At 39.4% G+C, this 71,892-nt stretch overlaps 4 protein-coding genes and 3 long non-coding RNA genes across 7 annotated transcripts; 3 read left to right on the top strand and 4 right to left on the bottom strand.

Moving 5' to 3' along the window:
* Positions 1 to 21,225: 21,225 nt before the first annotated feature.
* Positions 21,226 to 22,848, bottom strand: LOC128133756 (uncharacterized). The gene is made up of 2 exons (XM_052771295.1): positions 22,456 to 22,848; positions 21,226 to 21,681 (listed from the first exon to the last, which is right to left on the bottom strand). The coding sequence occupies exons 1-2, from the start codon at positions 22,846 to 22,848 to the stop codon at positions 21,226 to 21,228; spliced, it is 849 nt and encodes a 282-aa protein (XP_052627255.1).
* Positions 22,849 to 24,796: 1,948 nt separating this feature from the next.
* Positions 24,797 to 26,419, bottom strand: LOC128133755 (uncharacterized). Its single transcript, XM_052771294.1, has 2 exons — positions 26,027 to 26,419; positions 24,797 to 25,252 (listed from the first exon to the last, which is right to left on the bottom strand). Exons 1-2 carry the CDS (start codon positions 26,417 to 26,419, stop codon positions 24,797 to 24,799), a joined length of 849 nt encoding a protein of 282 aa, XP_052627254.1.
* A 1,853-nt stretch (positions 26,420 to 28,272) lies between these two features.
* On the bottom strand, positions 28,273 to 30,454 carry LOC128133754 (uncharacterized). Its single transcript, XM_052771293.1, has 3 exons — positions 30,320 to 30,454; positions 29,441 to 29,977; positions 28,273 to 28,824 (listed from the first exon to the last, which is right to left on the bottom strand). Exons 1-3 carry the CDS (start codon positions 30,452 to 30,454, stop codon positions 28,273 to 28,275), a joined length of 1,224 nt encoding a protein of 407 aa, XP_052627253.1.
* A 1,390-nt stretch (positions 30,455 to 31,844) lies between these two features.
* LOC111894923 (uncharacterized) lies at positions 31,845 to 35,463 on the bottom strand. The gene is made up of 5 exons (XM_052771292.1): positions 35,147 to 35,463; positions 34,984 to 35,089; positions 34,587 to 34,878; positions 33,013 to 34,001; positions 31,845 to 32,396 (listed from the first exon to the last, which is right to left on the bottom strand). Exons 1-5 carry the CDS (start codon positions 35,461 to 35,463, stop codon positions 31,845 to 31,847), a joined length of 2,256 nt encoding a protein of 751 aa, XP_052627252.1.
* Positions 35,464 to 52,729: 17,266 nt separating this feature from the next.
* Positions 52,730 to 53,403, top strand: LOC128133959 (uncharacterized). Its single transcript, XR_008232282.1, has 3 exons — positions 52,730 to 52,859; positions 52,962 to 53,037; positions 53,319 to 53,403. It is a non-coding gene; the product is annotated as an uncharacterized LOC128133959 (long non-coding RNA).
* A 491-nt stretch (positions 53,404 to 53,894) lies between these two features.
* On the top strand, positions 53,895 to 54,351 carry LOC128133960 (uncharacterized). The gene is made up of 3 exons (XR_008232283.1): positions 53,895 to 54,076; positions 54,157 to 54,229; positions 54,305 to 54,351. It is a non-coding gene; the product is annotated as an uncharacterized LOC128133960 (long non-coding RNA).
* Positions 54,352 to 56,978: 2,627 nt separating this feature from the next.
* Positions 56,979 to 57,470, top strand: LOC128133958 (uncharacterized). The gene is made up of 2 exons (XR_008232281.1): positions 56,979 to 57,110; positions 57,280 to 57,470. It is a non-coding gene; the product is annotated as an uncharacterized LOC128133958 (long non-coding RNA).
* The last annotated feature ends 14,422 nt before the right edge of the window (positions 57,471 to 71,892 follow it).

Below are 71,892 nucleotides of genomic sequence, written 5' to 3'. Positions count from 1 at the left end.
TATTATGGTATATTTTCAGTTTTGGTATTTCAGACCACACATCATTCATTTCGGGATTTTTTTCAAATCAGAAAAGGTTTTACGCCAATTTAAAACCACATTTATATCCTTAAGTATGACAAATACTTGTTCATTTTCGGACCTGGCATTTTGTAACAGCCCGGAACCCCAGGTATTATTTATTCATATATTTTTTGTGTTTTGTGAGGGGACTCGGCGAGTTGGAGCTCAAACTCGCCGAGTAGGATCGTGGTTTTGGACGCGGGTTTGCACCTAGACTCGGCGAGTCCAAGGAATGGACTCGACGAGTCCGCGCTGTTTAATGAAACCCTAATTTCCCGGTCATGAGCCGTATTTAAAGGACCTTATGGCCCTTCATTGCGGCTACCTTCGACCTTGAGAGCACCAAAGCAGCTGAGAGTTCTTGTGAGTGAGATAAGTGGCCATTATTCACCATTTTTGTGTGTATTTGCAAGAAAGGAAGAGGAAGGCTAAACCAGGGGAGTTGGGGAGCTTAGATCTACTCCCATTTCGGCAGAGGAAGCTAATTGAGGTAACATTCAGAGCTTATTCTCGTGTTTTTCTTGATATGGCCAAATCTAGGGTTTCTTCATGCCTTGTTTGCCTTGTATTTTGAGTATGAGAGGTCCCATGGGGAAATGGTACCTAGATCTAGACCTTAGTAGGTCCAGAGAGTCCCAAATGCCATGCTTTATGCCTTTCCTTTTGAGTTGGAGACTTAGGTTACCATTTTAGATGTCATTTCATCAAAAGAAGCCTTGTAGGCGTTGCATGGTAGCCAAGATTGTGACTTTACGTGATGAATGTGCTTGGGAGGGCTAGATCTATGAGTTGTTGGAGCGGATCTGACCTCAGAAGCGAGATTGAGTCGATGCATGGCATGGACTCGCCGAGTCCGAAGAACAGACTCGGCGAGTAGCATGAAGATTGTCCTAACCACTCAGCGAGTGGTCTTGCTGAGTTAAGGGTTGACTCAGTGAGTCAGGGAGAGTTAGAGAGGGTTGACAGGTGGACTGAGTCGAGCTGCAACTCGCCGAGTTGTTCTTGAGACTCGGCGAGTTGAGTCATGGTGGCCCCGCGATTCATACCCGGTGGAACTCGTCGAGTCAGGGAAGTACTCGACATGTCAAAAGAGGATCCTAGGGAGTCAGTGAACACGTATATACTCGCCGAGTCGCTCTAGTGCACTCGCCTAGTCCGGTCAAAGTTGACCGTTGACCGTTGACCAGAGTTGACTAGTGTTGACTTGATAGAGGTAGTCAACCTTAGTTGAGAAAGTGTTAATTAGAGATATATGGTGTTATAGGAGGATTATAGCTCGGAGGATCGAGCGCGAGTGATTTCCGGGATTTGTGAGTTATCGAGATACGCGAGGTGAGTCTTCTCACTATACTTTACCTTGAGTAGGTAATCAGAGTTATGTGACAGAGTATGTGTATGCTATATGTATGTTATGTGTTGTACTGCATTATTTCTATGTGATTTATGCTGTACATGTTTATAGAGTTGGAACCGGAAGGTTCCCAGAGTTAGAACCAGTGGGTTCACAGAGTAGGGTCTACGGACCCACAGAGTTATAGCCTCGAGTGGCTAATATGTGTTATGTGTGGTATTTTGGGGAACTCACTAAGCTTTGTGCTTACAATGTTAGTGTTGTTTGTTTCAGGTACTAGTGATGACCGTGGGAAGGCGCCGGCTTGATCTGTACACACACATGGGATTTTTATGATATGTGATCTTGGGATTTTTGTATGATATGGATTGGAGTCTTAAAACATTGATGTTTTTATGAAAATTAAATGAAAATGTTTTTATATTATGCGAAAAATTATTTTGAAATTCACGGTGTTACAAGTTTGTATCAGAGCCTTGGTTTGAGGGATTCGAGTACACCTTTGGGCGTATTTGAACTCAAACTGAGGATTTGAAAAGTATTTTCAAAAAGAGTAAAAGATTTTTGGAAAAACACAGAGCAGAGTTGTGTGTACGATCAGTCCGCGCCCGAACGGTGATTTCCCAAAATACCCTCGTGTTATGAGATATTAATATTGATATGATGTATTCTCATGCTAGAGTAGGCTAGGTACTCCTATTAGGACTAGAGTGGCCTGATTTGTGATGCCTTAGCCTAGGGAGAGGTGAGCTGCTATGAGATGCTTGAGAGTGAGTAGGTAGCAGCGAGGGGCTTATGAGAGATTTGTTAGAGAGTGGATTGTGCATGATAGAGTACTTGGAAATTTGGATCCGAATAGGAGGACTTGGGGTGTATTCTGATACGGTGCGGACAGTAGTATTGGGCCCGTACTACTAAAAGCACCAGGGCGGAGTACAGCCCAAGTAGGAATCTTTGGAATACCAAGGATCAGGGAGGGATGAGTTGTCGAGTGTGAGTATGCTCGAATGGATTCTAATTTATCGTATGTTGTATTTCAGAGGTAGATCATGGTGAGGACACATCTGATGCCTGAGAGCAGTGAGACCAGTGATGAGGAGATCCGCCGGATCATCCAGGATGAGGTGGCTGCGGCCATCAGGGCAGAGATACCAGAGATGTTCGGGTCTATTAAGACCACGCTGATTGAGACCTTTGACGAGCGTTATGCCGCTCTTTCTGAGGCTGCTGTTGCAGCGGCCACCGCAACTATTGCTGCCGCGAGGCCGCAAGGTGGTGATGCGTTGCTGTTCCGGGAGTTCAGCAACACAAAACCGCCAGAGTTTGATGGGACCCAGGACCCGGTGGCAGCTATGAGGTGGATTTCTGACATAGAGGGGTGTTTCTTCACTTGCTCATCTCCTGAGCATTTGAAGGTTCGGTTCGCGCTGAACCAGCTTCGCTTGGGAGCGAAGGATTGGTGGAAGTTTGTAACGGCGCACTTTACGCCTGCTGAGCTTGCGGCAGTGACCTGGGAGAGGTTCACTGCCATGTTCTGACATGAGTACGTTCTCCAGGTGGAGAGGGAGCCTTTGGCCTAGGAGTTTCTGACCCTCAAGCAGGGTACTGAGTCTGTTACGGCAATTACCAGGATGTTCCATGAGAGGGAGATGTTCTGCCCTGAGCACATGTCCACTGAGCAGGCACGTATGAGCCGATATCTGAGTATTTTGAGGAGAGACATTCGGGAGTTCGCGGCGAACTCCTCGTACCGGACATTTGCCGAGCTTCAGGAAAATGCCCAAAAGAGGGAGATTGAGCTAGAGACTCAGGCCAGGGAAGAGGCGGAGTCTCAGGGGAGGGATCGGCGACCGGCACAGTCTCAGCCGGCAGCCAAGCGGGCCAAGCCCGCTGATCCCAAACCAGGGAGCCAGAAGGGCCGCACTTGTGGGAAGTGTGGCAAGTGTCATGATGGAGTCTGTAGAGCGGGATCTTGCAAAAAGTGTGGCAAGGAGGGGCACATGGCCAAGGACTGCCCCAAGGGGTTTGCGGTGTGTTTTCACTGCAATCAGACCGGACACCGGAAGGCAGAGTGTCCGCATTTGCGAGGATCATCTCAGGGAGCACCTCAAGGATCTGCCCCTGCCGCCATCAGAGCTACCGAGAGTCGGCCAGTGAAGGCCGACGCGCCGAGGGCATGAGGGAGACCTTTTCAGCTGACTGCGAAGGAGGTCCGCGCAGCGCCCGATGTCGTGGCTAGTATGTATTCCTTCGTGTATTTATTTTGATTTTGAGATATCATGCTTATATTATGTTATGCGTAGGTACTTTTATTGTGAATTCTGTACCTGCCTTGGTGTTATTTGACTCGGGTGCGAGTCGGTCTTTTGTATCTTTGGCTTTTAGTCAGCATATCAGTGTTAGTCGTGAGGCGTTGAGTCGGCCTCTGAGAGTTTCCATAGCTGATGACAGGGTGATATATGCCACGGAGGTTCTCCGAGGGTGCGTAGTCGAGATTTTCGGTGTTGAGTTCCCGATTGATCTGGTTCCTATTGCGATGGGTGATGTCTGTGTCATTGTGGGCATGGACTGGTTGAGCAGATTCGGTGCGGTTATCGACTGCAAGCGACAGCTGGTGACCATACGAGACCCTAGTGGGGGAGTTCTTTCGGTGTACGACGAGGGTACACGTTCAGGATCAGCGTTTTGTTCGGCCGCTAGGGCGAGGCAGTGTCTACAACAGGGCTGTAAGGGTTTCGTGGCGTATGTGATGGATGCGCGGGTGGATTCCGAGAGGCGGAGGTCAGTTGAGGAGGTTCCGGTAGTGCGTGAGTTCCCGGACGTATTTCCCGAGGAGTTGTCGGGTGTGCCTCCTGCGAGGCAAGTGGAGGTCAGTATCGATTTGGTTCCGGGGGCCGCGCCTATCGCTAAGGTGCCTTATCGCCTTGCACCTCCAGAGATGCAAGAGTTATCCTTGTAGCTTCAGGAGCTGCTGGGGAAGGGGTTTATTCGGCCGAGCATCTCGCCGTGGAGAGCGCCTATCATGTTCGTCAAGAAGAAGGATGGTTCACACTGGATGTGCATTGATTACCGGGAGCTAAACAAGCTGACGGTCAAGAACCGTTACCCGTTGCCGAGGATCGACGATTTATTCGATCAGTTGCAGGGAGCATCTTGGTTCTCCAAGATCGATTTGAGGTCTGGATATCATTAGGTGAGGGTGCGGGATGAGGACGTCCAGAAGACAGCGTTCAGGACGCGTTATGGGCATTATGAGTTTGTGGTGATGCCTTTCGGGCTCACCAATGCTCCGGCAGTATTCATGGATCTCATGAACCGAGTGTGCAGGCCGATGCTGGATCGGTCGGTGATTGTATTTATCGACGACATTCTGGTATATTCGAGATTTAGAGAGCAGCATGAGGAGCATTTGAGAGAGGTTCTCGGAGTTCTGAGATCAGAGAGGCTTTATGCCAAATTCTCCAAGTGTGATTTCTGGTTGCGGGAGGTCCAGTTCTTAGGACATCTCGTTAACCAGGAAGGGATATTGGTCGATCCGGCCAAGGTTGAGGCGGTGATGAGTTGGGAGGTGCCGAGGTCACCCTCCGAGATCAGGAGTTTCCTAGGGTTGGCGGGGTATTATCGGAGATTTATCAAGGATTTCTCAAAAAACGCAGTGCCACTCACCAGGTTGACCCGGAAGGGTGTTGCTTTTTCATGGGGCCCCGAGCAGCAGGCCTCCTTTGAGACACTTCGCCAAAGGTTGTGCAAAGCCCCGGTGTTAGCCCTCCCGGAAGGGATGGAGGACTTTGTGGTATACTGTGATGCATCGATTTTAGGGTTAGGAGCGGTGCTGATGCAGAGAGGGCATGTGATAGCATATTCATCGAGGCAGCTGAAGCCTCATGAGACGAGATATCCCACCCATGATCTAGAATTGGGGGCAGTGGTGTTCGCCCTCAAGATTTGGCGTCGCTACTTGTATGGGGTTCGGTGTACGATATACACGGACCATAAGAGTTTGAAGTATTTGATGGATCAGCCCAACCTAAATATGCGTCAGAGAAGGGGGTTGGATGTGGTCAAGGATTATGATTGTGAGATCCTGTACCACCCAGGCACGGCTAATGTGGTAGCCGATGCATTGAGCCGCAGGGCGGAGGGCACCCCGCTGCGGGATGTATGTTTGAGATTGACCGTGATAGCTCCAGTGTTGGACGCCATTCGTGGGGCACAGGCCGAGGCTGTGCAACCTGAGATGCAGAAGAGGGAACGGGTTGTTGGTTTGGTTTCAGAGTTCGTTACCGATGGTCAGGGGCTTATGACATTTCTGGGGCGTATCTGGGTGCCGTTTGTGGGAGGAACGCGTACCATTTTGATGGAGGAGGCTCATCGGTCAAAATTCTCGATCCATCCGGGGGCCACTAAGATGTATTTGGATCTGAGAAAGGAGTATTGGTGGCTCTGTATGAAGAGGGATGTCGCGTGGTATGTTGAGAGGTGCTTGACCTACCGTAGGGTTAAGGCCGAGCATCAGAGGCCGCATGGTAAGTTGCATTGGAGGTTCCCGAATGGAAGTGGGAACAGATCACTATGGATTTCATCACCAAATTGCCAAGGACTGCGAGAGGAGTTGATGCAATTTGGGTGATTGTGGACATATTGATGAAGAGCACTCACTTCCTTGCTATCAGCGAGAGTTCTTCAGCAGAGAAATTGGCGGAGGTGTATGTGAGGGAAGTGGTATCTCGGCATGGGGTGCCGATCTCGATTGTTTCAAACCGTGATGTGCGCTTCACTTCTAGATTCTGGAAGAAGTTTCATGAGGAGTTGGGTACTAGACTGCATTTTACTACCGCATATCATCCCCAGACAGACGGTCAGAGTGAGCGGACGATTCAGACGCTCGAGGACAAGCTCCGGGCATGTGTGTTGGATTTCGGGGGTAGCTGGGATGCATATTTGCCCTTGGCAGAGTTTTCCTACAACAACAGCCATCATTCGAGCATTGGTATGCCACCCGTTGAGCTGTTGTATGGGAGGAGGTGTCGGACCCCCATTTGTTGGGGAGAGGTTGGTCAGCGGGTAATGGGCAGTACAAAGATCGTGCTTCAGACGTCAGAGACGATCCAGCAGGTCAGACAGAGGTTGTTGACCGCTCAGAGCCGACAGAAGAGTTATGCAGATAGACGCCAGTCCGAGCTTGAGTTCCAGGTCGACGACCTTGTACTCATGAAGGTCTCTCCTTGGAAAGGAGTGATTCGATTCAGGAAGAGGGGCAAATTGGGGCCCCGATATATTGGTCCTTTCCGAGTGATCGCGAGGGTAGGCCGGGTAGCCTATCGTTTAGATTTGCCAGCAGAGTTGGGGCAGATTCACGACACTTTCCATGTGTCGCAGCTGAGGAAGTGTATAGCCGATGAGTCGGCAGTGGTTCCATTAGAGGATATTCAGGTGGATGCGAGCCTGAATTATGCTGAGAGACCAGTGGCCATCAGAGATAGGAAAATCAAGGTTCTTAGGAACAAGGAGGTACCCTTGGTTTTGGTTCAGTGGCAGCATCGGAAAGGGTCCGAGATGACCTGGGAGCCGGAGCGTGAGATGCGTGAGCAGCATCTGGAGTTATTTGCAGAGCGAGACTTCGAGGGCGAAGTCTAGTTCTAGTGGGGGAGAATTGTAACAGCCCGGAACCCCAGGTATTATTTATTCATATATTTTTGGTGTTTTGTGAGGGGACTCGGCGAGTTGGAGCTCAAACTCGCCGAGTAGGATCGCAGTTTTGGACGCGGGTTCGCGCCTGGACTTGGCGAGTCCAAGGAATGGACTCGGCGAGTCCGCGCTGTTTAATGAAACCCTAATTTCCCAGTCCTGAGCCCTATTTAAAGGACCTTATGGACCTTCATTGCGGCTACCTTCGATCTTTAGAGAACCAAAGCAGCTGAGAGTTCTTGTGAGTGAGATAAGTGGCCATTATTCACCATTTTTGTGTGTATTTGCAAGAAAGGAAGAGGAAGGCTAAACCAGGGGAGTTGGGGAGCTTAGATCTACTCCCATTTCGGCAGAGGAAGCTAATTGAGGTAACATTCAGAGCTTATTCTCGTGTTTTTCTTGATATGGCCAAATCTAGGGTTTCTTCATGCCTTGTTTGCCTTGTATTTTGAGTATGAGAGGTCCCATGGGGAAATGGTACCTAGATCTAGACCTTAGTAGGTCCAGAGAGTCCCAAATGCCATGCTTTATGCCTTTCCTTTTGAGTTGGAGACTTAGGTTACCATTTTAGATGTCATTTCATCAAAAGAAGCCTTGTAGGCGTTGCATGGTAGCCAAGATTGTGACTTTATGTGATGAATGTGCTTGGGAGGGCTAGATCTATGAGTTGTTGGAGCGGATCTGACCTCAGAAGCGAGATTGAGTCGATGCATGGCATGGACTCGCCGAGTCCGAAGAACAGACTCGGCGAGTAGCATGAAGATTGTCCTAACCACTCAGCGAGTGGTCTTGCTGAGTTAAGGGTTGACTCAGTGAGTCAGGGAGAGTTAGATAGGGTTGACAGGTGGACTGAGTCGAGCTGCAACTCGCCGAGTTGTTCTTGAGACTCGGCGAGTTGAGTCGTGGTGGCCCCGCGATTCATGCCAGGTGGAACTCGTCGAGTCAGGGAAGTACTCGACGTGTCAAAAGAGGATCCCAGGGAGTCAGTGAACACGTATAGACTCGCCGAGTCACTGTAGTCCACTCTCCGAGTCCGGTCAGAGTTGACCGTTGACCAGAGTTGACCAGTGTTGACTTCATAGGGGTAGTCAACCTTAGTTGAGAAAGTGTTAATTAGAGATATATGGTGTTATAGGAGGATTATAGCTCGGAGGATCGAGCGCGAGTGATTTCCGGGATTTGCGAGTTATTGAGATACGCGAGTTGAGTCTTCTCACTATACTTTACCTTGAGTAGGTAATCAGAGTTATGTGACAGAGTATTTGTATTCTATATGTATGTTATGTGTTGTACTGCATTATTTCTATGTGATTTATGCTGTACATGTTTATAGAGTTGGAATCGGAAGGTTCCTAAAGTTAGAACCAGTGGGTTCACAGAGTAGGGTCTACGGACCCACAGAGTTATAGCCTCGAGTGGCTCATATGTGTTATGTGTGGTATTTTGGGGAACTCACTAAGCTTTGTGTTTACAGTGTTAGTGTTGTTTGTTTCAGGTACTAGTGATGACCGTGGGAAGGCGCCGGCTTGATTTGTACACACGCATGGGATTTTTATGATATGTGATCTTGGGATTTTTGTATGATATGGATTGGAGTCTTAAAACATTTATGTTTTTATGAAAATTAAATGAAAATGTTTTTATATTATGCGAAAAATTATTTTGAAATTCACGGTGTTACACATTTAGGACCACATAACTTTTATAAGGAAAATATTGGATTTTTCTTGGTAACATACATCTCTTTACAAAGATCGATTTTCAAACTCTTACTGTCAAAAGCTTATGAACTCACCAACCTTTGTGTTGACACTTTTCAAAACTACTTGTATTCTCAGGAATTCAGTGAAAACAGGAAATCAACAACGTTTTGAGGATGGGACGATAAATCGTCAAACAGTTCATTTTGTGTCATAATGTAATTGATTCGAATCGTGTAAACATATACTTTGATGTAACTTTTTCAATTATATTTATGATGGTTGTATTTACTTTGAGCACTATTATACTCGTTGTTGTGATACTCTACATGAAGTCCTCCACCCCCGGACGTTTCCGCCATCCTTAGTTTGGGGGTGTGACAGATTGGTATCAGAGCATTGTTTATAGTGAACTCAGTATATCGAACCACATAAGATATACAAACTATAAATGCATTGGGACTAAAAGTCTCTGATTTAAAGTTTTCAAAACAATTATACTTTTAGAAATAAATAATTTCCTATTATAAGTATACATGCATGCATACATATTAAGGTCAACATCATTCTCGAACAAAGCAAAAGTAAAGATTGTTGAATATCACAGGTAAGCTCGGGGGTGTATGATCAGTCTTGGGAATGGCATAGCCTGATCAACTATGCTAGTCCGAGGAGTGATTAGCACATGCCCAAGAATGGTTGTGATATGGCAACAAGTCTAAATACTTACCAACACTACCACAATGAGAACATTAGAACAGAACAGGAGTTTAAAATACTATAGGAGTATTTTGTAATATCATAACTTATATGAAAACTAAATAGATCCTTAATAATAGGTCTATAGTCCCTAGGTGGATACCCTAATATATTATATAACTTAGAAATCATAGACTTAGAATTTGTGGTCACTGCCTTACTTCCTTTTTCTTGTTTGGATGTGGATCTAGGGTAGGATCACTTATTCGAAGGTCTATCATATCATGTTATATGTAATTAGTATGAACTATGTAATTATAGAAGTAACTAATAAGGATCACCCCTATAAGTAACTAATTATAGAGTTAGACGCCTAGTAATTATCTCTTCCACTTCTATTCTCGCACGAACAACATAGTAAGATCCTACTTACCGGACGACCCCTACTTTCCCAATCCGAACCTGAGAAATGGTGAATGGTTATGAGGAGAATCAGAAGCGGAACCGGAGGTAATCAATCCTCCATGCATAGCAAGGGTTTCCGCGAACCGTTTCAACTACATCGAACCTGTGCCCCGTTGGGCAATCCTGATCGAGGGTTGAATGTCGATAGCAATGACAACAACCACCATGTGGAGACCAATGAGGGTGCTATGACCTCAACCACGGGGGACCGACTGACAGAGCCCTCCCGGCAAAGACCCGACATATCGCAAACACCAGGGATTAAAGCAGGTAGACTACAACCCGAGTTCGGAAACTGCGCGCTACTACAGGCCCTACTGTCTCACGTACCCGAGACTCGGAAAGAGACTACTATTTCGGAGACCAACTCTCTGTTTAGGACCTTATCGCCACTCAGGCAGAGGCAAAAGAGTAACGGGGTAGACACACGACATTCAAAGAGAGGAGGATTGCAGCCAAGCATCGATTGACAGAGCTACAAGGTGCATCGACTTTGCCTCAGGTATCGCAAGGGACGGATCGTCGTAAGTAGAGTTCATACCGCTCACTAGACCTTGTAAATTTGGTTCGTGAGTATGCGTTGGTGCTACTCTATTCTAGGCGTAATCATGACACTGTGATTTAAGCGGTCATACTAAACGAGAGATCCAATTGCTATCAAAACTTTCCCATGCACGGATGTGAGGTAAACCTACATCTAGGTCAAAATTTTCGCCAAAACCGGAATTACTATAGTCATATTAACAAGATGGGCTTAGGACATACCTAACAGACTCGAAGGTCTATTTAGCCTTAATTATATAACTAAGCATACATCAATTGGTCATAATAAGGACCTAGCTTGGGTCAAGTTACAAGGTTTCACTTGGATACAGAACTACTGAAATACATGAATATACCATATAAAGAATCTTGCTATGAATTGTTTTCAGAACACCCTTAACGACTAAATTGCGTTACAAATTCATATAAGATAAACTTAGTTAGAAACTCGCAACGTATAGCCATTCTAAAAACTCATTATCATCTCACCCTTAAACATTTTGTTGAGAAGTTCCTTCTTCATAGACCTATGGGTGCGATCATACCAGCACTAATGCACCAGGTCCCATCAAAACTCCTAAGCCAAGCATGTTCGGACAAACATGATTCTAAGATGAGTAAAGCCTAACGCCCATATGAAACCTACTCTTACCCACTACCATAACTCCATTTCAAGAACGTTAACGGGAACACTAAGAATAGTACAGTAATGTGCAAAAATTTATATGCGTAAATATAACTCGTAAGGATGCACTTAAGATAATCACTTCCACTAACGAAGTCGTTTTTCATCATGGAACAGAGCTATGTCTTCACCAAGGGGAAACCAACCAACTAGCAAGGCGCCAACCCTGCAGATAGATTCTGCTACTTTTCAGGCTGTAGTCACGGCAGCCGTGGCAGCCGTCATGGCGCAGATCAATGCTAACAACACCAGCAGAAATGGAAGCGGTACTGACAATACAGATTGTGGTAACAATCAGGAACACCAACGGGTGTCTGCCAGTGAAAATACCTCAGGCCACAAACCTACGAACAAGAAGAGAATGTTTTGGAACATGAAAGAGCGCCACCAATCTCAAAGATCCACTAAAAGACAACAACCCATGGCCACCCCTACCATTACAACAACAGTCACGACACATGCCTCGACACTAGCCACGGGGTCTGCCATCCAAACGCCGGCCAGACCATATATTGGATCACTCCCAAAGTGTAACCAATGTGGCTTCCATCATAATGGGGCTTGCCGGGAGATGCACTGTAAAAACTACAACAGGAAAGGACATATCGTCCGTTTCTGTAAGGCCCCGACCCAGCATCTCCCTTCAATCACCAGCACCAAGGTAGACCTAGTATGCTACTTATGCGGTGAAACGGGACACTTCAAGAGAGAGTGTCCAACCGAGAAGAATGACGGGGGATTAGGAGGAGTGTGATGAACACACCAGCAGGAGCAGCAGGGAACCATATTAGGACTTTTGTAATGTTACCAACGACAAAAACGTTTAAGTACCATATGTTTGTAATGAATTTGGTATGCTTGCTAAAGTCACCGTCTTTCTAAAAAGTAGTTAAAATACTCTCTCGTTCAAATCAAACCAAAGACATTCATATATGACCTTAGGATCATTACCTGTAAGATGTGATGACTTTGTTCATACATCGGGGTTAATTATAATTAAAATACTGAAGTCTTGAAACAAATAATTCCATCCTGACTCCTATTCTGTGTCTAGTAGTAAGAATTGAGTGGGGTCACCCACTCGACAATTGTACCAACATCAACTTACATACGACGTTCATATACCGCTCGATCGTAGGGAAACCTGTCAGGGATCATGATATCAAGTATCATTACTGACTATCGAAACACACCCACTACCAGTGCTAGACATTGTGGTATGAATCATCTACATTAAATAATAACGTCAAACGAATCAGAGCACCTTGAAAAGAAACACGAGATACTCTATCACTCTAGTGATCTCTTCTTATGAATACAACTTAACGCATGCTATCTAAAAAGATATTGTTGTCATCATCCAATTTTGATAATATAGCCCTCATCTTCCCAATTTAACGACTACAAAAGAACCCTTCACCTAACCCACCAAAATATCGGAATCTTTGTCTCCCATAAACACGTCCAGCATGGATCTCCGGGTCATCTCTCGCTGCGAAGCACCAAAACACGCACCAAAGGGGTGTTATACTTCCCGAAACCTTATCACAAGTATTTACAGGAGACCTTCGGGAATGTCAGGCATGTAGCAGGCAAGGTTCAAGCATAGAAGCTTGGGACGGATACGGTTAGTCTACCACTACTACGTGTATACGCGAGGATAATGTATAATTAAGATTCTACGAACATTGGATGTGTGCTTCCGCCCTAATTCCTGTTCGATGTCTGATTGTGGAATCGGGGCAGAGTCACCCATCCAACTGTCTTGCCAATCTTAAGCACATACGACCTATATGGGCAAGTTAATGATAGATAGACCAGGTACGAGCCCTGCCATGAGCTTCGGGCCAAGGTTGCCCAGGAGGACGAGTGAATGTCCTACCATCCGAAAAGGTCTAGTCGCAAAAACCAAACCCACATGCTTCCTACCAAGCTACAAGAACTGCCAGGTCAAACCTGTCGAACTACTCAACAATGAAATTGAAGAACCAAGCTTCTCACCCGGGAGAACTCCGGTCTTATTCTTCAAATAGAAAGACAAATTGCTCGTAGTTCCATCAACCTCAGAGGCCCCGACAATATCTCCATTAGAAACCTTTACTATCTGCCTCGCATAAACGAATAGGTCGACCAACCATAAGGAACGAGGTACCCTTCAGGAATTGGACCTGAGACCTGAATATCACCAGTCGCGAGTATTAGGGAAGGATGTCCAAGGACAATCCTCCAAATTCGATACGGGCACTGCAAGTCCGTAGTAATACCCCTCGGATAGGACCAGCCCGCTCGCAGTATTCATGAACGTAATAAATAGGATATGCCATTCTTACTAGGATCAGTTCGTCATTGTCATTGTAAATGAATTGCTTATCTACCCTCGTAGTAAGAAGGAAACCAAGGAGAGTAGCTACAACAAACCGTGAAAGCAATACGATCAGAGAAGCCCTACCCGAAGTTCTCTTGATACGAGTTTCTGAATTGAGGAGTCGAATTCCTAAGACACATCATTATCAATGTGGAAATTATTAAGGACCCTTTCAATTGATCAAAACCGTTGAGAAACAGTCAGCACCAAAGGCGTCAGCAGGAATACACCAAAATTCCAGGTCTCGCTTACCTACCTTCTTAGTTCCTTTGGAACTTCTCGTAAATTACGGAACCCCTTACGACTTTGACCTGGAAGGGAGCAACCCTTGACTGGGAAGAAAAGAAAGAGGGAAACCTTTAGAGCTCCAGAATAAGAGACCAAATTCCTCTAGAAGCCTCACTCTAGGAAGGCTTAGTACGCTTCGAAAAGCGTGGAAAGCCAAAACCCCAGATAACTATGCCTTTTGAGATTCTTGTCAGAATCAGCCCTGTAACTCGCTACTTCAATCTACTCCCGCGAGCTTGGTAAAGTACATTCTACCCGACACGTCCCAAACTTGCAGAAGTATCTATCCGACGAGACTCTTGTAATCCCCCTCGACGAGATCGAGTTCCACAAGAGCCTCACCTTCATGGAAGAGCCGTAGTGACCATGGACCGAGAGGTCAAACGGACGAAGCAACACCGCTCCCCATTAGTCAAAATTCGCTGGGGTACTAACCAAGGACCTGGAGTCACTTGGGAGCGCGAGAATCAGTTGATTAGGAAGTATCCCCACATCTTCGCTTGATTATTCATGCCTACCCCTTGCCTAAATTCAAATTTCGGGACGAAATTCCCTCTAACGGGGGGATGATGTGAAAACCATCAATTTTCGGTCAAGTCAAAGTCAACTAAAGTCAACAAGTCAAACCGTTCGACTCAATTTGCCCGTGGGTGCTAGATTTTACATTATGTAATTCCTAAACAACTCGCTATTCTAATGAGAGATCATAAGTCGAAAAGTACGTACATCTAGATCTCCTTAACCTCAAACTGTGGTACGTGGCGAGCCAAACCTGTTGGATATTATTCATTTTATATCAGCTCAGATACCGATTGTTGGAAATATAAAAATTTGATTACCACAACAAAAGGCTCGGTTATCAGTTACTGTGTGACAGATATATGAGTTAAAGGCATAAGATATAGATATATAGAACGAATAATAATTGCGGAATAAGTATAAATATGAAAGCTATAAATGACTGAAAGCAATAATAATATAAATGACTGTATTTAAATGACGTAAAGCTATAAATAATATAAATGACTGTATTTAAATAACATAAAGCTATAAATAATATAAATGACTATATTTAAATGACATAAAGCTATAATAAAGTATATAAGTATATAAATATATATCAAGTAGGTTCGTCAATAAATTGACTGAACTGGACTCATGGAACGACTGGTCGATATTTGTTCTTTGAATGGACTGGTCGATATTGGGACTCTTGGAGCGACTGGTCGATATTTGTTCAATGATCAATCCGGTAAAAAGTTCATTTTCATGTAAATGGGTTGTTTACAAAACAGTGCAAAGTACACGAGTCATGTATTTGTATACGGGTATAGGGTGTTTGAGGAGATTTGATGAGGTTGGAGTGGGTATTTATAGGGTGTTAGGAGGTGGAATAAGGTTTTAATTTTGGTGGTGTAAGGCAACAAAGATGGTGAAGTTGAAGGAGCTTTGGGTGGTGATGGATATAGATTTTCGGAGTAAATCTCTCTGGATAGCCAATTCTCTCTCGCGTCTCTTTGGGGTTTCCCGTAGTCAAAATCGTCCAAGAAAATTTCTATATGTAGGTAAGGTTCTGAAGAATTGATGGTGAAAATCTCCCTAGTAGTATTTTGGATGTGTTGTGCTCGGTTTTTTGTTTTCTAACATCAAGATTCTGAACTCGAAAACAAAAATCTCTCTGGATAGCCAATTCTCTCTCGCGTCTCTTTGGGGTTTCCCTTGATCAAAATCGTCCACGAACATTTCTAGATGTAGGTAATATCCTGAAGAATTGATGGTGAAAATCTCCCTAGTCTTTTTGTGCTTGTAACGAGCCCAGTTTTCTTCGTTTTTGACTTGAAGATTCTGATGTCGAAAAACAACAAGGTGGTGATGGTTGTAGTGATTTGAAAGGGTTTTGGAGGAGGTTTAAGAAGGGTATTTGGAGGGTGTTTGGAGATTATTTTGAGGTTGGAAGGAGGTTAATATAAGAGAGGTTTTTGGTGGTAAATGGTGGGATGAACAAAGATAGTGAAGATGAAAAACCTTAAGTTTCAATGAAGAAGATGAAGATGGTTGATGGTGTTCTTCATTTCATTGTTGATGATCTTGGTGTTCTTCACTTAGCTTCTTGTTTGATCTTTGTGTTCTTCATTTAGCTCCAAGGATTTGTCTTTGTTCTTGAAGAAGATGAAGATTGGTGATGTTCTTGGGAGTGTTTGTAGTTTGTAGGAAGTGTTAGAATATTACAAATGAACACACACACACTCACACACAAACTCACGTATATATATATACATTGAAACAAATATCTTCATCTAGTGTACTTGAGTTTAAGTGATAGAGTATGGCTGGTCATGCGAGTTGATGTAGAGTAGGAGGCAAAAAACGTGGGTCTTCATTTGGCTTTTCATTTCCTTGACTTTGTTGACCATTCCTTGTAGACTATTCAACTTGTTGACTTTTCCACACATAGCAAATATATATAATACATATATACATATATAACACACACACACACACACACACACACACACATATATATATATATATATATATATATATATATATATATATATATATATATGAAGTTGTTTAGTCACACATATGTGTTTTCATCATTCGCGTGTTTTCGTATTTTCCGTTTTGATCATGCATTCATGCAACCTGAAATAACTGATAATATTTGTTAGATAATACAAAAACAGTTCGTCTTATTTCAGTGATGGTCACATACAAGGTCACATACAAAACATTTTTCAACAATTTCCCCCTATGTGATCATTGCTGAAATAAGGACATGTATGATATAATCATATTGACAGTTTTGAACTTTTGAAGATTCGAGATAAAAGATTTGTCAATAGTTAAGATATATATAAAACATAGTGATTGTTTTGAATGTTTGTGACTTGGTTTAACATATCTTATGTAAAATATTTTCAGAAATTTGTTTCCGAATCAAAGTCTCGGGTTCGGTTATCAAAGGGTAGCCATATATGTATCTAAAGAAATTTCTTAAGATTTTATAGCATTATTAATGACGAAAAGTGGTCTAACAGGTCGATTCAGATGAACGCTCATACGTATAACTCACATTTCACTTGGTTGTTTGGTTGTTCTGGCAGCAGAACAAGTTAATGATCACTAAAAATGAGTGATATCTCTCTCTGACGACTCACACTCATATTGGAGGTGTTTAGCTATGCTTTTCCTGAAAGGTCACTTAGTCTCATTATTAGATAATCAATCACATAAGACTGGTTTCGGCATTACTCAGCGGGTTTCTTCATTCATACCATTAAAGTTCACTCTCTCACCGTCGGGAAATACATGTAGAGGGGTTTAGCAATTTTCATAGTGCAGTTTGCAACTAAGAATCTTCAGTGATGAAGGCTACAGTATCCCGGGAAATCCATTGTTATTGCAGCTTGTTCTTTGATGGTATCCTTTTTGTTGATCAATATCTATTTGTTGTAAAAGGATATTTTGTTTTAGCATCGAGAATTTGCTACATTTGAGAAAATTGGGATTTTTGAGAGTATCTATCTTGCGGGATTAAGATATCCCTTTTAGTGAAAAATGGTTTAAAAAACAGATCAAGGGATCTTTTGATGTTTGTTTTGAAATAACCATTTGGTTAAACTTTGTTTGAAAATACCAAATGTAGAGTTTTTGTTTTGTTTGGTATTTCTTTGGTGAATGATTTTGCTTTCTTGTTGATTCGTCTTTATCTTGTTTCGTCTTTGATGATTGGATTTGGATAGATCTTTGGTTTTCTTTAATAAGTGATGGTTGAAATCCTTTTCGTTTCGTCTTTTCTTGTTGATGGATCACGGGATCTCAAGACTTCATTTTTGGTTGGCTTATATCTAGGTAGGGATTGGTGGCATAAAAGACAGTTTGTCTAATATGTCAGAAATGAATGTACCGTCCCTGGTCATTTTGATATCTAAGCAAAAATGAGACCGTGACAAGGTATAATCGGATATACCTTACAAGCAATAGCGACACACCTAAGCTCACAAGAAATGAATTCCACAATGATTCAGATTGACGAGGCACAAATTCTCACATGGGTTTTTGTTTTCATCTGAACCTCCTAACCTTATGTCCCTTAATTGTTTAAAATCGTCAATAATGAAATAAAATTGAAGGAAATAAAGTTATATACATTATGAAAAGTAGGAGATTTGAACCTTCACTCCAATTGAGAATCAATATGACTTAAAATCTTCATCGAGCATAAGCATCTGAAAGTTAAGTCAAGAGACGATTAATCACAAGGTTCTATAAAAGATTATTACGGAAAGTCTTTTATTATATTTTTGAAATTCGTTTTTCTGAATGTTTTTGGAAATATTGGTTATTTCAATGTTTTTGGAATTTTTGAAAAGAAAACAATTTTCAAATGTTTTTGAATTTTCTTTTTGAATGAAAGTAAACACACTTTTGTACAAACAAAAAGTAAAAGTTTAAGGATGGATGTTATCTGGATTTAACATTCCTAGACGGCCTAGGAAGTATTGAAACTTTGTTTCATCGAGAGCCTTAGTGAAGACATCGGCAATTTGATCTTCGGAGTTGATGAAGTGTAGTTCGATATGACCCTTTTGAATGTTGTCTTTGATAAAGTCATATCGAATGTCGATGTGCTTTGTCATGGAATGGTGAACGGGATTGTGAGAAATGGCAATTGCACTGGTTGAGTCACAAAATATGGGAATTTGTGAGATTTTGAATCCGTAGTCACGCAGTTGAGTTTGCATCCATATGACTTGTGAACAACAGCTGGTGGCAGCGACATATTCAGCTTCTGCTGTTGAAGTGGATACACAAGTCTGTTTCTTTGAAGTCCAACTCACTAGTCTACCTCCTAGGAATTGACAGCTACCAGATGTACTCTTCCTATCTAGCTTGCATCCTCCGTAGTCTGAGTCGGTGAAGGCGTTCAGCTGAAAATCGGATTTAGCTGGATACCAAAGGCCATGTTTGGGAGTGCCTTTAAGGTATTTGAAGATGCGTTTCACAGCAACTACATGGTATTCCATAGGATTTTCTTGGTATCTAGCACAGACACATGTAAAAAACATGATGTCAGGTCTGCTGGCAATGAGGTATAAGAGTGATCCGATCATTCCACGATATCTTTTCTGGTCAACGGGTTTGCCATTTAAGTCTGCATCAATTTTGTATCCAAAAGCCATTGGGGTTTTTGTGGTATTGGATTTTTCCATTGAAAAACGAGTGAGTAGGTTTTTGACATAATTCTCTTGGTTGATGAAAATGCCATCAGTTGACTGTTTAATTTGAAGTCCGTGAAAAGTAGTCATCTCCCCAATCATGCTAATTTCAAATTTGCTCTTCATTAAATCTGCAAACCTAATACTTAAAGATTCAATAGTAGAACCGAAAATAATGTCATCAACATATATTTGTACAATTAAAAGATGTTTATTAAAGATTTTACGAAAAAAGGTTGGATCGATTGAAACTCTTTTAAAACCTGATTCTTCGAGAAAGGTTGACAACGTGGCATACCAGGCTCGGGGTGCTTGTTTCAAGCCATAGACAGCTTTCTGCAATTTAAAGTTGTGATCGGGAAATTTGGGATCTTCGAAACCTAGTGGTTTTTGGATGTATACTTCACGATCTATCTCTCCGTGTAGGAATGCACATTTAACGTCCATTTGGAATACTTTGAAGTTCTTATGTGCAGCATATGCAAGAAAGATGCGAATTGCTTCAATTCTAGCAACTGGAGCATATGTTTCATCGTAGTCGATTCCTTCTTGTTGTGAATATCCTTTGACTACAAGACGTGCCTTGTTTCGACAAATGATTCCTTGATCGTCAGTCTTGTTTCTGTATACCCATCTTGAACATATAACGATAACATCGGGTGGAGTAGGAACAAGATTCCATACGTCATTTCTTTCAAATTATGCTAGCTCTTCTTGCATAGCTTTTACCCAGTCTAGATCTTTTATAGCAGAATGTATGGTTTTGGGTTCAGTCGTGGATAAAAAGGCTCCAAATAAACATTCATTTGTGGATGCGGCTCTAGTCTAAATGCCTAAGTTGGGATCTCCGATGATTTGGTCTGTTGGATGATTTCTGGTCCACTTTATTAAGCAATTCTCTTCCGCTATAATAATTGGAGTTTCAGTATCCCATTGTTCTTCTCCAGGAGTTTCATCTTGGAATAGGTTTGAAGGTTCCCCCATAAATGATGCATCGGGGTTGTTTTGGCTATTTGGGGATTGGGTGTTTAAAGGAGGATTTGGTGTTTGTTCCAAAGAGGAAGTATGTGTTGGTGGTTCCCCCTCGAATTGATTTGCATCATTTTGGTTTGTTTGTGGAATAACTTCACTGGGTGTTCCTTTAGGATCAATTAAAGTAGTTAGAAGTTCAGAATTGTAAGCAGTTTTTGGTTGTTCAAAAAGTAAATCAAGATCGATTTCAATGTCTATGTCAGGAGAAGGTCTTTGTTGAATTGGATTTTGAAAAATATTTTCAATCATTTTTGAACCAAAATGTTCACGATCCAATTTCCTGACATAAAATTCATCGAAATGAACATCGGTACTTTCTTCAATTACTCTGGTACGTTTGTTCAGTACTCTATAAGTAGCTGAAGAAAATGAGTAACCAAGGAAAATTCCTTCATCCGACCTTGATTCAAATTTTGAAAGGTGATCTTTATTGTTCTTTACGAAGCATCGACAACCAAAAATATGGAAAAACTTCATGTTTGGTTTTCGGTTGTTAATGACTTCATATGGTGTTTTATGAAGATGTTTATGGATTAAGGAACGATTTTGAGTGTAGCAAGCTATGGCTATTGCTTCTTCCCAGAAGTATTGTGGCAGATCAGCGAAGATAAGCATTGATCTTGCAGCTTCACATAGAGTTCGGTTCCTTCTTTCGACAACACCATTCTGTTGTGGAGTGTATAGGGCTGAGAAGTTATGTTCAATTCCTTTGTATTTGAGAAATGAATCTAGAGTATTGTTTTTGAACTCTAAACCATTATCACTTTGGATTCTTCGAACAGGTCGTTTCAGCTTCAGCTCGATTTGTTTGATGAATTTGATCATCTCTTCAGGTGCTTCTGACTTTAGTCTTAAGAAAAAGACCCAAGTAAAGCGCGAGAAACCATAAACGACAACAAGAATGTAATTCTTCCCTTGTATGGTTTGGGTTTTGGCAGGGCCACAAAGGTCTATGTGCAACAACTCTAGTGGTTCGGATACACTAGATTCTGAGATGCTTTTGTGAGTGGATTTGGAAAGTTTTCCTTTTTCACATGCGGCACAAAGAGTTTCGTTATCAAGCTTCAGAAGTGGTAGCCCTCGAACAAGATCATCGCCGATTAATTTGTTGATGTACCCAAAGTTTAGATGGGAAAGGCGACGTTGCCATAACCAACTAATATATGTTGGGGCTTTAGATAGCAGACATATATGGGTTTACCAAAGATAAGATCCATGTCAAGTGGATACATATTTCCGGCACGGTCAGAATCAACTATAACATCTTTGGTTTTGGTGTCCATGATCAAGCTTCGTTGTTTGGTGAAAAGAACTTCAAGATTGTTATCACATAGTTGAGAAACACTGATGAGGTTGTGTTTCGGGTCATCGACGAAGGCAACTTTCTTTATGGTAAATCTACCATTTGTTATGTTTCCATAACCTTTGATTTTTGCTTTCATGTTGTTTCCGAAGGTAACATCTTGATTGGTCTGTATAGGTTTGCAGTCATGTAAGTAGTTCCGATTTCCTGTCATATGCTTGGAGCAGCCACTATCAATATACCATGTATCATCATTGGGTTCTCCAGCATTAAGTACCTACAATCAGATAGAAAGTTTAGGTACCCAAATCTGAATGGGTCCTGGTTTGTCAGTTGTTATTTTGGGTGCTTTGCTTGATGAATTTCTTTTATCATTTGACTTCACATTATTGTAATGGTTTGGTTTATGATGATGGAATGGTTGAGGTTTGATTTAATCTATCAATTTTACCCAAAATGTGATTTGTTTTTGAAAACCTGTGGGTTGATAAGATTCGTGATTTGGTGAAAGATATCCTAGATGTGAAGGTTTGTTTGAAAATTTTTCTTCATATCTGGGATGTGATGGGCGGTTTTGAAAAGCTTTTTGATGATGATGGTTTGAAACTTTCTGATGTAATGGTTTTTGAAAGTTCCTTGAATGATTAAAAGTGATATCTTGAAAGCGGTTTTCAAAAGGTTTTTGAAAAGGTTTTGGTTTTTTTTTTGGAAACCTGTTTATGAGGTATGACGTAGGGTTTAACTGGTTTCTTTGGTTGGTTTTCAAAAATGTTTGGCATGATAAGTGGGGTTTTGGTGACTTGAATGGATTTTTTGCTTGTTTGTTGTTTCTTGGAGTATTTTTGTCCCAGACTAGTTTTTCCAACAATTGATGAAGTCATTGTAGGAAAAACAGTTGGTATAGAAGTACTACCATCCTCATAAGAGGAATTTTCTCCATTCAAAAAGTTTTTGAGTTTAGTGGTTCCATCGGTATGTTTGATTTGGTGAGTTAAAGAACTTGTAGAGTTTGTTTCAGAATTTACAACTCTTTTGAAAGACTTTTTGAAACACTGAAAGCAGTATCATCTGGACTATAGTTGATAACTGTTTCGTCATCTGAATCTTCCACATTAACAGATGTAAAAAGATCTGGTAGAGTAGATGCAAAGTTTTCACAATGCGTCATGTTTTCCTCTTTTGCTTGTTTAATTTCAAAGGATTCTCTTCCAGTTCCTGGTCTATAATTCGTATCAATTTTGTCAGTTCCTAAGGTGTTTTCCTTTGTGAAAATATCATCACTTAGTTTTCTAGCAACTTTGATAGAATCCATATTCCATATCAGTCTTTTATTCTCGGTTTTAAGAGAATTGATTTGTTTTAAAGAATCAGTCAGTTTTTCATTTAGAATATTGTATTTATCAGTTGATTCTTGAAAGTCTTGTTTCAATTGAAGGATTTCCATTTCTAAAACATCTTTTGTTTCACAAGAAATGATTGACTGATTTTTTAGTTCCAAATCCTTTTTTTGACTTAGGGACTGGTTTAATTGTTCCAAGACGTGATTATAATCGTCTGATTTTCTTTCAACGTCTCTTTCCAATTTGCTTTTAGTTCTTGTTTATTCTCCAAATTTGATTTGCAAGGTTTGTAACTCAGATTTGCAAATATCATAATTGACCATCGTGTCATGATATGTTTTGAGATCAGTTTCCAGACTAGTCTCAATTTTGGTTATGTGGGTCTCAAAAATTGTTTTGGAAAAAACCAAGTTCAGAGATCATAGACCATACCTGTTCTATGACGTTTGGAGCTCTTGAAGGTATTTCAACACCAGCTACGAAGCAGAAGTTTGATTGTGCTTGTTCATTATCAGCTTCGTCATCAGATGTTGGCCAGTATTCTACGCTTGGTTCATGGATTGCCATCAATGTTTTTTTCTTTTCTTGGTTTTCCAGCTTCTTCAATTCATCGGCTCTTTGAGCATACTATGCTGAGTCTTTGATTTTGGTTTTGTTTTTGGCTCGACATTCTCTGGCATAGTGATTAGTTCCTTTGCAGTTGTAACAAATGATCACATCTTCATCACTGTCATCCTTTTGACTCTTAATCGGATGTCTTTCAGGTGCTTGAGTTTGGGCTTGTTGGGAAGGTTGAGAATGGTTTTGTTGGAATCCAAAATTTTGGTTGTTTTGAAAACCATTGTTTTGATTGTTGTAACCTTGATTTCGGAAACATCTGTTTTGATTTTGAAAACTGTTGTTTGGATTGTGATTATGACCTGAGTTGGGATCGTTTTGAAATCCATGGTTAAGAAAACCTTGGTTTGAGTTATTTTGGAAAGAAGGTCTTTGAGAATTTTGTCCAAAGTAAGGTCTAGGTTGAAAACCTGAGTTGTTTTGTCCAAAAGATGGTCTTGGTTGAAAACTTGAGTTATTTTGTCCAAAAGATGGTCTTGGTTGAAAATTTGGTCTAAAATTTGATTGACCATGATTTGGGATAAATCTCTGGAGATTTGTGTTTGCAACCAAAGCACACAGTTGTTGATAATCTACTTCATCATTCGAATCAGACTGGAAGGTTTGGTTTTGAAAAGATGTAGTCTGATTAAAATGATTAAAGTTTTGATCAATGAAAGGTGTTTGGTTTTATGAAGTTGTGGACACAAGAGCAAGTGGTCCTCCAAAAGCTGCAATGGTTGGTGGGTCAATTGAGGATTCATACGATTGACGTTCTCCATACAAATTGTACAAAGATTGGGTATGAATAGCTGGATTTCCCTGAATAATGAGTTTAACCATTTTCTAGCTTTCGAAAAGATTGTTTAAAAACTTGAGATTTATCTCGTGTTGTGTCTATTGCTTCTTCCCAGAAGTATTGTGGCAGATCAGCGAAGATAAGCATTGATCTTGCAGCTTCACATAGAGTTCGGTTCCTTCTTTCGACAACACCGTTCTGTTGTGGAGTGGATAGGGCTGAGAAGTTATGTTCAATTCCTTTGTCTTTGAGAAATGAATCTAGAGTATTGTTTTTGAACTCTAAACCATTATCACTTCGGATTCTTCGAACAGGTCGTTTCAGCTTCAGCTCGATTTGTTTGATGAATTTGATCATCTCTTCAGGTGCTTCTGACTTTAGTCTTAAGAAAAAGACCCAAGTAAAGCGCGAGAAACCATAAACGACAACAAGAATGTAATTCTTCCCTTGTATGGTTTGGGTTTTGGCAGGGCCACAAAGGTCTATGTGCAACAACTCTAGTGGTTCGGATACACTAGATTCTGAGATGCTTTTGTGAGTGGATTTGGAAAGTTTTCCTTTTTCACATGCGGCACAAAGAGTTTCGTTATCAAGCTTCAGAAGTGGTAGCCCTCGAACAAGATCATCGCCGATTAATTTGTTGATGTACCCAAAGTTTAGATGGGAAAGGCGACGTTGCCATAACCAACTAATATATGTTGGGGCTTTAGATAGAAGACATATATGGGTTTACCAAAGATAAGATCCATGTCAAGTGGATACATATTTCCGGCACGGTCAGAATCAACTATAACATCTTTGGTTTTGGTGTCCATGATCAAGCTTCGTTGTTTGGTGAAAAGAACTTCAAGATTGTTATCACATAGTTGAGAAACACTGATGAGGTTGTGTTTCGGGTCATCGACGAAGGCAACTTTCTTTATGGTAAATCTACCATTTGTTATGTTTCCATAACCTTTGATTTTTGCTTTCATGTTGTTTCCGAAGGTAACATCTTGATTGGTCTGTATAGGTTTGCAGTCATGTAAGTAGTTCCGATTTCCTGTCATATGCTTGGAGCAGCCACTATCAATATACCATGTATCATCATTGGGTTCTCCAGCATTAAGTACCTACAATCAGATAGAAAGTTTAGGTACCCAAATCTGAATGGGTCCTGGTTTGTCAGTTGTTATTTTGGGTGCTTTGCTTGATGAATTTCTTTTATCATTTGACTTCACATTATTGTAATGGTTTGGTTTATGATGATGGAATGGTTGAGGTTTGATTTAATCTATCAATTTTACCCAAAATGTGATTTGTTTTTGAAAACCTGTGGGTTGATAAGATTCGTGATTTGGTGAAAGATATCCTAGATGTGAAGGTTTGTTTGAAAATTTTTCTTCATATCTGGGATGTGATGGGCGGTTTTGAAAAGCTTTTTGATGATGATGGTTTGAAACTTTCTGATGTAATGGTTTTTGAAAGTTCCTTGAATGATTAAAAGTGATATCTTGAAAGCGGTTTTCAAAAGGTTTTTGAAAAGGTTTTGGTTTTTTTTTTGGAAACCTGTTTATGAGGTATGACGTAGGGTTTAACTGGTTTCTTTGGTTGGTTTTCAAAAATGTTTGGCATGATAAGTGGGGTTTTGGTGACTTGAATGGATTTTTTGCTTGTTTGTTGTTTCTTGGAGTATTTTTGTCCCAGACTAGTTTTTCCAACAATTGATGAAGTCGTTGTAGGAAAAACAGTTGGTATAGAAGTACTACCATCCTCATAAGAGGAATTTTCTCCATTCAAAAAGTTTTTGAGTTTAGTGGTTCCATCGGTATGTTTGATTTGGTGAGTTAAAGAACTTGTAGAGTTTGTTTCAGAATTTACAACTCTTTTGAAAGACTTTTTGAAACACTGAAAGCAGTATCATCTGGACTATAGTTGATAACTGTTTCGTCATCTGAATCTTCCACATTAACAGATGTAAAAAGATCTGGTAGAGTAGATGCAAAGTTTTCACAATGCGTCATGTTTTCCTCTTTTGCTTGTTTAATTTCAAAGGATTCTCTTCCAGTTCCTGGTCTATAATTCGTATCAATTTTGTCAGTTCCTAAGGTGTTTTCCTTTGTGAAAATATCATCACTTAGTTTTCTAGCAACTTTGATAGAATCCATATTCCATATCAGTCTTTTATTCTCGGTTTTAAGAGAATTGATTTGTTTTAAAGAATCAGTCAGTTTTTCATTTAGAATATTGTATTTATCAGTTGATTCTTGAAAGTCTTGTTTCAATTGAAGGATTTCCATTTCTAAAACATCTTTTGTTTCACAAGAAATGATTGACTGATTTTTTAGTTCCAAATCCTTTTTTTGACTTAGGGACTGGTTTAATTGTTCCAAGACGTGATTATAATCGTCTGATTTTCTTTCAACGTCTCTTTCCAATTTGCTTTTAGTTCTTGTTTATTCTCCAAATTTGATTTGCAAGGTTTGTAACTCAGATTTGCAAATATCATAATTGACCATCGTGTCATGATATGTTTTGAGATCAGTTTCCAGACTAGTCTCAATTTTGGTTATGTGGGTCTCAAAAATTGTTTTGGAAAAAACCAAGTTCAGAGATCATAGACCATACCTGTTCTATGACGTTTGGAGCTCTTGAAGGTATTTCAACACCAGCTACGAAGCAGAAGTTTGATTGTGCTTGTTCATTATCAGCTTCGTCATCAGATGTTGGCCAGTATTCTACGCTTGGTTCATGGATTGCCATCAATGTTTTTTTCTTTTCTTGGTTTTCCAGCTTCTTCAATTCATCGGCTCTTTGAGCATACTATGCTGAGTCTTTGATTTTGGTTTTGTTTTTGGCTCGACATTCTCTGGCATAGTGATTAGTTCCTTTGCAGTTGTAACAAATGATCACATCTTCATCACTGTCATCCTTTTGACTCTTAATCGGATGTCTTTCAGGTGCTTGAGTTTGGGCTTGTTGGGAAGGTTGAGAATGGTTTTGTTGGAATCCAAAATTTTGGTTGTTTTGAAAACCATTGTTTTGATTGTTGTAACCTTGATTTCGGAAACATCTGTTTTGATTTTGAAAACTGTTGTTTGGATTGTGATTATGACCTGAGTTGGGATCGTTTTGAAATCCATGGTTAAGAAAACCTTGGTTTGAGTTATTTTGGAAAGAAGGTCTTTGAGAATTTTGTCCAAAGTAAGGTCTAGGTTGAAAACCTGAGTTGTTTTGTCCAAAAGATGGTCTTGGTTGAAAACTTGAGTTATTTTGTCCAAAAGATGGTCTTGGTTGAAAATTTGGTCTAAAATTTGATTGACCATGATTTGGGATAAATCTCTGGAGATTTGTGTTTGCAACCAAAGCACACAGTTGTTGATAATCTACTTCATCATTCGAATCAGACTGGAAGGTTTGGTTTTGAAAAGATGTAGTCTGATTAAAATGATTAAAGTTTTGATCAATGAAAGGTGTTTGGTTTTATGAAGTTGTGGACACAAGAGCAAGTGGTCCTCCAAAAGCTGCAATGGTTGGTGGGTCAATTGAGGATTCATACGATTGACGTTCTCCATACAAATTGTACAAAGATTGGGTATGAATAGCTGGATTTCCCTGAATAATGAGTTTAACCATTTTCTAGCTTTCGAAAAGATTGTTTAAAAACTTGAGATTTATCTCGTGTTGTGTCTATTGCTTCTGCCCAAAAGTATTGTGGCAGATCAGCGAAGATAAGCATTGATCTTGCAGCTTCACATAGAGTTCGGTTCCTTCTTTCGACAACACCGTTCTGTTGTGGAGTGGATAGGGCTGAGAAGTTATGTTCAATTCCTTTGTCTTTGAGAAATGAATCTAGAGTATTGTTTTTGAACTCTAAACCATTATCACTTCGGATTCTTCGAACAGGTCGTTTCAGCTTCAGCTCGATCTGTTTGATGAAGTTGATCATCTCTTTAGGCGCTTCTGATTTTAGTCTTAAGAAAAAGACCCAAGTAAAGCACGAGAAACCATCAACGACAACAAGAATGTACTTCTTCCCTTGTATGGTTTGAGTTTTGGCAGGGCCACAAAGGTCTATGTGCAACAACTCTAGTGGTTCGGATACACTAGCTTCTGAGATGCTTTTGTGTGTGGATTTGGAAAGTTTTCCTTTTTAACATGCGGCACAAAGAGTTTCGTTATCAAGCTTCAGAAGTGGTAGCCCTCGAACAAGATCATCGCCGATTAATTTGTTGATGTACCCAAAGTTTAGATGGGAAAGGCGACGGTGCCATAACCAACTAATATCTGCTGGGGCTTTAGATAGCAGACATATATCGGGTTTACCATAGATAAGATCCATGTCAAGTGGATACATATTTCCGGCACGGTCAGAATCAACTATAACATCTTTGGTTTTGGTGTCCATGATCAAGCTTCGTTGTTTGGTGAAAAGAACTTCAAGAATGTTATCACATAGTTGAGAAACACTGATGAGGTTGTGTTTCAGGTCATCGACGAAGGCAACTTTCTTTATGGTAAAATTACCATTTGTTATGTTTCCATAACCTTTGATTTTTGCTTTCATGTTGTTTCCGAAGGTAACATCTTGATTGGTTTGTATAGGTTTGAAGTCACGTAAGTAGTTCCGGTTTCCTGTCATATGCTTGGAGTAGCCACTATCAATATACCATGTATCATCATTGGGTTCTCCAGCATTAAGTACCTGCAATCAGATAGAAAGTTTAGGTACCCAAATCTGAATGGGTCCTGGTTTGTCAGTTGTTATTTTGGGTGCTTTGCTTGATGAATTTCTTTTATCATTTGACTTCACATTATTGTAATGGTTTGGTTTATGATGATGGAATGCTTGAGGTTTGATTTGATCTATCAATTTTACCCAAAATGTGATTTGTTTCTGAAAACCTGTGGGTTGATAAGATTTGTGATTTGGTGAAAGATATCCTAGATGTGAAGGTTTGTTTGAAAATTTTTCTTCATATCTGGGATGTGATGGGCGGTTTTGAAAAGCTTTTTGATGATGATGGTTTGAAACTTTCTGATGTAATGGTTTTTGAAAGTTCCTTGAATGATTAAAAGTGATATCTTGAAAGCGGTTTTCAAAAGGTTTTTGAAAAGGTTTTGGTTTTTTTTTTGGAAACCTGTTTATGAGGTATGACGTAGGGTTTAACTGGTTTCTTTGGTTGGTTTTCAAAAATGTTTGGCATGATAAGTGGGGTTTTGGTGACTTGAATGGATTTTTTGCTTGTTTGTTGTTTCTTGGAGTATTTTTGTCCCAGACTAGTTTTTCCAACAATTGATGAAGTCATTGTAGGAAAAACAGTTGGTATAGAAGTACTACCATCCTCATAAGAGGAATTTTCTCCATTCAAAAAGTTTTTGAGTTTAGTGGTTCCATCGGTATGTTTGATTTGGTGAGTTAAAGAACTTGCAGAGTTTGTTTCAGAATTTACAACTCTTTTGAAAGACTTTTTGGAAACACTGAAAGCATTATCATCTGGACTACAGTTGATAACTGTTTCGTCATCTGAATCTTCCTCATTAACAGATGTGAAAAGATCTGGTAGAGTAGATGCAGAGTTTTCACAATGCGTCTTGTTTTCCTCTTTTGCTTGTTTAATTTCAAAGGATTCTCTTCCAATTCCTGGTCTATAATTCGTATCAATTTTGTCAGTTCCTAAGGTGTTTGCCTTTGTGAAAATATCATCACTTAGTTTTCTAGCAACTTTGATAGAATCCATATTCCATATCAGTCTTTTATTCTCGGTTTTAAGAGAATTGATTTGTTTTAAAGAATCAGTCAGTTTTTCATTTAGAATATTGTATTTATCAGTTGATTCTTGAAAGTCTTGTTTCAACTGAAGGATTTCCATTTCTAAAACATCTTTTGTTTCACAAGAAATGATTGACTGATTTTTTAGTTCCAAATCCTTTTTTTGAATTAGGGACTGGTTTAATTGTTCCAAGACGTGATTATAATCGTCTGATTTTCTTTCAACGTCTCTTTCCAATTTGCTTTTAGTTCTTGTTTATTCTCCAAATTTGATTTGCAAGGTTTGTAACTCAGATTTGCAAATATCATAATTGACCATCGTGTCATGATATGTTTTGAGATCAGTTTCCAGACTAGTCTCAATTTTGGTTATGTGGGTCTCAAAAATTGTTTTGGAAAAACCAAGTTCAGAGATCATAGACCATACCTGTTCTATGACGTTTGGAGCTCTTGAAGGTATTTCAACACCAGCTACGAAGCAGAAGTTTGATTGTGCTTGTTCATTATCAGCTTCGTCATCAGATGTTGGCCAGTATTCTACGCTTGGTTCATGGATTGCCATCAATGTTTTTTTCTTTTCTTGGTTTTCCAGCTTCTTCAATTCATCGGCTCTTTGAGCATACTATGCTGAGTCTTTGATTTTGGTTTTGTTTTTGGCTCGACATTCTCTGGCATAGTGATTAGTTCCTTTGCAGTTGTAACAAATGATCACATCTTCATCACTGTCATCCTTTTGACTCTTAATCGGATGTCTTTCAGGTGCTTGAGTTTGGGCTTGTTGGGAAGGTTGAGAATGGTTTTGTTGGAATCCAAAATTTTGGTTGTTTTGAAAACCATTGTTTTGATTGTTGTAACCTTGATTTCGGAAACATCTGTTTTGATTTTGAAAACTGTTGTTTGGATTGTGATTATGACCTGAGTTGGGATCGTTTTGAAATCCATGGTTAAGAAAACCTTGGTTTGAGTTATTTTGGAAAGAAGGTCTTTGAGAATTTTGTCCAAAGTAAGGTCTAGGTTGAAAACCTGAGTTGTTTTGTCCAAAAGATGGTCTTGGTTGAAAACTTGAGTTATTTTGTCCAAAAGATGGTCTTGGTTGAAAATTTGGTCTAAAATTTGATTGACCATGATTTGGGATAAATCTCTGGAGATTTGTGTTTGCAACCAAAGCACACAGTTGTTGATAATCTACTTCATCATTCGAATCAGACTGGAAGGTTTGGTTTTGAAAAGATGTAGTCTGATTAAAATGATTAAAGTTTTGATCAATGAAAGGTGTTTGGTTTTATGAAGTTGTGGACACAAGAGCAAGTGGTCCTCCAAAAGCTGCAATGGTTGGTGGGTCAATTGAGGATTCATACGATTGACGTTCTCCATACAAATTGTACAAAGATTGGGTATGAATAGCTGGATTTCCCTGAATAATGAGTTTAACCATTTTCTAGCTTTCGAAAAGATTGTTTAAAAACTTGAGATTTATCTCGTGTTGTGTCTATTGCTTCTGCCCAAAAGTATTGTGGCAGATCAGCGAAGATAAGCATTGATCTTGCAGCTTCACATAGAGTTCGGTTCCTTCTTTCGACAACACCGTTCTGTTGTGGAGTGGATGGGGCTGAGAAGTTATGTTCAATTCCTTTGTCTTTGAGAAATGAATCTAGAGTATTGTTTTTGAACTCTAAACCATTATCACTTCGGATTCTTCGAACAGGTCGTTTCAGCTTCAGCTCGATCTGTTTGATGAAGTTGATCATCTCTTTAGGTGCTTCTGATTTTAGTCTTAAGAAAAAGACCCAAGTAAAGCACGAGAAACCATCAACGACAACAAGAATGTACTTCTTCCCTTGTATGGTTTGAGTTTTGGCAGGGCCACAAAGGTCTATGTGCAACAACTCTAGTGGTTCGGATACACTAGCTTCTGAGATGCTTTTGTGCGTGGATTTGGAAAGTTTTCCTTTTTAACATGCGGCACAAAGAGTTTCGTTATCAAGCTTCAGAAGTGGTAGCCCTCGAACAAGATCATCGCCGATTAATTTGTTGATGTACCCAAAGTTTAGATGGGAAAGGCGACGGTGCCATAACCAACTAATATCTGCTGGGGCTTTAGATAGCAGACATATATCGGGTTTACCATAGATAAGATCCATGTCAAGTGGATACATATTTCCGGCACGGTCAGAATCAACTATAACATCTTTGGTTTTGGTGTCCATGATCAAGCTTCGTTGTTTGGTGAAAAGAACTTCAAGAATGTTATCACATAGTTGAGAAACACTGATGAGGTTGTGTTTCAGGTCATCGACGAAGGCAACTTTCTTTATGGTAAAATTACCATTTGTTATGTTTCCATAACCTTTGATTTTTGCTTTCATGTTGTTTCCGAAGGTAACATCTTGATTGGTTTGTATAGGTTTGAAGTCACGTAAGTAGTTCCGGTTTCCTGTCATATGCTTGGAGTAGCCACTATCAATATACCATGTATCATCATTGGGTTCTCCAGCATTAAGTACCTGCAATCAGATAGAAAGTTTAGGTACCCAAATCTGAATGGGTCCTGGTTTGTCAGTTGTTATTTTGGGTGCTTTGCTTGATGAATTTCTTTTATCATTTGACTTCACATTATTGTAATGGTTTGGTTTATGATGATGGAATGCTTGAGGTTTGATTTTATCTATCAATTTTACCCAAAATGTGATTTGTTTCTGAAAACCTGTGGGTTGATAAGATTTGTGATTTGGTGAAAGATATCCTAGATGTGAAGGTTTGTTTGAAAAATTTTCTTCATATCTGGGATGTGATGGGCGGGTTTGAAAAGCTTTTTGATGATGATGGTTTGAAACTTTCTGATGTAATGGTTTTTGAAAGTTCCTTGAATGATTAAAAGTGATATCTTGAAAGCGGTTTTCAAAAGGTTTTTGAAAAGGTTTTGGTTTTTTTTTTGGAAACCTGTTTATGAGGTATGACGTAGGGTTTAACTGGTTTCTTTGGTTGGTTTTCAAAAATGTTTGGCATGATAAGTGGGGTTTTGGTGACTTGAATGGATTTTTTGCTTGTTTGTTGTTTCTTGGAGTATTTTTGTCCCAGACTAGTTTTTCCAACAATTGATGAAGTCAGTGTAGGAAAAACAGTTGGTATAGAAGTACTACCATCCTCATAAGAGGAATTTTCTCCATTCAAAAAGTTTTTGAGTTTAGTGGTTCCATCAGTATGTTTGATTTGGTGAGTTAAAGAACTTGCAGAGTTTGTTTCAGAATTTACAACTCTTTTGAAAGACTTTTTGGAAACACTGAAAGCATTATCATCTGGACTACAGTTGATAACTGTTTCGTCATCTGAATCTTCCTCATTAACAGATGTGAAAAGATCTGGTAGAGTAGATGCAGAGTTTTCACAATGCGTCATGTTTTCCTCTTTTGCTTGTTTAATTGCAAAGGATTCTCTTCCAATTCCTGGTCTATAATTCGTATCAATTTTGTCAGTTCCTAAGGTGTTTGCCTTTGTGAAAATATCATCACTTAGTTTTCTAGCAACTTTGATAGAATCCATATTCCATATCAGTCTTTTATTCTCGGTTTTAAGAGAATTGATTTGTTTTAAAGAATCAGTCAGTTTTTCATTTAGAATATTGTATTTATCAGTTGATTCTTGAAAGTCTTGTTTCAACTGAAGGATTTCCATTTCTAAAACATCTTTTGTTTCAGAAGAAATGATTGACTGATTTTTTAGTTCCAAATCCCTTTTTTGAATTAGGGACTGATTTAATTGTTCCAAGACGTGATTATAATCTTCTGGTTTTCTTTCAACGTCTCTTTCCAATTTGCTTTTAGTTCTTGTTGATTCTCCAAATTTGAGTTGCAAGGTTTGTAACTCAGATTTGCAAATATCATAATTGACCATTGTGTCATGATATGTTTTGAGATCAGTTTCCAGACTAGTCTCAATTTTGGTTATGTGGGACTCAAAAATTGTTTTGGAAAAACCAAGTTCAGAGATCATAGACCATACCTGTTCTATGACGTTTGGAGCTCTTGAAGGTATTTCAACACCAGCTACGAAGCAGAAGTTTGATTGTGCTTGTTCATTATCAGCTTCGTCATCAGATGTTGGCCAGTATTCTACGCTTGGTTCATGGATTGCCATCAATGTTTTTATCTTTTCTTGGTTTTCCAGCTTCTTCAATTCATCGGCTCTTTGAGCATACTATGCTGAGTCTTTGATTTTGGTTTTGTTTTTGGCTCGACATTCTCTGGCATAGTGATTAGTTCCTTTGCAGTTGTAACAAATGATCACATCTTCATCACTGTCATCCTTTTGACTCTTAATCGGATGTCTTTCAGGTGCTTGAGTTTGGGCTTGTTGGGAAGGTTGAGAATGGTTTTGTTGGAATCCAAAATTTTGGTTGTTTTGAAAACCATTGTTTTGATTGTTGTAACCTTGATTTCGGAAACATCTGTTTTGATTTTGAAAACTGTTGTTTGGATTGTGATTATGACCTGAGTTGGGATCGTTTTGAAATCCATGGTTAAGAAAACCTTGGTTTGAGTTATTTTGGAAAGAAGGTCTTTGAGAATTTTGTCCAAAGTAAGGTCTAGGTTGAAAACCTGAGTTGTTTTGTCCAAAAGATGGTCTTGGTTGAAAACTTGAGTTATTTTGTCCAAAAGATGGTCTTGGTTGAAAATTTGGTCTAAAATTTGATTGACCATGATTTGGGATAAATCTCTGGAGATTTGTGTTTGCAACCAAAGCACACAGTTGTTGATAATCTGCTTCATCATTCGAATCAGACTGGAAGGTTTGGTTTTGAAAAGATGTAGTCTGATTAAAATGATTAAAGTTTTGATCAATGAAAGGTGTTTGGTTTTGTGAAGTTGTGGACACAAGAGCAAGTGGTCCTCCAAAAGCTGCAGTGGTTGGTGGGTTAATCAAGGATTCATACGATTGAAGTTCTCCATACAAATTGTACAAAGATTCGGTATGAATAGCTGGATTTCCCTAAATAATGAGTTTAACCATTTTCCAGCTTTCGAAAAGATTGTTTAAAAACTTGAGATTTATCTCGTGTTGTGTCTTTTTGATACCGAAATTGTTCATTTTAACCATAATCAAATTGAACCTATCATGAGTATCATGGATAGTTTCTGATGAAAGCATTTTGAAATTATCGAATTCATTCAAAACAGATGTTCTTTTGTTTCCGATAATTCTTTTATTTCCACAAAAACGATTTTTCAAATTTTCCTAAATTTGATTTGCGGTTAACATCATAATGTCATCCATTTGACTTAGAATATTGTGAGGTATTCCAGACACAAGTTCCTTTTTGGCTTGGAGTTCCAACTTTCTTATGATATCGGTTTGAGTGGCTTGATTTGTAGCAAGAGTAGCCATATTTTCTGGAGTAACATATGTTCCTTCTACACACTTCCAGATATCTTCATTTATAGCGTTAAGATGAAGATTCATACGGCCAACCCACGAATTATACTCTTCAGGAATAAGTATGGGTGCCCGTGAACCAGATCCTAAGCTATTTGCAATGGACACAGAGTTCATGTTGGAGTAATTTGCCAAAGACATTTTTTTTTGAATTTTTTTTTTAAAGGAGTTCGAACAAGTGATATTAAAATGAAAATTTTAAAGAAAAACTTATGGAAGGTTTATAAACGCTATAACCAAAAGTTTTTCGACAAAAATTTCAAGGTAAATCACACAAGCTCTGATACCAATTGTTGGATATTATTCCTTTTATATTAGCTCAGATATCGATTGTTGGAAATATAAAAATCTGATTACCACAACAAAAGGCTCGGTTACCAGTTATTATATGACAGATATATGAGTTAAAGGCATAAGATATAGATATATATAACGAATAATAATTGCGGAATAAGTATAAATATGAAAGCTATAAATGACTGAAAGCAATAATAATATAAATGACTGTATTTAAATGACGTAAAGCAATAAATAATATAAATGATTGTATTTAAATAACATCAAGCTATAAATAATATAAATGACTATATTTAAATGACATAAAGCTATAATAAAGTATATAAGAATATAAATATATATCAAGTAGGTTCGTCAATAAATTGACTGAACTGGACTCATGGAACGACTGGTCGATATTTGTTCTTTGAATGGACTGGTCGATATTGCGACTCTTGGAGCGATTGGTCGATATTTGTTCAATGATCAATCCGGTAAAAAGTTCATTTTCATGTAAATGGGTTGTTTACAAAACAATGCAAAGTACACGAGTCATGTATTTGTATACGGGTATAGGGTGTTTGAGGAGATTTGATGAGGTTGGAGTGGGTATTTGGAGGGTGTTAGGATGTGGAATAAGGTTTTAATTTTGGTGGTGTAAGGCAACAAAGATGGTGAAGTTGAAGGAGCTTTGGGTGGTGATGGATGTAGATTTTCGGAGTAAATCTCTCTGGATAGCCAATTCTCTCTTGCCTCTCTTTGGGGTTTCCCGTGCTCAAAATCGTCCACAAAAATTTCTATATGTAGGTAAGGTTCTGAAGAATTGATTGTGAAAATCTCTCTAGTAGTATTTTGGCTGTGTTGTGCTCGGTTTTTTGTTTTCTAACATGAAGATTTTGAACTCGAAAACAGAAATCTCTCTGGATAGCCAATTCTCTCTCGCGTCTCTTTGGGGTTTCCCGTGGTCAAAATCGTCCACGAAAATTTGTAGATGTAGGTAATGTCCTGAAGAATTGATGGTTAAAATCTCCCTAGTCTTATTGTGCTTGTAACGAGCCCAGTTTTCTTCGTTTTTGACTTGAAGATTCTAATGTCGATAAACAGCAAGGTGGTGATGGTTGTAGTGATTTGAAAGGGTTTTTGGAGGAGGTTTAAGGAGGGTATTTGGAGGGTGTTTGGAGATTATTTTGAGGTTGGAAGGAGGTTAATATAAGAGAGGTTTTTGGTGGTAAATGGTGTGATGAACAAAGATAGTGAAGATGAAAAACCTTTAGTTTCAATGAAGAAGATGAAGATGGTTGATGGTGTTCTTCTTTTCATTGTTGATGATCTTGGTGTTCTTCACTTAGCTTCTTGTTTGATCTTGGTGTTATTCATTTAGATCCAGGGATTTGTATTTGTTCTTGAAGAAGATGAAGATTGTTGATGTTCTTGGCAGTGTTTGTAGTTTGTAGGAAGTGTTAGAATATTACAAATGAACACACACACACTCACACACAAACTCATGTATACATATATACATTGAAACAAATATCTTCATCTAGTGTACTTGAGTTTAAGTGATAGAGTATGGCTGGTCATGCAAGTTGATGTAGAGTAGGAGGCAAAAAACATGGGTCTTCATTTGGCTTTTCATTTCCTTGACTTTGTTGACCATTCCTTGTAGACTATTCAACTTGTTGACTTTTCCACACATAGCAAATATATATAATACATATATACATATAACACACACACACACACACACACATATATATATATATATATATATGAAGTTGTTTAGTCACACATATGTGTTTTCATCATTCGCGTGTTTTCGTATTTTCCGTTTTGATCACGCATTCATGCAACCTGAAATAAGTGATAATATTTGTTAGATAATACAAAAACAGTTCGCCTTATTTCAGTGATGGTCACATACAAGGTCACATACAAAACATTTTTCAACAAAACCGATAAAACAATGTTTCATACCCATCGGGAGTGTGTAAGATCCTTAAACAAGGCGTAACAGGGTTTACGGACCTTGCAATGCAAAGTCGGACACTCGCGTTTGCCACACACGAACCCTCTCTTAATCGTTTTCACTCTATCTCTTTGTATGAGAAATCTCTCCAAGAATATGAAATCTCTCTCAAATCTCTCTAAGTATGTGAAATCTCTCCCAAAACTCTCTTTCTATGAGAAATCTCTCCAAGAATAGGAAATCTCTCTCAAATCTCTCTAAGTATGTGAAATCTCTCCCAAAACTCTCTTTGTATGAGAAATCTCTCCAAGAATATGAAATCTCTCTCAAATCTCTCCAAGAATGTAAAATTTCTCCCAAAACTCTCTTTGTATGAGAAATCTCTCCAAGAATATGAAATCTCTCCCAAATCTCTCTCAAAAATTCCCGTAACTTTTTGAAGTCATTCGGGTCATTCCGACCCTTAACCGGATCAAAAAGGGCTTGAATCGGGGTAAAAACGAATAAAATAGGCTTAAGGACCCGAAACCCTCTTAGGACTCGAAAGTCCTCTTAGGACCCGAAAGTCCTCTTAGGGACCGAGACCAAGAAGACCCGAACCCGAAGGCTCCAGGAAGAACCGAACCCGAAGGTCCTCTCAGGGCCGAACCTCGCACAAGACCCGAACCCGAAGCCGCGGTCCATTTCGCCCATGATGCCTTCGGTCCATTTCGCTTCTGACTGCTTCAGACCGAGCCTACTCTTCTCGCTGTAATGCTTCGCTTCGCCTCGCGCCTAGCCTCAGGAGGACCGAACCTCCGACCCAATCCGAGAGGCTTCGCTGCAAGATCAATTCTTTCCGGTTTTCGACTACGACTTCATTTTAGCTGCGTTTTTAATTGTTTTAATGCGAGATTTTCACCCAAAACTTTATTTTAACATATAAGGACCCTTAATTAATGATTTATCACGTTTTTAAGGATAAAACATTATCCAAAAAGAGTAGGTGAAGTACAAGAGGTGGAGTGTTGACTTTCCTTTATTCTATGACACAAGCAACCACCCATACCCACTCATGTCACTATTCCCCATCAGCCCTTACCTAGTCACTTCATTGTACTTTTCCCACCTTTTTTCCAACCTCACAATTGGTCAAAGGCTAGAAAAGTCTCCTCTCTCCTCACACTTCATTCATTCTCTCATTTTTCCACCAATAATCACACTCCAAACTCTCTCATCTTTCTCTCTCAATTTCGAGAACTTCAAGGAATACTCCAAGGCCTTTCTCCTTCATTTAATAAGTATCATCCTCTTTCTTATGATTATTACACATCCTCCTACTCAAAATCATAGGTTGCTTACACAAACATCATCACATTCTTGTTAGATCTTCGAATCTTCAAGTGATTCTTCAAGTGTTCTTCAGTTGGACACTTCTCTTCTTCAACACTCATCTACTGAAACTAATCAAGGTGAGTTCATACCCCTACATTTTTATGTTTTCTTAAGTTTTTTTTTTTTTTTTTTTTTTTTTTTTTGGGGGGGGGGGGGGGGGGGAATACAAGTTAAAACACCAAGAACATAACTAAATTTTTCTAACAGCTTTCATCAGAAAAAGTGGACTCCATTCACGGACTATTTTGGAAAACTTAAACATTGTTTTTTGAAAAAATGTTTTAGTTGTAAGTAGTTCCAGTTCTTAGCTTTAAAATGACTACTTGCACATCTCCATACGATTTTTCTACAATTTATGGTGATTTTTACAAAACTGCCTATCATTTCAAACACCAATCCGGACAAGTCTGTGATTATGGACTTTTTAACCCAAGTTGGAGGTCATTAAAAATCATGATAAAAATTATGAGCAAACTAGAGACATTTTGGGAACTCTCAGAATTTACGGATTTAGTTTTCGACTTCGTATGATTTTTTTATGACTTTTCTAAAACAGCGCAGGAAGGTTAAATTTGTTAACAGCATATAAATTTCATAACACTTTGTATTATGTTGAGCAAAGTGTATAACAATAAGTTCTAAATATTGAATGTGTTTCCTTGATAGTTTATCATCATAAACTGAAACTTAGTCATTCATAATAAGATTATTCATTCATTTAGAACACGTATATTAAGCTATAACAAGCATAGTTTATGGATTCATAACACAAATGCGTTTTCATAAAAGAGTTCTTATACATTATAAACGTTTTGGGATAAACTATAATAGGTATGGTTTATGTTTCCATTAACACAACAAACACATTTCGGAAGGTTTTATTCCCACAGAAAAAGGTTTTACACTCATGCACACCACACGTAAACTTGTTAACCTAAATTATGAGACAATCTCTTCCGTACGTTCGAGTGCGGAATCTAAATTCCTGATAGTTATAATCAGAGTCTCCTGGAGGGAGAATGTGATAATTGTGTATAGATCTATATTGGGTTAGACACCCCACACCAGAGCTTCTTGCAACAGCTAGACCGGCAGGTCTGAGGTGACAAGTGTCATTTCAGTTTCGCGACGCCTGAGAAACGTCGTGGCAGGTTTATTCAGTCATTAGTATGATTATAGCGGCTCACATAGGGATTTGACAACAAAAAGTTTACAGGGATTTTCATGAATCAAAAGGGGGTTTTATGTCGATTTAAAATCACTTTTTATATCAATAATTACAGATATTATGGTATATTTTCAGTTTTGGTATTTCAGACCACACATCATTCATTTCGGGATTTTTCTCAAATCAGAAAGGGTTTTACGCCAATTTAAAACCACATTTATATCCTTAAGTATGACATTTACTTGTTCATTTTCGGACCAGGCATTTAGGACCACATAACTTTTATAAGGAAAATATTGGATTTTTCTTGGTAACATACATCTCTTTTCAAAGATCGATTTTCAAACTCTTACTGTCAAAAGCTTATGAACTCACCAACCTTTGTGTTGACACTTTTCAAAACTACTTGTATTCTCAGGAATTCAGTGAAAACAGGAAATCAACAACGTTTTGAGGATGGGACTATAAATCGTCAAACAGTTCATTTTGTATCATAATGTAATTGATTCGAATCATGTAAACATATACTTTGATGTAACTTTTTCAATTATATTTATGATGGTTGTATTTACTTTGAGCACTATTATACTCGTTGTTGTGATACTCTACATGAAGTCCTCCACCCCCGGACGTTTCCGCCATCCTTGGTTTGGGGGTGTGACAGTACTTGATACAGGATGTGGTTTTCATATTTGTTCTTATTTGCAGGGCCTAAGAAGAGATATGGATGTGGAGCATAGGAAGATAAATTTGATCATGGGGAACAAAAGATCGTCGCCTATTACCAAGATCGGAGTTTACTCTTTAATGCTCAATAGTGGATTAGGATTAGATTTAAACGATTGTTGCTATTCGCCAGATATGGAAAGAAACGTCATTTCTTTTCATGGTTTATATAGACAAGGTTTTAGATATTCATTTGATAATGAAAAGGGTTCTGTTAATGCTTATCTTAATGGTGTATTTTATTTTGAAGGATTGCCTTGTAATGGAATATATGAAACTGTGATGGTTGTAGATAACTTAGGAAATGATGTGTTGTGTATTCTTTCATCCAATGGTTTGGATAAATCATGCTTGTGGCATTGTCATCTTGGACATGTCAACAATAAATGCATAGCCCAACTCCAAAAGGATAGAGTGTTGGAGCCATTCGACTTTACGGATGATGATGTGTGCGAGTCTTGTTTACTTGGAAATATGACCAAGTCACCCTTCACTGGCACTTGTGAGAGGGTGAGGGTCTATTGGATCTCATACACACCGATGTGTGTGGGCCCTTTAGATCAACCACAAGGGATGTGAGTAGCTTCTACGTGACTTTTACCGATAATTATAGCAGATATGGGTATATCTACGTAATCAAGCACAAGTCAGAAACCTTTGAAAAGTTCAAAGTGTTTAAACAAGAAGTGGAGAATCAGTTGGGAAGGAAACTACCTAAGTCTTGAATTCCACGACTATCTCAAGGAATGCAGAATCGTTTCACAATTGACGCCACCTAGGACACCATAGTTGAACGGTGTGGCTGAGAGGCATAATCGAACTTTGTTGGACATGGTTCATTCCATGACGAGTCATGCTTCATTACCTATCTCATTATGGGGTATACCTTACAGACTGCCGCCCATATCCTTAACTTAGTCCCTAAAAAGAAGGTTGCCAAAAACACCTCACGAGACGTGGATAGGGAAAGCTCCCACGTTGGCACATATCAAGGTTTGGGGTTGCGAGGTTTTCGTAAAATGAGAGACTCACAACAAGCTCGAACCTTGAAGTGAGCGGTGTATTTTCATCGGCTACCCTCAAAAGTCCTTTGGATATCTCTTCTATAGACCGAGTGTCAATGTTGTCTTCGTTGCGAGGAGAGGGGTTTTCCGAGAGCGAGAACTTGTAAGCCAAGGGGATAGTGGGAGGTAAATCGATCTTGAAGAGATTCAAGAGTCGAGCGATGAAGGAACCTCTAACGCTGGCGCTCAACCCGAGGAGGAAACTCCGGTTGAACCGATTGACGAGTCCTTGCCTCTTAGACGTTCCGAAAGATTTAGGGTTCAACCCCAATTTTATAGTCTTTATATTACTACCGAAGGGGATACATTCATTAGTGATAGTACACTAGTGAATCTGGACGAACCTAGCAGCTATAAGGAAGTCATGGTAGGCCCAGAGTCTGAAAAGTGGAAAGAGGCGATGGACAACAAGATTCAGTCCATGTATGACAACCAAGTTTGGAATTTGGTTGCCAATGTGCCAGGACGTAAGACGGTCGGGTGCAAGTGGATATTCAAGAAGAAGACCGACATGGAGGGGAATGTGCACACATATAAGTCGCGATTGTTCATGAAGGGTTTCACCCAAACTCCCGGAGTTGACTATGATGAAATCGTCTCACTAGTTGCCAAGATAAAGTCTATTAAGGGTGATGTTGGCCATTGTTGCATTTCGTGACTATGAAATATGGCAGATGGATGTCAAAACAACTTTCCTTAATGGGAAGTTGGCTGAGGATGTTTACATGGCTCATCCGGAGGGTTTTGTCAACGTGAAGAATCCCAATAGAGTATGCAAGAATGAGAAGTCCATTTATGGACTTAAGCAAGCATCTCGCAAATGGAATCTTTGTTTCGACGAGAAACTCAAAGAGTTTGGTTTTCTACGAAGCGAGGATGAATCATGTGTATATGTCAAAGCCAACGAGAGTATAGTTAGCTTCCTCGTATTGTATGTCGATGACATACTACTTATAGGAAACGACATCCCAACACTGTAGGAGGTTAAGTCTTGGCTCGGGAAGTGCTTCGCTATGGAGGACCTCAGAGAGGCTTCCTATATTTTGGGAATGAGGATAGTGTGAGACAAAAGTAAGAGACTAATAGGACTTAGTCAGAATACTTACTTGGACAAGGTACTAAAACGTTTTAGTATGGAGAATTCAAAGAAGGGGGAGTTACCGATCCAAAGTAATGTGAAGTTGATTAAGACTCAAAGTCCAAGTACCGAAGCCGAGATAGCATAAATGAGTTGAGTACCATACGCTTCCGTAGTTGGATCGATTATGTATGCTATGACTTGTACTCGCCCTGATATGGCCTTCGCTTTGAGCATGGTCAGCAGATATCAAGGGAACCCTAGCAAAGCACATTGGACCGCAATCAAGAATATTCTTAAGTACCTTCGGAAGACCAAGGAATGGTTTCTAGTCCTCGGTCGGAGTGATGACTTAAAGGTGCGAGGGTACAATGACGCTAGTTTTCAGACCGACAGGGACAACTACCGTTCGCAGTCAGGATGGTCTTTACCCTTAATGGAGGAGCAGTGACTTGGAAAAGTTCCAAGCAAGAGACCGTAGCTGATTCAATGTGCGAATTAGAGTACATTGCAGCGAGCAAAGCGTCAAAGGAGGCAATATGGTTGAATAACTTCATTGGAGACCTTGGAGTTGTGCCACCCATAAAGGAGCCCATGGAAATTTTATGTGATAATGAAGGAGCGGTTTCCTTGACCAAGGAACTGAGGGATCATGGCAGATCTCGATATATCGACAGTAAATATCACTTTATTTGACATCGGGTGGAAGAAGGACTCCTCGTAGTAAAGAGGGTATCTTCAGAGGACAACCCAGCATATCCGCTTACGAAGGGACTGAGTAGGGTTAACCACTTGCAACACGCTAGGAGCATCGGGCTGAAGGACGATATTAGTTTAGATTAGATAGTTTGGAAACATGTAATAGATAAAATGTAATTAAGATTTGATGATTAAATAAAAGAGTATTATTTATTAGTAATGTTAGTGTCTTATGTTAATTGTTTACCTATTGTTTCAATTCCATGTTTTGACTTCTCGAATAATGAGATTATTCGAACGATCCACAATCATTCATATGTTGGAAGTAGGTATGAATGAAGACTGTCATGAATTGGTGTGTAGATTGTCTAAAGTGTATTAGACATAGCAATAGTTTGCTACAATGTTCATAAGTGCTTATGAGTTTGATTTGAGCATTGGAATAAAACCATACTTGCTGGAATCACTTCTTGGAATTTATCTTGAGTGATCGTAAGACGATAATATCATATGGTCTTAAAACCTAGATATATGGTTTATTGTTCGCTAATTGGTTATGCATTGATAATGCGTAAACGCATCGGTAACTTGATATTATAAAACGCGTTTTTGTGTATGTTTTGATTAGTAAATAGTAAATGCATATAAGTCGAAGTTTATCTATTCGTTTTATTCTAAGAGGGTAAAAGCAATATCAGGGCCCCTCGATGATTTGGTTTGACTTATATGTCGGGCCCAGTCAGGACTGAATTGATGTGTTCAATTAAGTTCTATGTCAAACAAATCAGAGATCGAGAAACGAACTGTTGGACAATAAGTATGACTATGTTCCATGTAATTGCCCGCACGATATCTAGAATGGAAGACTATATGATCCCTTATCTAAAGGACAGGTTACTGATAAGATCAGAGTTTGACAGTGTCATTGAGAGCTATGATTTCTACTCAGATTGTGCTTACATTTGTAGTTACTAGACTTATTCAAGTAGGAGACTGTTGGATTAGTGTCTAAGCCGGTAACTATATTCGGTAAGTACTTGACCCGGTTGTGGATGGTCATTTTGGGTTGCCTTCACCAAAGAAATTGATGGGTTTGAGCCATAATAACTTTCCTATGTGCACATGCTTTGTATCCAAGACTTTGAATCATAGATCTAGTGTAAACAAACAATTCATAACATATGAAATCAGATCTAGAAGAATACCTTGAGTTACTTGCTTGAGAAACCTCTTTTCCTTGGAGCTTATAGTCATAATTGTCACTCCTCTAATGGCTTACAAACACCTACTAGCAAGAAGATGATTTGAGAGAGGGAGAGAGGTGAGAAATCGGCTCTAGGGTTTCCTCAAACATAGAGTATCCGATTTTTCCAACCCTAAGGGTCGATTTATACTATGAGCTCCTAGGGTTTCACCTTAAACCCTAATTGGATAACTTAGCCTCAAAGAAATCCAAAGATCCTTCTAGATAAGGCCTTGGATGATTTCTAAGATATCCATATCCTTAAAATCGTCCCTTCCCATATCCATAAGGATTCATAGCCCAAAACACAACTATCACACATTTGACAGTTTATGCCCCTTTTTTCAATTAATCTCTTTCAGTCACCAAATTAATTCCTAATTAATTAATGACTTATATCAATCAAATAATATTATTATTACTTTAACATATTATTCTTATAATACATTAATAATAATAATATATCTTCTCTCTATATAAATCACCTTGTCAAGCTGCTATGGTGAAGGCAACCCAAAAGGACCATGCACAACCGGGTCAAGTACTTACCAAATATAGTTACAGCCTTAGACACTAATCCAACAGTCTCCCACTTGGATAAGTCTAGTAAATATAAATGCAAACACAATCCGATTAGCAATCGTAGCTCTCAAAGATGCTGTCAACTCTAATCTTATCAGTATCCTGTCCTTTAGATAAGGGATCGTATAGTCCTCTGTTTTGATATCGTGCAGATAATCTCATGAAACATTTTTCATACTTATTGTCTAGCAATTATTTTCTCGATCTTAGATTTATTTGACATAGAACTTAATTGAACACATCAATTCAGTCCTGACCGGGCCCGGCACATAAGTCAAATCAAATCATCGAGCGGCCGTGATATCGCTTTTACCCTCTTAGCATAAAAGTAACAGATAAACTTCAACTTGTATGCATTTACTTATCCACTAATCAACTATACACAACAATGCGTTTTATAACATCAATTTACTGATGCGGTTTCGCATTATCAATGCACAACCAATTAGTAAATAATAAACCATATATCTAGGTTTTAAGACCATATGAAATTATCGTCTTGCAATCACTTGTGGTACATTCCATAAGGTGATTCCAGCAAGCGCGGGTTTATTCCAACGATCAAAACTTGTTCATAAGCACTAATGAACGTTGTAGCAAACCTTTGCTATGTCTAATACCATTTAAACAATCTACACACCAATTCATGACAATCTTCATTCATACCTACTTCCAACACATGAACGATTGTGGACTGTTTGAATAATTCGATTATTCTTAATAAACTCAATTATTCTGGAAGTCAAAACATGCAAAGTGAAACAATTAACATAAGACAAAACTTTTATATAATACTCCTTTATTTAATCATCAAATGTCAATTACATTTATCTATTACAAGTTTCCAAACTATCTAATCTAAACTAATATCATCCTTCAGCCCAATACTCCTAGCATACTGCAAGTGCTTAACCCTGCTTAGTCCCTTCGTAAGCGGATCTGTTGGGTTATCTTCTGATGATATCCTCTTAACCACGAGTTGTCCTTCTACTCGATGTCTAATAAAGTGATATTTTTTGTCGATATGCCGAGATCTACCATGATCCATCGGTTCCTTGGTCAAGGCAACCGCTCCTTCATTATCACGGAAAATTTCCATAGGCTCCTTTATGGCAGACACAACTCCAAGGTCACCAATGAAGTTCTTTAACCATATCGCCTCCTTTGAAGCTTTGCTCACTGCAATATACTCTGATTCGCACGTTGAATCAGCTACAGTTTCCTGCTTGGAACTTTTTCAAGTTACTGCTCCTCCATTAAGGGTAAAGACCCAGGCCGACTGCGAACGGTAGTTGTCCCTGTCAGTCTAGAAACTGGCATCACTATACCCTCGCACCTTTAAGTCATCACTCCCTCTGAGGACTAGAAACCATTCCTTGGTCCTCCGAAGGTACTTAAGGATATTCTTAACCGCAATCCAATGAGCTCTGCCAGGGTTCCCTTATTATTTACTGGCCATGCTCAAAGCAAAGGCCACATCTGGGCGAGTACAAGTCATAGTGTACATGATCGAGCCAACTGCGGAAGCGTAAGGTACTCGGCTCATCTCAGCTACCTCGGATTCAGTACTCGGACTTTGAGTCTGACTCAACTTGGCATTACTTTGTATCGGTAGTTCTCCCTTCTTCGAGTTTTCCATACTAAAATGTTTTAGTACTTTATCTAAGTAAGTAATCTGACTAAGTCCTATTAGTCTCTTACTTCTTTCTCTCACAATTCTTATTCCCAAAATATAGGAAGCCTCTCCGAGGTCCTTCATAGCGAAACACTTCCCGAGCCAGGACTTAACTTCCTGCAAAGTCGGGATGTCGTTTCCCATGAGCAGTATGTCATCGACATACAAAATGAGGAAGCTAACTATACTCCCACTAGCTTTGACATATACACATGATTCATCTTCGCTTCGTACAAATCCAAACTCTTTGACTTTCTCATCAAAGCAAAGATTCCATCTGCGAGATGCTTGCTTAAGTCTATAAATGGACTTTTCAAGCTTGCACACTCTATTGGGATGTTTGGCATCGACAAAACCCTCTGGCTGAGCCATGTAAACATCCTCAGCCAACTCTCCATTAAGGAAAGAGGTCTTGAAATCCATTTGCAATATCTCATAATCATGAAATACAGCAATGGCTAGCATCACCCTAATAGATTTTATCTTCGCAACTGGTGAGAAGGTCTCATCATAGTCAACTCCCGGAGTTTGAGTAAAGACCTTCGCCACCAGTCGTGCCTTATACATGTGCACATTCCCATCCACATCGGTCTTCTTCTTGAAGATCCATTTGCACCCAACCATCTTACGTCCGGGCACATTGTCAACCAAATTCCAAACTTGGTTGTCATACATGGACTGAATCTCGCTGTCCATCGCCTTTTTCCATTTTGTAGACGCTGGGCCTGCCATGGCTTCCTTATAGGTATTAGGTTCATCTAGATTTATTAGTGTACCATCACTGATATACGTGTCCCCTTCGGTAGTAATATGAAAACCATAAAACTGGGGTTGAACTCTAACTCTTTCGGAACGTCTAAGAGGTAAGGACTCGTCAATTGGTTCAACCGGAGTTTCCTCCTCGGGTTGAGCGCCAGGGGTAGAGGTTCCTTCATCACTCGACTCTTGAATCTCTTCAAGATCGATCTGTCTCCCACTGTCTCCTTGGCTTATGAGTTCGCGCTCTCGGAAAACCCCTCTCCTCGCAACGAAGACAACATTGTCACTCAGTCTATAGAAGAGATATCCAAAGGATCTCTACAGGTAGCCGATGAAAATACATCGTTCACTATGAGGTTCGAGCTTGTCGTGAGTCTCTCGTTTTACGAAAACCTCACAGCCCCAAACCTTGATATGTGCCAACGAGGGAGATTTCCCTGTCCACATCTCGTGAGGTGTTTTAGCAACCTTCTTTGTAGGGACTCGGTTAAGGATATGTGCGGCAGTCTCTAAGGCATACCTCCAGAATGAGATAGGTAGTGAAGCACGACTCATCATAGAATGGACCATGTTTAACAAGGTTCGATTACGCCTTTCTGCCACACCATTGAACTGCGGTGTCCTTGGTGGCGTCAATTGCGAAACTATTCCGCATTCCTTGAGATAGTCGTGGAATTCAAGACTTAGGTACTCTTCTCCTCGATCGGATCGAAGCATCTTGATTTTCCTGCCCAATTGATTCTCCACTTCATTTTTGAACTCTTTGAACTTTTCAAACGTTTCCGACTTGTGCTTGAATAAGTAAATATACCCATATCTACTATAATCATCGGTGAAAGTCACGTAGAAGCGGTTCCCATCCTTTGTGGTGGATCTAAAGGGCCCACATACATCGGTATGTATGAGATCCAATAAACCCTCACCCCTCTCACAAGTGCCAGTGAAGGGTGACTCGGTCATCTTTCCAAGTAAACAAGATTCACACGTGTCATCTTCCCTAAGGTCGAATGACTCCAACACTCCATCCTTTTGGAGTTGGGCTATGCGCTTCTTATTGACATGTCCAAGACGACAATGCCACAAGGATGCTTTATCCATACTATTAGAAGAATCCATACTCAACACATCATTTCCTAGGTTATCTACAACCATAACAATTTCATAAATTCCATTACAAGGCATTGCTTTTAAGTATAAAACACCATTTAGATAAGCATAAATAGAACCATTCTCATTATCAAACGAATATCTAAATCCTTGTCTAAATAAACCATGAAATGAAATGATGTTTCTTGCCATATCTGGCGAGTAGCAACAATTATTTAAATCTAAACCTAATCCATTACTAAGCACTAAAGAATACACTCCAATCTTGGTGACAGGCGACGATCTTCTGTTTCCCATGATTAGATTTATTCTTCCAAGCTCCACATCCCTATTTCTTCCTAGTCCCTACAAATCAGAACAAATGTGGTAACCACATCGTGTATCAAGAACCCAAGAAATAGCATGAGATGAATCATTAGTTTTAATTGTGTATATACCTGCAAAAGATGGCTTGATCTTTCCATCCTTGATGGCTTGCAGATATTCCGGGCAACTTCTCTTCCAATGCCCTATTTTGTGGCAATGATGTCACTCTGCCTCCTTTGGGTTAGCGTTAGGCTTAACAGGATCAACCTTGGTCCCACTAGAAGAGGAACCATCTTGGGACTTTCCCTTGCGGTGGCTCTTTGACGGAGCCTTCCTCTTCTTGCCCCTTCCCTGCCCAATAGCCAAAACAGGAGCAGCGGATGGATTGGGAGTTGGTGCAACAGACTTGTCCTTTAGGTTGCTCTCAACAGTCCTTAGGAGCCCTTGGAGTTTGCTTAGGGTGACCTCTTCCTTGTTCATGTGGTAGGTCATCCTAAATTGGTTGTAGCATGAGGGCAAGGAGTAAAGAACAATTTCGATGGCCAAATCCTCCCCAAAGTTAACATTTAACTTGCGAAGACGATTAACATATCTTTGCATCTTTTGCAAGTACACCGTAAGAGATTCTCCACTTCCCATTTTCGCAGTGATCATATTCGTGATGATCTCATAGCACTCTTGCCCTGCGCTTTGGTGGTACCACTCCATTAAGTCTTGATGCATTTCATATGGATACATGTCCTCATAGGACTTTTGGAATTCTTGGTTCATTGTGGCTATCATGATGCAATGGACCTTCGTTGTATCACATTCATGGGTCTCAAATACAGCCATCTCTTCGGGAGTAGCGATTTCTGGGTTGACATTCTCGAGCTTTTCGTCGAGGACATATTCTTTGTCCTCGTAGTGTGCGATCGTGCAAATGTATCTTATCCACTCGCTAAAGTTCGATCCATCGAAAGTCACCTTTTGGCAAAGACTCATTAACATGAATGAGTTAGCAGCAGCGTTGTTTGCGTTCGACATCTACAAATAGAAAGGACAAAGTTTGATTAGAATTGAACCCCTAATTAAACAACCAGAATAAAAAATTAGGGCTAAGACCCAACAACATTATTCACATATTAGAAAAGGGATGTCGTAATCCAACACGAAAATAATTTGGAGGTAAGTGAATGACGATTCACTAATTCTTCACCATGAAAACACAACCTTTAGTTTTAAATGCATTGAGAATTCCTAGATTTTCTTGGAGATTCATTGAACTCTTCAATGGCATGTTTAAATCTCGATATGCCCCTCTCGTTTGTGACTGGGATACCGAGGATCACAAAGTGGGTGTGAATAACCATGCTAATCTACACGGTGCCTTCATTGTTACAATCACCTATTCGATGTGCTGGTAAACCACACACGCTCCATCGAACTATGATAAACAATGAATCACCCTTTGCCACCTTTGCTTAGAACCAATTAGTGTGCCGGTAAACCACACACGCTCCACTAACTTCTTAGCAAGGGTGCAAAGTGTAATTTCATGGGATTACATTAATTCACTTTTGCCTAAAGTAACTAGGATTAGGAATTTGGAAAAACATGTAGTTACTTTATATTTTAACATTATACTTTTAATGAGAAGAGAGAGTTGCCCTATCCTACCCGTTCGGCTAACGACCACTACAAGAATAAAGGCCTTTTACGACGCGCAAAATACGACGCTCATTGATCTATGTTACGCAAAGGAGAGTGACATTAGAAAAATGTCATCTCTTCAAAAAAATTTAGGATAGAAGACACGCATTATTGCGCGCCCTTAAATTAGTGTCTAAAAAAACACAAAGGGCACCTATAATAAATTGCGCGTCGTCTAAGGATGTCGCTTTATATTTTTTAATGGAACGCGCGTTCCATCCTTTAATAGTGGGGGAAAGAGGGAAATGAAATTCTGAAAAAATTAAAAACCCCGCCAAGCTCTCCTCTACCTTCTTTGAATCGTTCTTCTCTCTCTCTCTCTCTCTCAATCAAATACCAAAAATCGACTATTGTTGGAACTAGGGTTCCGGTTCTTAGTGAAATCGAAGGTTTTTTGGTCACCAGGCCATGAAATTGATCAAAGGGGTACAGTTTTTGGAACCATGACTATTGTTGGAACTACGGTTTCAGTTCAAAAACCCTTCATCTACTTCCCTCGATCTTCAGTTCCTCAAGTACTTTCTTAGCCTCTCAATCAATAGAAGAGCTGTATTACAACTACAAATTTAGAGTGATTTCCACATCAAGTAGAAAAATAGCTCCATTAAAGTCAAGGTCTCGAAACTCCATGGTCAATCACCATCGTTGGTTACTAACACCACCATTTGTATAAAAACCCTAGAACCACCAGACCACCCTTTTCCTCCATCCATGTCCCTCCTTTCTGTCTATCTCTAACAGACCACTGCAACATCACATTCACTTCTCCTGGCATGCGACTGCGACTCCCAAAAGATTTAGTGTTATGCTCGATGCTTCTCAACAAAATCGATCGAGGTGTCGGCGCTCCTATCTCATAGAGATTTAGGGATTTCTTTGTTCAAGGTATCGAATCTCAGACATCAACGACTTTTTTTGATGACCCGGTCAGATAAAGACGTTTGATGAACTAAATTTGTGTATCTGACTCGGAAAGCTTAATCTAATCGGGTAAGATGGAAAAAATCGACTGACTGAGAAAGGAGGAAGAAAGGGAGAAGGGTTTCCAATTATACCCTTGCCCTACCAAAGGAAGAAATCAGCGACTCCATCGTTTCTTCTCCTACTTCAACGCCAATTTTCTTCTCCCGCAACAACCAATCATCGACGATCCTCTTCTCATCTGTTCCAATTTTTTGAAGTCTCCTTCCCCTTCTCATCAGGTACGCTTCTTCCTTTTTCCTCTTCTCATCAGGTTCGATTTTTTTGATAATATATAGGTTTTGATTTATGATTTTTTTGTTGAACATGTATGGTTCTTCATTGAATTCTGAAAATTTCTCAAAGAATTTAGGCCCTGTGTTCAATTTCATCATATTTCTTTTGTTTTAGACATGTGCTCAATTTCAAGGAGGGAGAGAAACCTGCGATATTTGTTGCTCTTATTTTCTTGATTTGCACTTAGGAACCATTGGTGTTACCAGATAGCAAGTTACCATGTTCTGCTGTTAAACTTTTCACCATTCCTAATGAATTAAAGAATACTAAGAATAAATGACAGTATCCGTAAGGTCGGGGTGTCACATATAAAATATCAGGATATGAAAGTCACATAACTTATTCTCTCTGCAATAAATGAAAAAGCACCAGTCAAATATATATATATACATATATATATATATATATATATATATATATATATAAGAATCAGTATAGAATATTAATGCGGGAGTGTTTGTAGCTTTTTGGGTGTGCATATCTTGGACCATTTGGGCATTTCTACCACTTATTGTTGGATAAGTTGTTCAAGGGCATAAAAGACACGACAACAGTTGCCAAAAAGGTATCCTAAGAACCTTTGATAATAAGGATAACAATGGAAATTTACAATCTTACAACTGAATTATATGACACCTAATTCGCGATTTGATCTATATATTTGTAGGTGTTGCTTGAACAAGTGACATCTTCTCCATGGAACAACTTGATTTTTATGCTTTACTATGGGCTTGTTATCGAGGGTAAGGTCTTTTTGGTTCCTTGTTTGAATAAATATGTTGACTATAATTATTTTAGTAGATAAACGATTATGAATTGGTTTAATGCTAATGGGGGTGTTTGGATGTATGATTTGAAAGTTATTATTTTGTTTTGAAAAATAACAAAATCATGAGTAATGATAGAAATAAGTTTTTCTATATAATCTGTAAATAAGTTTTCTTGCATTTAACCTTTTTAAAGTTGATATCATTTTTCAACTTTAAAGTCATATAATAATTTATGGTCATGTATATATATGCAGGAAGATCATGGATCCAAGTGAAATCTAAAATCAAGAAGGAATACCCCACAGTACAATACGCAGCTGCCATGGCTTTGCCACCTTTATCTATTAGAGGTGATTTGGGAGTTGTTTCTACTGCTGGAGTTAGATATGCATATCCATTCCTAAAATCATTTGCAAAAATGGGACCTCAAGGTGTTCTTGGTGCCACAAAGCTTTTACGCCCTTTTTCAGAAATAGTTGATTCATTGGGACTCAAAGACCCTTTCATTAGAAATTGGGTGGATCTTTTGTCTTTCTTACTTGCTGGAGTGAAATCCGATGGTGTTCTTTCAGCAGAAATGGTACATAATCATATCATACATTAAAAAGTTTCTTTTAAGGTAGTTTTACTTTTTGGTATGATGGAATTGAGGAAGGAATGGAATGGGCTATTCCATTACCACATGTCCTCATCCATTCCATTCCAACCAAACAGAATCCATTCTATTCCTTCATATTTTATAGTTCTCTAAATGTCTAATCTTTTGCCTGTATATATATCCACATAATTGCAGATTTATATGTTTGCAGAATGGTATAAACCAAGTTGTAGTTTAGAATACCCTGTTGGTGGAACTGGAGCACTTGTTGAGGCTCTTGTTCTCAGATTTTCCTTCTGATAAACTTCCAAAAATGTCAGAACCTTCACAACTTATGACAGAAAATACACGTTCTGATCTTTATGTTGCACTCCCTGTTCTCAGTCAAGGAAAGAAATGGGTCTTACTATACAGGTAAAATTTCATCTTCATCATATTTTCAGTTTCACATTATTCTTGAATCTTGATATATCATTATCTTTTTTATATGTTAGTACATGGAGGCATGGCATATCTCTTTCAACCTTATATAGAAGAAGCAATCTTTGCCCTGGGTTAAGTCTACTGGTAATTTCTTGTCTTCAGTAACTATGCAAAATGTCAACTTTACCCTTTAACTGAAACTTGATTAAACATTTTCAGGTTGTTGGAGATCGTAAAGGTGCAGTGTTTGGCGGTTTAGTTGAGGCACCTTTGAAACCATCAACAAAGAAAAGATACCAGGTTTGTAATTGTTTAATTAAGTTCGTTTCTCTATATGTTGACAAAAGACTTTTCTACCCTTTTTCACTATGATGAGTAAATACTATACAGGGATCGAATGATACATTTGTGTTTACAAATACACCAGGGCGTCCTGTTATATATCGCCCCACAGGTACTGCATTTTCTTGATAATATATAAAAAAATCTTTTATAATTTTAATATTTATTTGGGATTTATTATGTTAATTGTGCATTTATTAGGGGTGAATCGGTATTTTACTCTTTGTTCAACTGAGTATTTAGCGCTTGGTGGGGGAAATCATTTTGCATTGTATCTCGATAGTGACTTGTAAGAGCGTTGCACTTGCATCATTCCTATTTTTCTTTTTGAGGGATAATATGGTAATTTGGCAATTTGCATATTTTTTTTTCCCCAGATTGAATGGGTCAAGTTTGGCCTCAGAAACTTATGGTAACTCTTGTTTGTCACACACCCAAGAATTTGAAGTGAAGGAAATTGAGGTGCTTTCTCTCACTTATTTTTGCAAAAATTACATTTTTGGTCCTCGAGTATGGCTGATTTTGTTCAATTTGGGTCCTACAAAATTCTCTTGCAAATTTGATCGTTATTTGAGGTTTTTGTAACGTTTTTACTCTTCGTTCCAAGTAAAATGAGTTGGGACTAAAATTGAAAAGATCAGCAATACTCAGGGACCAAAAATGGTCATCTTACTTAGAACAAGGACTGAAGCTCTACAAGAAATTTCAAAGGACCAAAATTGTAAGAGAATTTTTGGGGACCAAAATTGAAAAAATGGTTCGGGACCAAAACTAGTCAAATAAGGACTAAAGTTGCAAGAGAAAACTTTTTGGGACCAAAATCAGAAAAATTAGAGATTCTCAGGGACCAAAAGTGTAATTTAATATAAATAGTTTGCATAAGTTGAGTTGATATGAATGTCAATGCATGCAGCTGTGGGGGTTTGTATATGATTCAGAGTATGAAGAGGCGATATCAATGTTGAGGACAGAAGCACCTGGGATATGTCGATGGTAGATTGACGATTATGCCCTTCATCTTGTATATATTTTAACATGGGTGTTCCATTTCCATTGCTATGTTTGTTGAAACTTGGTTTGTTGGGTTTCAACGTAGATAACTTTTTGGATTTATGATATACGTATAAAAGATTGATAAAGCGAGGGGTTTGTGTTAACAAGTTAACGGAAATATATTTTCTGATTTTGTCAATCTTTTTAAAGAGCTACTCTTTCCACTTTTCATCCTTAACAGATAACACTTTTTATCTTTTTCTTGTTTTCTCTTTCAAATGGTGTACCTTTTAACTTTTATGGATGACCTATATAATAGTGATAACTACAATTAAACAAAGTAGCATCCACTTCTCAGGTTTATACTGCCCCTGATTCTGCCTGGTATAAAATGCCTAAGTCTACAAGGTGAGCTTTGTGGTTGGACATGCTTTTACATTGGTGTGGCTGCTGTTGCTTTTGGATGTTCTTATTATCACCTCAAACCAAATGATGGTCACCTTGTTTGGGATCGTTTGCCTGTAAGTTATATCATTCCTCATATTTAACAAATTTCAATATATAAATGATTAAATTCTCATGTTTTCTGTACTTTTTTACTAATTTACAATCACATGGACAACATATGCAAATGAGGAATCTTCACGATCACATGCCATTCTTCGTTCATAAATCTTGCAGGAAATGAAAGAGGTGCAGATACAACTGATAATGATAAGAAAACAAGGTAAAGGTTGGAATATAGAATGGAATGGAATGGAATGAGTCATTCCATTCCATTTCTTCCCTCTCTATTTTTCTCTCTCTCTTTTATTCTAATGATCAAAGTTCTTGTTTTTAATATCAGTTTCCTTGTTCTCTTTTATACTTGATGCACCTTTTATTTGCAGGCTTGGCCTGTGCGTACTCCAAGGCCTGTTGCTTTCAAGCTTGTTGCTGATACCCCTCTTCTTACTGGACAGGTAAGTTTCAAATCTTTTTGTTGTGGATTTCTTATAGTTTCTTTTTGTTGTGGATTTCTTATAGTTGACTTAGCTTCTTAAATCAAAGAGTATAAAGCTTTCCTAATGTGTTCTAATAATTAAGAAAACGGTGTTTTTTTGAAAAATACTGATGGACTTTGCTATTTTGTTGTATGGTGTATTACCTTGGATATAATTTGTTTTTACAGTTTTCTCTTTTTATTTAATTTAAATTTGGATATAAGTTTGTAACACATGGGATTTATGATTGCAGCAAACAATCTTTCTTTTCTTTCTAGACATGATTAAAGGCATGTTTTTGGCTGTAGTTATTGGACCACCTGTTGTGGTTGCCATCATTTTAATAGTACAGGTATATATTATTCTATCTCTGAGAAATTTCATTTGCCATGTCATCAAAAGCTGCCAGATGGACTATTATCTTTCATGTTTGAGTTGGTTCTCAACTTGTAGAAGAATAACATAAAATATTTTGGTATCTGAGTGTAAAAAATAATATTTGAACTCATAAGTTCCTTAATAATACTTTATTGTGTTACATGTACTTTATTAATTACTCATAATATATAATTCAATCTGATTATTGATTATATATTATGAGTAAGGAGAGCATTCTAAACATTCTGGAAACTTTAAAATAAGAGGGAAATAGGGTCTTGTTCAATGCTTTAGCTGTGTTTGCTCTAAGGGAGATCAACTTATCACAAGTAAGTTACTATTTCACCCTTTTATTTAATATTTTTGTGATTGAATGAAAGTCTTAATGAAAGTAATTGACAACCTTTCTCTGTAAATGATGTTGTGATTGTGGGAGAGGTGTTGTGTTTTTCTCTGTTGCTAGGTAACCTTCTCAACAACAACATTCTACTTAAGCAGGTGAGTAATCAAGATTAAGGGAGACTTGTAATCATGTTTGACATTCCTTTCCAGTAAGAAAAAGAGTTGTATGATTATTTGTTAGTTTTATAGGAATGTATAACCCATGTTAGCAATGTTTTATTTTTGTTTAACATTTGAATGATTCTTTGTATGACATTACAATTTGTGTAATTTATTTTATTTTTTGAGTATGAAATTTTATTTTATATTATGCAATGGATTGTATTTTTTGTATATGGTATTTTATTTCTATTATGAGAAATTAAATGCAAATTTAATTTAAAAATTAATAAATATATAAATTTATTTTTTTTAAACATTTAAATTTACGATACGCAAAAATGTGTGTCATCTTCATTTATGACATGGCCTTTCTTGACAGGGGCTTTCTTGATACGCATTGCGTGTCATTAACACGCGCGTCGTAAGGTTACGACACGCGAATGCGTGTCATCTTCCTTTATGACAGGGCCTTCCTTGATACGCATTGCGTGTCGTAAACGCGCGTCGTAAATGAGCGTCGTAAATGAGCGTCGTAAATGCGCGTCGTCTCTCTTTATGACAGGGCCTTCCTTGACACGCATTTGCGCGTCGTCTGAGCCTTTTACGACGCGCAATGAGCGTCGTAAAAGGCCTTTTTTCTTGTAGTGGACCCTCCACCAGTCAAGCAAGCGGTGGGTGTCAGTGTACACCCATTAAGCGCCATTTTATAGGCAGCAACCTTATACCCACCTTATTGATCGGTTTCGTGAATGAGGCCTACTAGCGGTAAGACTAACATTTTAATTATACTTATATATATTCATTAAACTTTTCATAATATAATAGTATAGGGTTCAATTTTAAACTTCTAAAACTCTAGGGGTTGAAAATTAAATTCTTCTAAATTAAACTTTTAATCACAAAATTCAAATCTCAAAACTTCGGGACAAATTTTGAACTTTTCAAAACTAAAGGGATCGAATAACAAATAATTCAAATAACTAATTTCATAATTATCTATATTTGACCTAATCCAATTTTAGTCACTAGATAATTACCAAATAATTTTAAATAGTCCATATTTATCATATAAATAACCAATATTCAAAATATTTGAAATTATCTATTGTTATGTCAAGGATAATCATAAAATTAAGTCAAAATTCAGATTTTAACAAAACAAAACAATTTAGGTATCAAATCCAAGACAAAACAGCAACAACATCCCGAAATATCCTCTGCCTGACGCTCGGACTCGCCGAGTCAGCTTTGGACTCGCCGAGTAGGGCTAACTCGTCGAGTCTAGACACTGACTCGCTGATTTGGGTCGAGCAGAGGCCAAGAAAAATGATTTTCAGCAAGCAAAACAGTTAAGCATCACATTCAATTGAATCCAATCAAGGCTCTGATACCACTGATGGGTTTGAGCCATAAGACCTCTCCTATGTGCACATGCAAACCCTAATGCTTGGATCTAGGTTTATATAATTGAACATGCTTTGTATCCAAGACTTTGAATCATAGATCTAGTGTAAACGAACAATTCATAACATATGAAATCAGATCTAGAAGAATACCTTGAGTTACTTGCTTGAAAAACTTCTTTTCCTTGGAGCTTAGAGTCACAATTGTCACTCCTCTAATGGCTTACTGTTTAATCATAAAAGTGACCCTCTTGAACACAGGTACCGCAACCATCTCTCTGCCACAACGGTTCAGCACCCGCAGCCAATCTAGCACCAGGAGTCACTTCTTCATCAGCAACCGCAATCAGTCTTTTGCTACCGCAGTCTACTTAACTAGATTACTTTATTTGTCTTTTATGTAATACACTCTATTATCCAGTATGCCTTGCACGGCTGCTTATAGAGTTGTAGTCTAGTATAGTTCAGAGTCTCTATAAATAGAGACTTATTCTGTTGTATTGAATACTCTCTCGATCACTGAGAACTTGCGACTTATTTTGAATACATTTCTCCAAGTTATCTTCTTCATTTCTCTATCTTTCTACTCTTCTTACTCTCAATTGTTACTGAAACATATCGGATTATAACCTCTCTCCGGAGCAAGTCTTTAAGACTTAATCACTAAGTTTGATCTTCCTTATTAACTCGAAATGATTGCATTCCTTGTTACAAATCAGCTTAAGTGTATTCTTGATATAACAATTGTTGTCATTTCTATTTCTTTACTTTCCGCAACTAACTCTCTAACTATCTAACTATATTATTGTTGAGCTTTTAGATCCTTTGAGATTAACTATTTTGCAATATACTTGTTCTAACTCTTGTTCAAGTGTGTCTCCAAGTTTTTCTCTCAACAATTGGTATCAGATCCAAAGTGGTTGCTTTTTGGATATCGGAACTCTGATTTTTCAAAAAGCCTTCTATACCACAAAAGCTCATTTCTTAAAAAAAACAACAAAAACAATCTCAATTGGCACAATCGTTATCTCTGAATGTCTCCAACAGTGTTGGTGGTTCTAACTGAGCTCCAATACTGGTAGCAAATGAATATCATCACTGGTCACAAAGAATGGAGAGGTACTTAAGAAGACTGGGAAGAGATGTATGGCGATCCGTAGAAGAAGGACCAGATGTTCCAGTCCTTACACCAGTTCAAACTGACGGCGCTGCAACCAGGCTGGGAGGAGGTCAACCAGCCATGAGCCATCCCACCAAGGATGATCTCGATAAAATGGAAAATGGTGTTGTTGCTTTCTATGAAATTCCCTATGGAGTTGCTCCAGACAACTTCGATATTATCATAAACTGTAAATCAGCAAAAGAGATCTGGGATGTTCTCAAGAACCTGTACGAAGGCTCAGAACAAGCACAAGACAAGAAGCTCACTACCGCACTCAACGATTTCAACAACTTCAAAGCTCAAGCTGGTGAGAGTTTGGAAGACTCCTTTAAAAGGTTCAACCTGATAGTCACTAAGTTATCCAATGCAGGCACCATCTGCAGTAACCGTGAAACCAATATCCAGTTCCTTAATGGTTTAGGAAGACATTGGACTATGGCTAAGATGATAGTCTGAGGCGATAGGAAGATTCACTCTTTGTCACTCTACAAACTCTATGGAGAGCTTCAAGCACAAGAATCCACCGTACTCAAAAATTGTGCTGACTTTGGAGGACCACTTGCTCTCATAGCACAAGCTCCACCGCAGTCACCCTACTCTTCATCGTATGACACTCCACCGCAGTCATACGAAGCGGATTCTGAGTATGATGATGAAGAATAATTTCAGAAGGCTATTGCTCTGGTTAGCCAACAGTTCAACTGTATACCACCTCCTTCCTTCCGTAAGAATCAACAGTTCAACAAATCTCCATTCAACCGTAACTTCAGTTCTCAGAACAACCATTCTCGATATCCCAAAAGTTCTCATCCACCATCGCAATCTCAGATGAATCAACCAAAGGAGGTACCACAGTCTCCTTATACCACTGACTCCGATACTCAATCAGAAGACAAGACTGATGTTGTAATTTGTCACAACTGCAACAAAGAAAATCACTTCGCAAGATATTGTAAGGCCAATGTAGTCAAAGACAGAGCATTCTACCTTAGAATGGCTCAAGAGCTGGAAGAAAAGGAAAAGGCAAGGGCATATGTGGCCCATGTCAAAAGAGACCATCAAGTTTGGTCATCCGGAGACGAAGAAGAGACCATCAGCAGTGTTAAAGGAAAAGGGGAAATCTGCATGCTGGCCACTGTGGATGATGATGGGTCAACAATGCTGAACAAGAACTACTGCTACATGGCAAAGGATGGGACTCTAAGCATCATCGAATAGGTAAAACTCATGATCCAAACTTTAAATTATAGTATGCATGACTTTCAACCCTACATAGATGATCTTAATGAAACTTGTGTTGTCGTCCTTACAGACTATAACAAAGCCTTAGATGAGAAGAACATTGTGTCCCAAGAGATGTTCCATGTGAGAGGACGACTGGATAACAAAAGACTTAAGATGGCTATGTTAGAGAAGGATCTAGAGTTAGAAAAAGATGCTAGAATGTTAAGCAAAACCCAATTATAGATAGCTTTGAACCAGAGAGATTTGGCTCAGAGAGAAATTGTACGCTTAAATCTCTTAATTGAAAATTTGTTTAATGAAAGTGAGGCTATTGAAAATTTGGTAAACAATGCAACCGTGGACAATATATATAATTGGAGTTGGTCAAATGGATATCCTACCGCAATGGATTCCTCACCCCGGCTCAACAAAGACATATTGTACGTCCCTCCTAATAGAGAATTTCATTTCCCTGTCAATGACAAGACTTTTCCCGAAGATATCAAAACTCACTTCGGTAGACTGCATAATTTAAGCAATAATTATGTCATTGAGGAAATTGTGCCTGAGGTTTCGGGTCACACATGTGATCAAATTCCTATCTGTGGCACCATTTATCCAAATTCTCAAAATTCATCCGTAATTGATGAAGAGATTGTTGTTGAGGGCCCCGAATTCTCAAAAGACTTTCCATCTCTATCCTCAAAGCACAGTGTCTCACACTGTAGTCAAATGTCCCACAAGTGTCCCACCGAAGTTCCATCTAAGACCTACTCTGCGGTAGTCAAGTCATCTCTACCACAATCATCAGTTCAAGGAAACGCAACTCTTCAGCCAATATTTCATGAGTTACCCATAGAAAATTTTGAAGTAGTTCAATGCTCTCAAATCCCATAATCCTCAAGTTCTGATGATTCAAGCCCACGTTTTCAAAATCATTCAAAAAATTCCAGGAAACCGCAGTTGAATAACAATGACTGCGGTTCACCAAAATCTTTGGCAAAAAAGGCTTTCAAAGAAGAAATTAGATCTCGAGGCACAAACAGACAAAGTTTTTCGAAAAATAAGAGACATGTACGAATTCCAAAATCTAAGAGTCCAGAAAAATTTGTTTTCTCAAACTACATTTCAAAAAACTCTTCTTTCATGAAAACAAGCAAAAAGGAAAGTCCAGTTTCAAAAGTCATTCTTACTACTTCTGACACAACCCAAAAAGGTGTCAAGTCTTTTAGAAACTACGTTTTTCAAGTCTATTTCTCAAATGACCTTAATTGGAAAGGAATTTTACCCACTCCAACACTTTTAAAATCACGTCAAACTTTCAACAAATGGAAAGGTATCTTACCAAATCCACCTAAAGGGACTCAAAGATTTACACGTGCTAAACCTCGTTCAAAACAAACTTTTCAGAAACCAGACAACACGCATGTCAAAAGTTACCCACCTCGGACCGGTACCAAGTCCAATTCATTCTATAAACCGCTGACCAAGCAAAGTGTCAGATTCAATGACAAAATCTCTTTTTGTAAATGTCAGTGTAGTTGTCAAAAGGTTTTATCTCTTGTCAAATCGAATCAAAGTCAGAAACATCATATTTTTTCAAAATCTCACAATAATCCAAATCTAAACAAACACCCAGGACTAGGTCTAAAAGTTGACAAGAGACCTATCCATGCAACCTCGGACTATGCATCATTCAGAAATACATCAATTGTCCCTGGCTCCAAACTTGTTTGGATGCCTAAACTAACCGTGTAATTCTCAGGCTTTGTGCAAGGAGGAACAAGAAGAAGAATGGTTAATTGATAGTGCCTGCTCCTTGCACATGACCAGAAGGTTAGAGTACCTTCGGGATTTCAGGCCTATATGCAATGGTGGAAATGTCACGTTTGGAAACAATGAAAACGGTGTCATCCGAGGTTACGGTGTTCTCACTACGGGGAACTTTTCCATTCAGAAGGTTGCTTATGTAGAAAGCCTTAAACACAATCTCATCAGTGTTGGCCAACTATGTAAAGCAGGACATCGTGTTGAATTTGATGATTAGTTTTGTTACGTAATGACAAGTGATAGGAGCTCATGTCTGATCAAATCTCGATCTGAAGGTACCATGTATCCTTTGGATGTCTCTCTCATCATTGGCAGACCGCAGTTGTGTTTCCTGTCCAAAGTTGTATCCGAAGTCAGCTGGCTATGGCACCGCAAGCTAGCTCATCTCAACTTCCGGTACATCAACAACCTGGTCACTGGAGAACTAGTCTGCGGTCTCCTTATTCTCAAAATCAACAACGATACTCTCTGTCCAGCTTGTGAATGCGGCAAACAATCAAAAGCAAGTCACCCTCTTATAATGGACTCCTCTATTTCTGAACCACTAGAGCTGTTACACATTGATCTCTGCGGTCCCTCAACCGTAGCCAGTCTCCACCACAAAAAGTATATACTGGTTATTGTTGATGACTATACACGCTTCACATGGGTCTTCTTTCTTAGACTCAAATCAAAGACACCGCAGATGTTCATCAACTTCATCAAAGAAATCAAACTTCAGATCAAGCTTCCAGTTAGACGCATCCGCAGTGATAATGGAACCGAGTTCACTAAACATCTTCTCAACATTTTCTTGGTTTCCAAAGGCATCTCTCACAACTTCTCAGCACCCTATACACCATAACAAAATGTTGTAGTAGAAAGAAAGGAACCGCACACAAGTAGAAGCAGCCAGATCCATGATTAACTTAGCCCAACTTCCTCTCTACTTTTGGGCTGAATCAGTAGAAACCGCATGCTTTGTTCAAAACCGAAGTATCTTGTGCAAACGCCTCAATAAAACACCATATGAGGGTCTTAACAACCGCAAGCCAAATGTTCGCTTCTTTCATATTTTTGGATGTAGATGCTTCGTGATCAACAATAGAGACCAACTCAACAAGTTTGCACCAAAGTCTGGCGAAGGCATCTTCCTTGATTATACCACTAACAAGGTTGCTTATCGAGTGCTCATCAGACGTACAAGGCTGATCATTGAAAGCTTTGATGTGAAATTTGATGATTCTCACATCCGTGACGCCCCTCCGTCCACAAAAACCACCGCAATCATGGAATGTGACATTCCTGTCTCTTCAGGATCCTTAAATCTAGTTCAAGTCAATTATGACGATCTTTTCGATCCTGTTGAAACGGCGAAACTATCTAAAGTTCTTGTGTCACCCGTAGCTCAACAACAACATGCTGATGTTTCTGGACCATCTCTATCTGAAGTTGTATCTCTCAATACTTCCACCTCTTCAGTTGAGGGGGAAAGCTCTACTTCGAATCTAGCCGCAACCATTGATGTTCCAGTACTTGATGTTGTTCAAATTCATGCCCGCAGAAAAGAATTACCATCAAACGCATCTTCGGATTCGGACGATGAACTCATAGAGAATATTGACACTAGAACCGATCCAAGGATTGTCACTCTCCCATCTGCAGTCCAGGGGGAACCTTCTCAGGTTCCAGAGGAACTCCCGTCCACAACCTAGGGGGAACCTCTCCCGGCTACTCAATAAAATTTTGCTCCAATAGATCAAGATGATTCAGCAAGATGTTCTCAAATCCTGGGGGAACTGCCATCTCCAACTGGAGATTCCTCTGACATCCAAGATATCCCTTCTACCGCAGCTGCTGATCATCTGCTGCCACGTCTTCATGTATGGACGAAAGACCACCCACCAGGTCAAATCATCGGCAACCCATCCGCAGGTATCCAGACTCGATCTTCCAAGGATTTATCTGATCATTGTCACTATGCAACATTTATGTGCACAGTCGAGCCTCGATCTATCAAAGAAGCCTTATTGGAACCAGATTGGATTTCTGCAATGCAAGAAGAACTGGAAGAATTTGAAAGAAACAAAGTGTGGCAACTTGTTCCCATCGCACAAGGTCATACTATTATTGGTACAAGATGGGTTTTCAAGAACAAGCTAGATGAATCTGGTGCATTCATCAGGAATAAGGCAAGGCTAGTTGCTAAAGGTTATAGTCAACTGGAAGGCATTGACTACGATGAAACGTATGCTCCGGTAGCACGCATGGAAGCCATCCATATCTTTCTAGCATACGCAGCCCACAAAAACGTCAAGGTACACCAGATGGATGTTAAAAGTGCCTTTCTCAATGGGGAACTTAAAGAATAGGTTTATCTTCAGCAACCTCCAGGATTTGAAAATGTTGAGTTCCCAGGCCATTGCTACAAGCTTGAAAAAGCAGTCTACAGTTTGAAACAAGCCCCAAGAGCTTGGTATGAGACACTCTTTGAATTCCTCGTCTCATCCGGGTACAAGAGAGGAGTGATTGATCCCACACCATTTAGAAAAGAAAATGGTGACCACCTTATGATGGTACAAATATATGTGTATGATATCATCTTCGCTTCGACTGATCAAGGCATGGTCGATGAATTTGCTAAGCTCATGACCAACAAGTTCAAAATGAGCATGAATAGAGAGATTAACTTCTTTCTAGGTCTTCAAGTAAAACAAGTACCGCAAGGCATATTCATTCATCAAGAGAAATACACCACTGAACTATTGAAGAAATATTCAATGGACAATTGTTCATCTGCTAAGGTCCCCATGGCCTTCGGTTATAAGATCTCTGCTGATCCCTCAGGCGAATCTATGGATCACAAGACTTATAGAGGCATCATAGGCTCTTTGATGTACCTCACCGCAAGCAAACCAGACATTGTTTTTGCAACTGGTGTTTGTGCAAGCTATCAGGCTAACCCAAAAGCATCTCATCTGACCGCAGTCAAACAAATTCTACGGTACATGAAAGGAAGCAAATCTCTTGGTCTATGGTACCCCTCAGGCAATGACTTCAGCCATGCCGGATGCAAGCTCGATCGAAAAAGCACTTCAGGTGGATGTCAATTTCTAGGTCAATGTCTCGTCAGCTGGTCTTCAACGAAACAAAGTTGTGTCTCTCTATCAACTGCAGAAGCCGAGTATGTGGCCGCAGCCATCTGTTGCTCTCAAGTCCTTTGGATGAAAACTCAACTAATGGACTACGGGTATAGAATGTTGCGGATACCGATATATTGTGACTCTAAAAGTGCTATTGCTATCTCTCACAATCCGATTCAGCACTCAAAGACCAAACATATTGAACTACGGTATCATTTCATCAAAGACCACATCTTGAAAGGTAACATTGAACTCATCTTTGTCCCTTCTCATGAAGAGATTGCTGATGTGTTCACAAAAACGCTTGACTTCTCAAAACTCAACACTTTCCTGCAAATGCTAGGGATGATGAATCTAGACCCGCAATTCTTTTTTAATTGCTAGCCACCGCAGACCATTCTTGGTCTACGTTGCAGTTCTAACTGAGAATTACATGTGATAGATGGTTTTGGTACCACAGCCTAGGTACCGCAACCATATGTCATACGTATCTCTCATGGGTCCTAATGGTCTGTTATTACTAATTTTTGTACAATTGTTTTCCTCTCAGTTCCTCACTGCAATCTTTCCTTTGTTCATCCGCGATGACGACTCTCAACCGCTATGCATTCTCATCCGCTATGAAGATTCTCAACCGCAATGACGTTTCCATCCGCGACCATCATGATAATTTCCCAACTGTTTCATCAACTCTCGAATCTTTGTGTGCTATTTAATGATCCTTCATTAAATAAAATAAAACATTCCCTTTATAAATTGTCACATTCTCTTTCTGAATAATCCCCGTGTCAGACCTATTTTAGGGATGATGACAAAAAGAACAATTTTCTAATAAACTCATTCTTAATTTGTCCTTTCCTCTCCCTACCATGTCCCATCCGTTACAACTTTCTCTCTCATCACCCCCACGATTACCTGACGTATTGACATGCGTCTGACCTTACATTAAATGCAAACCCACTTTTGGAAATCTCCCAAAATCTTTTTAAACCCGTTTTAATTTTGTGTGGCTGAGATTTAATCCAAAAAATCATAGATTCCCCCCAAAAACCCCAATCGACGTTTTACCCTCTTCTACCTTTTTACCCCCTTTATAAACCAATCTTCTTCCCCAATAATACTTTACACTTTCTGATTATCAACTGTTCTCTCTCAACCTTCAAAACCCCCATAACTCTCAAGAACTCATTTTTTTCTTCTCTCACAATGGTGAAATCAGGTGCATCTAAGAAGCAATCCAAGGCTTCAGGTTCTATGAATCCAACTGGTTCCGACTCTCCAACAATAGCTTCAAGCAATTTCAAAGCAATTTTTGAAGACCACCCCTCATACAATGCCCCAACCAAGCTTATGATAAAGTTTCTCAAGAACCATATTCTGTTTGGTCCATTCGATGCTTTTACAGACATCTTTCTAGTTTCAACACTCTTCTAATGTGCTTTTTCTGTATATCGTCCATTGGAGAACCCCCAAGAAGTGCATCTCAACCTCATCAATGATTCTTTGGTCATCTTGACCAAAGAGAAATTCTTATCCGCCATTAATCTTCTGATTCACCCCTCCATCAAGATTTTCTCACCATCAATGTCTGACGTCACAACCGCACTTTACCAGATGGGTTATCAGAAACCAATCTGAGGGATTGGTGAGTTTAAAAAGAACCAACTACCTGCGGTTTGGCGGTTTGTGTGCCACTTCGTCATCCGCTGTCTATCCGGCAGAACCGGAGGCATCGACAACATGGGATTGAAGCTGCTAGAACTGGTGTGGAGCATCTATACAGGCCACGATGTCAACAATGGGCAGCTTCTTTGGGACGATTTCCTCTAATATATCCCTAAATAGCACCCAAGGGAGAACCCAATAGAGCTCACATTTGCTCGGTTCTGGTCACTATGCATCTCAGACTTGCATGCGGAAGCAGGCATTAAAATGGGAAATGACATCAACTTCTTTGTCACTAAGGATCTAAAAAGGTACAACCCTTCTTCCGACCAAACTTTATTTGGAACGATCCGCAGGCTTCCCACCCATATTCTTACTTTTCTTGGTCTTGAGACTACTGATGTCTCAGACCACATTAAGGCTACGGAGGGTATTGCCCCATACCCTTCTTCCCCACCTCTTCCATCCGCAGCCATTATCCTTGAGGGTACCGCAGTCCCCTCTGCCACTACACTATCCAACCTTTCTCAAAGAAGAAAGAAGTTGGCATCCAAGAAGAAACAAAGCACACCTAAGAAGGATGCTCCAAAACGAACCGCACCCTCCAAGAAACGCAAGACAAAACCTCCCCCAACCGTATCTAGCACTGACTCAGATGAGGATAGGCAACCTATCTCTATCCTCAAGAAAAGGAAAACAACTGAAACCTCTAGCCATATGTGTGACCGGACAGATGCTGAAGCCTCTCAAAAGGCTCCGGTAGTCCTTGGGGTGGCCGCACACCCATTCGATACCTCTATCTTTTTCGATTCAAACTCAGAAAGTGAGTCTGATTCTCCTCTACGTGGAGAGTCCCCCCCCCCCCAGTGAACTCCCAAGAGGATGACAGTGGTTCACGCCCTAAGGTCTCCAGGGCTTCCCGACTGTATTTCTTTACTCCAGAGGAGTTGCGCTCCATCCTTCTTTTTGTTACCCAAACACTACAAACACCTTCCCACCCGCAGGGCACTTCTTTCGCCCATGCCAGAACTGGGCCAGGGCCAGACTTGACCACGGGTCAAGGAGACCGAGAAAGCCCAGGAAATCCTACTCTGCTTTCATCTTTCACAGGTGGCTTAGGCATAGTGAGCACAAATGTGCAAGGATCCGTGGACCCAAAGGACACTTCGGTGCGATTTGAAGGATTTAATGGCGATAACTTAAATGACTCGTGGTTAAAGTACAATCCAGTAACCAAGTCGGATAAAAAGAAGTATGTTGCATTCAAGAGGGATTTCCAATCCCGCTAGGAGCAACAAATCAAGCAGCAGTAATAGAAAAAACAAGAGATCCAGTATGTGGCTAGGTATTGGGAAAATGCCATCAGCAATGCCAACACCGTAGCCATAATTCAAAAGGTTCAAAACTAGATGGATCAGATGGCAGAAACTATGTTGAAAGCTCAAGCTTCAGGTGCAGCCACAGGTACCTCCAAAGTTCCTCCTACTCCAACTCCTATTCCATCTCCCACTCCTACAGTTAACCCATCACAAGACGAAGGGCATGCAATCGAACTCAGCTCAGCTCCTACCTTCGGTCTTAATGATGAAAACATCCAAGAGGTCAACAAACCGAACCCTTCAGACGACGACCTGATGATGTTTGAAGAAAAAAAGGAGTCCAATGGTTCTCAGCATTCAACTTCCAAGGCTAAAGAGAAGAAGAAGAAGAAGACGAAGAAAAATGTTGTCACCCGGAAGGAGTTCATGAGCCTTCAAGCCAAAGTAGATCAAATCTTGGCTGCAGTTAAACCTACTCAACCTCAACCTAAAGACACTCCAGGATCGCAGTCATTGATTGAAAGAATTGAACGACTGGAGACAAGGGAGCATATGGATACTCAACGCATCTCTCTCAAAGTAGAGATGGGGATCCGGTCCCTTGACAACAACCGCAAGGCTGGCCATAAGGAATTCATGGCTGCAGCGGAACGCCTCATTACTGAGGTGACCACAATCAAAAAGGATCTTCAAGTAGCCATCGTGGATCAAGCTGCTCAGTCTCAGAAAGTGATCGATGAGACTCATACTGCTTATGAGTCCACTATCTCTGTTCTTCACGCAACCATCAACAGAATGTAGAAATCCCTTACCTCCAACTTCCATGGCCCTGAGATCCTCCAGCTTACCAAAGAAATACACAAGCTGCTCTTCAACTCCTCTACTCCAAACAATTCCCAATTGGCAGAGACTATCAAAGCTCAGTTTCAAGAAGTCTGTGCCAAGGTGGATGAACTTAAGCAATGGCTTGAGGAAGCACCTCTGTTGCATCTCTCAAGAGGGGGAAGTGAAGATGAAGAAGTACACCGCTCTGATACTTCAATTCATTAGAGTCCCCCCATCATCACTGAGAAAATCCCCACACTGCAGCCCTCACCACCACCATCTCAACATACCCCATCTCCCCACACTTCACCTCCAAAAGACACTCCCAAAAAGCCTGAGACTCCTCCTCACTTCAAAAATCTTGAAGAGAACATGTCATCCACAAGCTCCACAAACTCCCCTGCCACAGCCCAAAGAATGCATGATTGGAAGGCGGCCAAGCTTGTTGAAGTTATCTGGAGAGAATGCGGATTCGACACTATGATAGATGAGTCCTTGATTAACTCATGGGTCAATCCGCACCGAAGGCTATTGGATGAAGACTACACCCCGCACCTCACATATGTTGAACCCCCTGCTGATGGATATTGGGATATTCCAATTTCTCCCAATGCCAAATACTTTGCAGTATTTGAGCCATTTGACTACAGCCTTCCTGCTCGCAAACGACAGCCAATGGAGTTAGAAAGACTTAACCGATTTTATGCTAAGCATGGCTCCTCCATTGAGAATATATGGTCTAACGATAGACCATCCGCAGTCAAGAACTAAAAGATGCGGAAGTTCATGAAGGTTGATTTCATCCATTATACCCTCACCAGAAGGGAGCATGACTACATCCGCACCCATGCAGACTTCCCATGCATGAATCCGGAAGAAATCTTCCTTATTGCCAGGGTATTCCAGAACAAGGTAGAAAAGCACCCTAAAATGCAAATAGCACTTGAAAATGCCAACTCTTTTCTGAGGGATACAGTCTGTTACTTTGCCAAGATAGATGTGGATATCTACCCCACCATCATCAAGAAGTTTGATCTCCTACCACTTGAACCTATGCCAATTCCAACTGAAGGCTTCGAAGAAAGATCACTAGGCGCAACAAACTTTCCTAAACTTGGAATCATATTCAAACGGAAGACTGACAACGTCAAATACTTCATTCCGATGAATGCCATGCATCGCCTGCCCAAGAAAAAACTTGACATCTGCCGGACCGCAGTTGAAAAATCAAAGCATACTACTGCAGAAGTCAAGTTTGAAATTTCAGGAAGAATCACATGGCTGGAAAATGTCAGGAAGTTCTGGAAGATTTTGATCAAGTTCCTCAAACTTGATAACTGAACCGGAGTTAAAGAGGTCACTTAGGGGAAATTGTTGAATCATAAAAGTGACCCTCTTGAACTCAGCTACCGCAACCATCTCTCTACTGCAACGGTTCAGCACCCGCAGCCAATCCAACACTAGGAGTCACTTCTTCATCAACAACCGCAATCAGTCTTTTCCTACCGCAGTCTACTTAACTAGATTACTTTATTTGTCTTTTATGCAATACACTCTATTATCCATTATGCCTTGAACGACTGCTTACAGAGTTGTAGTTTAGTATAGTTCAGAGTCTTTATAAATAGAGACTTATTCTATTGTATTGAATACTCTCTCGATCACTGATAACTTGCGATTTATTCTGAATACATTTCTCCAAGTTATCTTCTTCATTTCTCTATCTTTCTACTCTTCTTACTCTCAATTGTTACTAAAACATATCGGATTATAACCTCTCTCCGGAGCAAGTCTTTAAGACTTAATCACTAAGTTTGATCTTCCTTATTAACTCGAAATGATTGCATTCCTTGTTACGAATCAGCTTAAGTGTATTCTTGATATAACAATTGTTGTCATTTCTATTTCTTTACTTTCCGCAACTAACTCTCTAACTATCTAACTATATTATTGTTGAGCTTTTAGATCCTTTGAGATTAACTATTTTGCAATATACTTGTTCTAACTCTTGTTCAAGTGTGTGTCCAAGTTTTTCTCTCAACACTTACAAACACCTA

Source organism: Lactuca sativa, chromosome 4, assembly GCF_002870075.4.
Source record: "Lactuca sativa cultivar Salinas chromosome 4, Lsat_Salinas_v11, whole genome shotgun sequence".
Lineage (NCBI taxonomy): Eukaryota > Viridiplantae > Streptophyta > Magnoliopsida > Asterales > Asteraceae > Lactuca > Lactuca sativa.
Note: the sequence above shows the minus strand (reverse complement) of the source record. Positions and strands in the feature narration are given on the sequence as shown.

Coding starts and splice junctions, on each gene's coding strand:
- LOC128133756 (XM_052771295.1), bottom strand. CDS start 22,848: ATGGAAATCCTTCAATTGAAACAAGACTTTCAAGAATCAACTGATAAA. Junction 21,682..22,455: donor CAGATGATACTGCTTTCAGT/GTTTCAAAAAGT, acceptor ATCTGATTGTAG/GTACTTAATGCTGGAGAACC.
- LOC128133755 (XM_052771294.1), bottom strand. CDS start 26,419: ATGGAAATCCTTCAATTGAAACAAGACTTTCAAGAATCAACTGATAAA. Junction 25,253..26,026: donor CAGATGATACTGCTTTCAGT/GTTTCAAAAAGT, acceptor ATCTGATTGTAG/GTACTTAATGCTGGAGAACC.
- LOC128133754 (XM_052771293.1), bottom strand. CDS start 30,454: ATGGCAATCCATGAACCAAGCGTAGAATACTGGCCAACATCTGATGAC. Junction 29,978..30,319: donor CTCCAAACGTCATAGAACAG/GTATGGTCTATG, acceptor GAAATCCTTCAG/TTGAAACAAGACTTTCAAGA. Junction 28,825..29,440: donor GTAGTACTTCTATACCAACT/GTTTTTCCTACA, acceptor ATCTGATTGCAG/GTACTTAATGCTGGAGAACC.
- LOC111894923 (XM_052771292.1), bottom strand. CDS start 35,463: ATGTCTTTGGCAAATTACTCCAACATGAACTCTGTGTCCATTGCAAAT. Junction 34,879..34,983: donor ATAGGTTCAATTTGATTATG/GTTAAAATGAAC, acceptor CTCATTATTTAG/GGAAATCCAGCTATTCATAC. Junction 32,397..33,012: donor GTAGTACTTCTATACCAACT/GTTTTTCCTACA, acceptor ATCTGATTGCAG/GTACTTAATGCTGGAGAACC.